Raw genomic sequence first — 71,850 nt, forward strand, 5'->3', positions numbered from 1 at the left:
TTTTTTTTTTTAATTTGAAATGAGTTGATTACTATTTTTCAAAATAAAATGAGAATTTCCAATTGTGGACTAAAGTGGAGCTGAGGAGAACTGACGAGAAAGATGGACAGATTGGACATACAGCTGGGCCATTCACTTAGGTTAGGCCTACACTGCTTAGACACTAAGTCACCCTTTTCTAGGGTGGGAGCTTACAGTGAGAGAAAAATGTTGAGGGTTGAGTTTTCTCTCAGAGTTGAGAGACAAATGTATGCATTTGGTTGTCTATAATGTATAGAAGAACTCTCTTCTGCACCTTTAATAATTTTTTTCATAATTTATGAAATGGATCTTCAGGAATATTACTCAATGACTGGAAAATTTACCCCCAAACTGAGAAGACTGTTTTATTGATGTCTGTCCTAAAATCTATTTATATGCTTATGAGAATGCCCCTTAAAATATGTATTTGATGAGGTCAGGACCAATTTTATTCCTTTCAGAATAATATGAAGGCTATGATCATGGCTCCTCAAGATTACATGTGATGTGGTCCTAGAAAACACCTCCATGCTCATATGTAACAATGCAAATATATATATATATATTCAATCACAGCAGTCCTTAGCATCTGCAGGATCACCAAGCAGGACCTACTTGGTTCTAGCAGTTCCTCTGATGAGTGCAGGAATAGTGTCTGGTTCTCATCTCTTCACACTAATTTGGAAATTATAATTTCAGAGGCTTATATATATCATCCCCTTTGAGCAAACAATGTAAGTTATTTTACCTTTCATATTTTAAATAGTGTCAGAAAAATTTTAGTGTAGTCCACAAACTTCCAATACTTGTAAGTTAGCTTCAAAATAACTGTAATTGCTGACATGTGCTACTACATCTCTCTCCTTTTCAAGATTGTTACTATTCTTTCCTCAATTCAAACAGCAGAATCACACTTTAAATAATTCATTTTTTATAATATGACTAAAACATTTGTGATGACAAAGTGAAAATGTGTACAGAAGAGAGTCCACTAAGCTTCAACCCTACTTCAAAAGTCTGCACCACTGTGAAATTTTGAGAGTAAGAGAAATACCCCTCCCATAGGAAGAGCGGACCAATTGGCTATCTAATATCAAATGGACAGTCCTGAAAACACATATACAATTAACATTATACTGAATGAGCTGATTATATTTATATAGTTAGGAATATCCACACACATATATGTACCTTAATATACATATACTTCTGTAACAATAATTAATTAAAAAAGAAGCTATGATTTTAAAAGAGACCAAGTAAGGGAACATGAGAAGATGTGTAATAAGAAATAAAATGGGGAAATAATGAAGTAATTATAAAGCAATACATAAATCAAAACTATTTTATTTTTGTACAGTAAAGCCTAATCAAAGTGGCAGGCATGAGGGACATACTCAAAGGTTATTAGACACAACCAAAATATCATCAAACAAGGAGAGATGTTTTTTTCTTGTTCTGTCTCAGGAGCCTTGGCATAGCGAGGTTCAGTACATTCCATTGGTGGTGAACTCCTCACAGGCTTCCATGTAGTTTATGGATTCTCCTAGGACAGGTCTCGACCTAACAGAACAGGTATTCAGTGGATAATTACAAGACTGATATCCATACTAAATTTCAAAGGGTGCACAGTTTTAAAACACAGGCTCAATTCCCAAAGCACGATTCTGTTGAGCTATAAGCATATTTAAAATGAAATAGGAAGAGGACACTTAGGAAGAGAAGTATTGGGAAGAGATTGGAGAAATAGGCTTTTTTTTTCCAGAAGTGATCAACTTGAGAGTCATGAGAAGACTCAAGTTTGAAGAAGTGTAGCTGGTAGGATATAGATCAGTGTTTAACACTTTAATACAGTTACTCATGTCATAGGATACAACCATAAAATTATTTTATGGTTATTATGCTTTATTATTATAAAATTATTTCATTGCTACTTTATAACTGTAATTTTGTTACTGTTATGAATTCTAATATAAGTCTCTGATAGGAAGATATCAAATATAGCATCTCCAAAGGTGAGAACCACTTGCCCAGAGTGAGGAAGGGGGTGAAGTAATTGTATTTCAACTAAAATCATTTTTTAATTTGAGTAATAAAGACTATCCATTATTAATAAAGTTTGCCAATATTATTCATGATTTAAAAATTAAAGCAGGAAGCACATTGCAAAGCATCATATTGGAGAGAAAAAGAAATACTAGAGTAATTCACAAAAAGGACATATTGATGCCAAACGTTAAATGAAGGCCAAAGTAGGTGACTCCTAAAAATTGGCCATTGTAGTAGCAACATGGATATCATTGTTCACCCTAATGCAATATGTGTGCAATAAGAGGCAAAATACTTGGTGCAAAACATGGTGAAATGTATATTTATCCCCATTTATTAATTCCTAATACTTTTAACCTATCAAAGTTCCACCTGAAAAAGGCAATATGGAGATGTCATTAATCCTGTGAACCTTAGGGCCTAACAGATGTAAAAATCATAGGTTTTCAAAGGGAATATGCTTTACTGAGATAGAAAGCTTCATGCACAAGAAAGTCAGACAGCATTGATGTCTACAGAGGAGGATACTTGCTTATTAGTATATAGTAAAGGCTAAAGACACGTAGAATTGTGACTGAAACAACCTGGAAGATACTCGGTAAATCTCATGATCAAATATGTAGTATACAAGACACAAGATAATCATGAACAGATCATTTAAAATTAGAATGCCTATTTCTTTAAATGATTGAATTTTGTTGATAGTAAACTGTACCTTCTGTAAACTGTGTAGTTTAATATGTATAATTTTACAGTATTAAATGAGATAGCAAAACTCTACCAAACTGTAAAGTACTTTATAAAGATTTTCTACTCAATACTTCTTCTTTCAAATGGCTGAAACATTGGAATGCAGGAAAAAATACTGATACTAAACAATATTCATAAAGAATTTGTGATACAGTTCTTAAATAGCAAAAGAAGTCATTTTCCTTGCCTCTGGCAAAAGGGACATATGGCACTCCATTGACCTGTGATATCAGGATATCAGCACCAATGCTGGCCTGCAGGTCAAGTGAAGGGGAAACAAAAGTACTTCTTACACATCTCAGAACCCACACCTGTATTCCTGTCATTCCCAAACAAGCCTAACTCCTCCTGCACTCTTCTAACTCCCAAAATATTCTAGTGTAATTATCCCTTTATGAAGGCAGTTTCTTTACTTGTCTGAGCTATCTCCACCTTTCTGTCTTAATATTGTTTCTTTTCTCCTAGCCAGTTTGGTCACATGAAATATGTTTTTCTCCCCTCTCGTATGAACTTTTCTAGAATCCTCTGAAAATTTTTAATCTTTTATCCATAATAAAAGTCTTTCCTGTAATCATCTAAGATTTGGTGTTTTTTCCTGTTATCCAGATCATATAATTGAACATTTAAAATATATCTGTACTTAAGTGACTATTACGCTGCTAAAAACAAGGAATGTATACAGAGATCCCATAGCTTTGAGTTAGAAAACACTTAATGAAATGAATGAAAGTGTCAAAGAAAGACAGCAGTCAATGGTTTTCAATATGCACATAAATGAAAGGTATGTAATGTAAAGGTACGTTAAAAGTAGTACTAATTCAGTTTTATGATAACAGAATTGAAAGTAAATGAGCACGTTTGGAAAACAGTTGTCTAATCTGAATCTATATCAAAATATTGAGATTTAGGTTTGAAAGAACACAAAATATGTTAGAAACAATAAAAGTCTGTTGAAAACCAGAGAGTTTTCAGATTTTAAGGTTGAAATCTGACGCAAATTTAAAACAAATCCTTGTAGTCAGGATGAGTACCAAAATTAGATGCTACAGAGAATAGTCCTCACTCATAACTTGGTCAAATATACAAACACCTTTTTTCTTTATAGCTCAGAGCATACTTCAGGTATTTTTTTCTTTCTTTTGGGGAATGGTACTAAATTGTAGTATGAGTATTTTTTCATGAATCTGGGTTTACATAATCTGAATGAATCAAGACATGCTTCTTGAAACCATTAGTGTACCATGAAAACCATAATAGTCATTTAAAAATACCTTTACAGTGGAGCCTAGAATGGAGAATCTTTCACTGGGCACAAATTAAGCTTTTCTCTCATGGCACCAAACAAAAACTGCTACAGCAGTTTGTAGACAAACTACTGAAGAGCACACATTCTGTAGTAGTCAGAGGGAGAAACCACTGTGATGTCAACATTCCAAGGCTCAGGCCATAACTGACAAAGTGACACATGCATTTCACTTTTTTCAAACTGTTGACTTTATAAAACAGTGATTTTGAACAATTCTTGAACAATATGTGTTTGGAATAACATTTTCACAACCATATATGTGTGTATGTTTGTGTAAAAGATATATGTATAGATGACCGATAGGTGATTGATGTTAGACAGGATAGATACCTGTAAGATGTGTTCCAAAATAGGAGGAATACCTTTATAAAACATCATGATAGACTAGGATCAAATAGAAGGGGAAGAGGACCTTCCCTATCAGTGCATTAGGGGAGGGGCATAGCAGGAGAGGAGGGTGAGATTGGGAGATGAGGGAGGGGGCCATAACCGCAATGTAATTTGAATAAATTGTAATAAACGTTAATAATAACAGCAATATTAAAAAGAGAGTATGTATAAAAAATCATGACATTTATATTCATCTCCAAAGATTATTAATTCCTAATTCTTTTGACCTGCTAAAGGCCCATGTGAAAAAAGGCTTCATGCAAAATCATTAAGACTGTGAACCTTGGAGTCTAAGAAATGCAAAAATCATAGCATACTTCAAAGATGAATATGCTTTACTAAGATACAGTCAGAAAGCTTCATGCACAGAGAAGTTAGAACGTTTTAAAGATTGGAGAGAAGTGCACATGCTTATTAGTGTATAGTAAATTTTATATATTAATCCTAGACACACAAAGAATTGTGACTGAAACAAGGGAGATACTCTGTAAGTTTCCTAATAAAGAAATGTAGTATACCTTGGACATAAAATAATCACAGACAAATCGTTCAAAATTAGAATGCCTGTGTTTAAAATGATTGTATTTGGTGATAGGAATAATTTTTGAAGTGTGTAATTTCATTAATATGTGTAATTATACATTTCTAATTAAGACAGAAAAACTCTACCAAACTATAAAGTTCTTCATAAAGATATTCTGCTGAATAAATGATTTTTAAAATGTGATACATGAGTATGGGAAATAAAAACACATTAGAAGGACATCTATATAGTGGCATGCTGTAACTAAACCCATTATTTTTAAAATAGTAGTGAAATAGTCCAGCAAATTAGCCATTCTCCTTGCTCTGACAAAAGGGTCATATGGCTTTCTATTGACCTATGACTCCTATCAAGATATCAACACCCATGGTGGTCTCCAGGTTCCTTGAAGGGGATGTAAATGGACTTTTTATACATCTCAAAACAACCATCTAGATTCCTATACTTTCCCAAACAGCCTCAACTCTTTCTGCACTATCCTAATTTCCTAAATAGTCTAGAAATATCCTGATTTTTTTACACTAATTAATTTATTTATAAATTTCACATCTTCATTCCAGGCCCCGGCCCTTCTCTCCTCACAATCCCACATCATTCTCCCCTCCCTCATTCCCTCTTTCTCTTCAGAGAGGGTCACTCTGTGTACCAACCCACCCTGACACATAACATGAGGTAGGACTAAGAGCTTCCTCTCTCACTAAGGACAGGCAAGACAGCCCTGCTAGGGGAAAAGGAACTAAAAGGCTAGCAACAGAGTCAGAGACAGCCCTCAGTCCAATTGTTCGGGGACCCACATGTTGACCAAGATACACATCTGCTACATATGTGTAGGTGGACCTAGGTCCAGCCTGTGCATTTATGAAAGCATAGTTTGTCTCTGTCTAAGCTATCTCTACTTTTCTCCTAATATTCTCCATTCTCTTCTAGACAGTCTTGGTCATATCACGTCTGCTTCTTTTTTTCTTTGCTCTGAACTCTTCCAGGTACCTCTGAACATCATCTTTCCTCTCTGACCCATAATAAAATTATTCCCTGTAATAACAGAGTGGCTACTATTTTACTGGTTTGTATACTGCTCCTGTTCATAAAGTTGGAATATTTAAGGTATATATTTTATTAAGTGAATATTACCATGCCTAAGTCATTTTATTTCATTCAAGAAATATGTACTGACACGCCATAGTTTTTACTTGGGAAGGATTAAAGATCCCTGTGAATTGAACAGTCAAAGAGAGACATCAGCCAAGGCTGTCATCAAATGCATCTGGCAATAATGTAAAGGTATTTTATAAAATATTGCCAATGCAGTTTCATAATAAAATTGAAATTAAATGAGTAAGTCTGGAAAGTCATTCCTATCTAGCAGAATCAGTGTTCACATATTGAGAAATATATGTTTGAAACCAGAAAGTTGTTGAATTTGGGGCTGAAATTTAAGCAGTTTCCAACAAAACTTTGTTGGCATAGTGGGTAATACAACTAGATGAAAGAGAAAATAATCTCTCATATCTTGGGCATATAGTTTTGAAGATACATAGCTATCATTCTCGTGTATAATAACTCAAAGCATACCTCTCTGTCATGATAACTTTGTTTCTTTGGGGGAATGGTACTGATTATTGCTAACAGAGTAGCTTTTCATGAGAAAACTGTTAAGAATTAGGTCACAGGTTCTAGAGAACTCAAGACAGAACACTTCCTGAAACCATTAGTCTAGCATGAAAATCATAATGAGCATTTTAAAATACCTTTACATTGGAGCCTGGAATAGAGAACCTTTCAGTGGGCAAAAAATTATCCTTTTCTTTCCTGGCACTAACCAAAATGGCTACAGCAGTTTGTAGACAAACCACTGAAGTATAAACATTCTGTAGTAGTCAGGGGGAGAAACCACTGTGATATCAACATTCTAAGGCTCAAGCCATAACTGACAAAGGGACACATGCATTTCAAATTTTGACTTTAAGACATTGATTTTAAAAAAAAAAATTTTGAACCACGTGTTTCGAAGAAATAACATATTCAAAACTGTGTGTGTATGTGTGTGTAATAGATATATGATATAGACGATAGAGGATAGATGTTAGATGGAAGGATAGATAACTGTAATGATATCAGTGTAACAATAGGAGGAATACTTATACAGGGTCAAATAAGAGGAATACTTGTATAGGTTCAAAAAAAGGGGGAGAACTAGGGTAGGGGTGTAAGGCGAGAAGAGGGAAGGAGGGTGGGATTGGGAAGAGATGAGAGAGGGGGCCACAGCCACAATATAATTTGAATAAATTGAAATAAATGAAAATAATAATAATATTTAAAAGACAGTAATATAAAAATATCATGAAATTTATATTCATCTCCAAAGATTATCAGTTCCTAATTTTTTAACCTGTTAAAGGCCCAGGTGAAAAAAGGCAGCATGCAGAATCATTAAAACTGTGAACTGTGGTGTCTAACACATGCAAAAATCATAGAATACTTTAAAGGTGAATGTGCTTTACTGAGACATGGTCAGAAAGCTTCATGCACGAAGAAGTCAGAAAGCTTGGAAGAGTGGAGAGGAGTACACATGCTTACTAGTATACAGTAAATTTTATATATTAATCCTAGATACACAAAGAATTGTAACTGAAACATGGGAGATGCTCTGTACATTAATTAATAAAATATGTATTATACTTCGGACATATAATCATGGACAAATCATTCAAAATTAGAATTACCTGTGTTTATGGTGATTGTATTTGATGATAGTAATAATTTTTGACTTCTGCAAAGTGTGTAATTTCATTAATACATGTAATTATACAGTTTTCATTAAGATAGAAAAATTCTACCAGACTGTTAGGTTCTTCCTAAAGATATTCTGCCGAATAATTATGATTTTAAAAATATGACACATTTGAGTATGGGAAATAAAAACACATCATAAGGAAATCTCTAAAGTGGCATGTGATAACTAAACCCATTACTTTTTAAAAGGACATAATAGGTGGGAATAGTTTAATCAGGCTCTCCTGATTACACTATTTAATTTAAATAATTTAAAAAACAAGTTTAAACTTCTTAGGTCCCATGAAGTGCAATTATCCAAAAATGTCAGTCCTGGACCTGCTCAACATGCAGTATCAAAGGAATTCTGGGGATTAGAAACAAACAAAAACAAAAACAGACAAACAAATAAACACACATACCAAAAACAGTATTCATCCAGAATTAGTGAAATAGTCCTTGTCCAGCAAAATAACCATTTTTCTTGCTGTGACAAAAGGAACATACTGCTCTCTACTGACCTGTGGCTCCTATCAGGATATTAACACCCATGGTGGCTTCCAGGTTGCCTGAAGGGGGAGTAAATGTACTCCTTATACACCTCAAAACACCCATCTAGATTCTGGTGCCTTCCCAAACAGCCTCATCTCTTTCTGCACTATCACAATTTTCTAAATATTCTAGAAATTACCCTTTCTTTCCACCAATTAATTAATTTCATATCTTCATCACAGGCCCCCATCCCTTCTCTCCTCACAGTCCCACCATTATTATTCCCTCTCCCATGACCTCATTCTTTTCAGAGAGGTTTACTATGTGTACCAACCCACCCTGACATATCACATGAGGCAGGACTAAGAGCATGCTCTCTCAATAAGGACAGGCAAGATAGCCCGGCTAGGGGAAAGGGAACTAAGGGCAAATAACAGAGTCACTGAAAGCTCTCAGTCCAATTGTTAGGGGACCCACATGTTGACCAAGCTGCACATCCGCTACATAAGTGAAGGGGGACCTAGGTCCATCCTGTGCATTGATGAAAGCCTACTTTGTCTCTGTCTAAGCTACCTGTACTTTTCTCCTAATATTCTTTATTTTCTTTGAGACAGTCTTGGTCATATCAAGTCTACTTCTTTTTCTCTCTCATCTAAACTCTTCCAGGTGCCTCTGAATATTTTTCCTCTCTCATCCATAATAAAATTACTCACTGCAATAATAGACCAGCTGCTATTTTGCTGGTTTCTCTGCTGTCCCTGCTCATACAGTTTGAATATTTAAAGTATGTATTTTATTAAGTGAATGTTACTATGTCCAAGACATGTTACTTCGTTTAGGGAGCCCCGGTCCTAGTGCAGGTGGCTCCTCCTTACATGCTGCGGAGGCCCTGGATGGATGACTCTAGGGTCTGGAGAAAGCAGAGCTCTGTCAGCCCTGGAGACCTTGGCTCTCTGCCACACTGCTGTACTCCCCGGCCTCAGGGCATGGAATCTCCTTCCCCAAGAGCTCAATCACCTCCATCTGCATAGCCTTCCTCCTTCCCTCCCTCCCACTTCTTCTTCCCCTCACTGCATGGCCCTGCCTGGCCTGGAACTCTGTATACCAGGCTGCCTCCAACTCCATGGAGACCAATCCTCATCTGGAATTAAAGACATGTGTCCCTAAGTCTGGACCTTTATTTCAGGATTTATTTATGTCATTTTGTTTTTTTGAGACAGGGTCTCTCTACGCAGCCCTGGCTGTTCTGGACTTGCTCTGTAGACCAGGCTGGCCTTGAACTCACGGAGATGCCCCTTCCTCCGCCTCCCTGAGTACTGGGGTCACAGGCATGCTACACCACCCAGCTAATTTATGTATGCATGTACGCATGTATGTACACATGTATGTATGCATATACGTATGTATGTATTTTTTGACACACCACATGTGTGCCTGGTGTCTATGGAAGGTGGAAGAGCATCAGATTCCATGGACCTGGTTGTGAGCTGACAAAGGGGGTGACTGGAACCAAATCCTGAGGCCCAGGCGAGTGCTCTTTAACTGCTGAGCCATCACTCCAGGCCCTATACTACTTTTTGTATTATCACACTTGTTGCATGTGCATGTGTGCATGTGTGTGCATGCATGTTCTATCGTCTCAGCTCACTGCATTATTTTTTGGTGTGTGTGGGGGTAAGGTTCTATCATCTAGCTCAGGCTGGCACCAAGCTCAGAGTAATCCCTCTGCTTCAGCCTCCCAAGCCTGGCCATTCCAGGACTGAGTCCAAGGCCAACTGTGTAAACTGTGAAATTGTGTCTGTGCACAGCTGTGCTGTGTGGGCTGCTGGCTTCAACACGGCACCAACCTTTCCTGAGGATGAGGGTGGCTCGGAGCCAACGTCCACCCACCTGCTGGGGGCTGTGCTCCCCTTAGGGACTCCAATGCCAGCTCTTCAGCAGACACTGCGGCAGGGTGGCTCAGTGGATAGTGCGTGCATGGCCCGGTCTGCACCCCAGCACTGCCGACCACCACTGGAGAGACATATCTTGAAATCCCAGATCTTCATGGCCCCGTCGATGCCAGTGGTGCAGAATTTTCGACAGTCTTGCTGGTCTACCTTGTAAATTGACACATGGCTAAAAGAAGAGTGAGACCATGATGTATGTGGAGGGAGTGAGGCCATTCCCCCAAGCCCCACACCGACGGATAGCTGGGGGTGCACTAGGCTCCAGATCCCTCAGGGCTACATGACGAGACCCTGTCCTAGAGTGGGAGGGCTCATCACTCACCCGGGATGTGGTCCAGCAGGTAAGCCCAAGACTACATCAGGCCTTGGCCAGGTCCCCAGAGCCATACACTGGGTACTGGTGTTTGCATAGAGCCCTACCCATCTGAAGGTGGAGGCAGGAAGGTTACAAGTTCAAGGTCAGGGGGCTACAGGGATGGCTCAGCGGTTGAGAGTGCTGGCTACTCTTCCAGAGGTCTTGAAAGAGTCCCAGGACTCACATGGTGGTTCACAGCCATCTGGTGTCAGAGGAGAAGGAGAGTGAAAAGGAGGGAGAGAGAGAGATAGGGAGGGAAAGAGACGGAGAGAGAGAGGAAGGGAGAGAGAACGGGAGAGAGGGAGAGAGGAATAAGAGAGAGGGAGAGAACGGGAGAAAAGAGAGGGACAGAGAGAAAGGGAGAAAGGAGAGAGGCAGAGAGAGGAAGGGAGAGTGAGAGAAAGGGAGAGAGAGAGGAGGGAAAAGGAGGGGGAAGGAGATGAAGGTAGAGGGAGAGAGAAAGGGAATGGAGAAGTAAGGAAAAGGGGAGGGAGAGGGATACAGGAGAGAGGAGAGTGAGGAAGGGGGAAGGAGAGGGAGGGGAAGGCAGCAGGGAGGAAGACAGGGAGGGAAGGAGGAAAGGCCACAGCCTCAGCATGGGGCTGGTAGGGACAGAACAGGGCTCAGCAGATGCGGACACAAAGAACTACTTTCTCCTTCCAAGCTCAAAAGTGACCGGAGCATGGCTGAAGCCAACCAGTCCTCAACAAGGCCTCTGAGAGCAGCCTGCTTGGGCGGCCAGAGCCTTCCTGGGTTTTGAAATCGGCCTTCAGGAGTTCCAGGTTCCATCCCAATCCACAACCCCAAAGGAAACAAACAAATAGGGAGACTTCTTATAGAGCCTTCACCCCAAGATGCCTGCAGAGCTGGGCAGACAAGGGACACCAGGGTGAGCCAACTTCACCCTGCAGAGCTTTCAGAGACAGCCTCCTCCTCCTCCTCAGATGCCAGCTTGGCTGGACTCGAGCGTTGAGGCAACAGCACAGCCCGTGAGAAGGGCCTTTACACACTCACTATCATTTCAGGTTGTTATTAGTTCATTATGCTGTGTGTTTGGTACACAGGTCAGCGGACGACTGTGAGAATCTGTTCTCTCCCTTCTCTGTGTGGGCTCTGGGCAGCACATGCACCTTGTTTGACTGCCACAGCCAAGTGGCACCATGCAAGTAGGTACACTGTGTGCGGGGAACTGTGTACAGGGGAGGGTGTGAGGGGCACATCCCGGGACTGGCACAGGCAGGTGGCACCCAGCTAGGGTGCCCACTGTGGGAAAGTGTGTGCGGGGGAGGGTGTGTGAGGCAAGTCCTGGGCCCAGCACAGGAGGCATCCCAGGAGGGGCACACACTCACCTCGGCCACGATGCTCTTCTCTGAGGACAAACTGAGCAGTGGTAGAAATTCTGTCTTCAGAGTCGACACACTGCACAGGGGAAACACGCATCACACATGGTTCTCCTCCTTTGTGAAGTGCACACTGAGGACCAAACTCGGGCAGTGCCACCTTCACATGAGGGTCCTACCCTGCAGACCAGAATGGCCTCGAACGCATGATCCCTTTGCCTCGGCTCCCTGGATGATGGGACTGTGGGCCTGCGCCACCGTGTCTGGCTTGTAAGAGTGTATTCATGTGAAAGGGTGAAAGCTTGACACCAAGATCTCTGACATGACCTACGAGGTCGGCTCTTTGACTTCCCCCACCACCACCCGAGAGAGGAGCAGTCTTGCCAGGCCACAGAGGAGGACATTATAGCCAGTCCTGATGAGACCTGATAGACTAGGGTTATATGGAAGGGGGGGACTTCCCCTAGCAGTAGACTGGGGGAGGAGCAGGGAGGAGAGGAGGGAGGAAGGGATGATGGGGAGGGAGGGATGACAGAAAGGGAGGGTGGCAGGGATGATGAGGAGGGAGGAAGGGATGATATGGAGGGAGGGATGACAGGAAGGGAGGATGGCAGGGATGATGAGGAGGGAGGAAGGGATGATGTGGAGGGAGGGAGAGATGTGGGGAGGGAAGGAGGGATGATGCAGGAAAGAAGGAGGGTTGGTGGGGAGAAAGGGAGGAATGACAGGGAGGAAGAGATGATGGGAGGAATGACAGGGGGAGGGAGGGAGCTACAGCTGGGCTACAAATAAACTATAATTAATACAAAAAACAGAAATTTAATTTAACAAACAAAACAAAATGCAAACAACCAAAAAACAAAATAAAAGCTTGACACCAGCAAAGCTGTCGCAGAGCACAGTTCTGCCATGGTGACCCTTTCACAAGAGAACTAGTAGAGTCAGCACGGGGAGGACGACGTCCGAACTGTCCACGCCACTGCATCCTCACAGGGTGGCCAGGAGGAGGCCATAACCCAGGCACATTCCTAGGCTGGCCGGGGGGGGGGGGGGGGGGGCGAAGGGGGTGGGGGAGGGGGGGCAAGTGCCAAGCCGCCTGAAAGCGGACTCTGGGCTTCTTCCCTTGCCACCGAGCCACCTTCACCACAGTCTGGTGACAAAGCACCATTCAGACTCTTCCCGAAGACCTGGGGTGGCACGAAGGCAGGAGAAAGATGGCCCCTGTCCTGTTTGGGGTGGTGTCAGGGGAAGGAGCTGAGGGCGTGCATGTGCCGGGTGGTGGCAGCAACTTCAGCTCTGGTTTCCTGGGACAAAGACCGGGCTGGTCTTGAACTTCTGAGCCTCCTGCGCCACCACACTTCCCATCTCCCTGGGGGCTGGTGGGGACCACAGATGTGAGAGACATTCAGGCATCTGTGGAGCCATCTTCCCAGCTCCCAGCCATCATCTTCATGAGGGTGGCTGGGACCAGGCCTGCTGTCTACAGGTGCTTCTTGAAGGGCAGGTGTGGGTTACTGACCCCCAGTGAGACCCAGCTGCTCTATCCTGGGAGCTGTATACACTCCCCCTAGCTACAGTGCTCTAGGTTACTGTGTCGAGAGTGACTGTGGCCAACTGTATACACTTCCTCCAGCTGCCAAGGAGAGCGTGTCCAGATCGGTAGCTGTCCACCCTTCCCCTCGCTGCCGTGTAGGGCCAGCATGTACAGATCGCTAACTGTACCCCCCAACCCTCCCCCCAGCCAGGAGAGGACTCACTGAACACTCTTGGAGGTGTTGGCCACAGACACTGTGCTGTCGTGGCTGACCCAGGCCAGGCGGCTCCCGATGGCCGAGCAGCTAACGCTGTGCACCCAGCCACCAGCACAGCTGCTGCAGTGCTGGGTTTACAGGCGTGCAGCACCTACCGGGCTTCTGCAGTGCTGGGGGAAGGTAACCAGCTCAGCAAGTTCTCTAGCTGCTGAGCCACATCCCAGCCCCAGCTCCTTTTCTAGACAAAGAAGCTCTCTTTATCACCAAGCTGCTCACAAGGTACTGTACTTTGCAAATAAAGGAGCCCAATGGGTACCTTGTCAGTGCTGAGCAACAGGCAGTGCCCATTTATCCTCACCTGGATTTGAAGTCACATGATGCTACAGCCAGCAAAATGTTGTTGGGGTGCCAGCCCAAGCTGAGGACTGTGGAATGGGCTTCTTAATGTGCTTGCTCACCCACCTGAGGAAGGAAAAAAACCTAGTTTACACTGTCTTCACAGATAAAAACAGCGGCATTTTCCAAGCCGCCCCATAAACCCCCTCCAAATAAAACTGATCTATATGTTTATAAAAACCATTTCAATTCTGAAATCCACAGACAATGTTAGCTACATTTATGGAGTAGTTTCATGGGCTCCCTACAGTGCACAGCTGCTCCTGCTGAAGGCTGGCTTGCTCTCTGTCAGGGAAGAGCTTCCTACACAGAGTTCAGGCTGCCTCCGACTTCCTGTGAACCCCACACTGGTCTCAAAATAAAGCTAGAATCACAGGCCTGTGCACCACACTGGCCCGAGGGGCTGACATACAGCTCACGTCCAGGGACTACATGTCCGACCACAGTAAGGTCCAGTCCACCTATGATCTCTCAGCGAACACATACAGTCAACTGCTCCAAGGCAGTCAGGAGAAAATGCTTCCTACATGAATTAAGAAGAGTTGGGGGCTGGGAAGAAAAGGATGGAGAGGAAGAGATGAAGTAGGAAGGAAGGGAAGTGAGATTAGCATGGCTCACCAGTCCTTTTCAGACTCAAAGTAGCAGACGGAGGAGATGAGCTGGGCTCCACTCCCCACAGCAAACTCGTTCTCCAGTGGGGACTACTTCACAAAAGTGGTAAAGTTGATCCTGAGCAAGGGCAAGGGCGGTGACAACCTCCTCAAAGTTGTCACTTCTCCAAAGCCCCTCCTCCTTGGCCCCACAGGGGACCTGTGAGATGGCTGTGCACCCCGGCTCTCCACTTCTCCAAAGCTCTTCCTCGTTGACCCCACAGGGGACGTGCATGGTAGCTGTGGTACCTTGGCTCTCCTGGAGAACCCTGGGGGTGTGGCGGTGGCAGGACAGCATCTTTAGGTAGTTTCTCTTCCCTGTTGAGGTCCGTCCTTGGGGGCGCGCCTTGTACCAGGCCTGCGCAGGCTTGACCTCCTTCTTGCAGTCCTTCTCCTGCTTTGGGATCAGGATGGGGTTCCAGGCAGCTTGGTTCTCCAGGCCTGAAATGCGAGAATGTGAGCAGAGAGAGAACGGGCCCAGCCCGGGACTCCAATGTCAGTGTCAGGACCCGTGGTCTCGGTTGGGTTGGGGGGGGGGAGGTGTCAATCTATAAGAACTATTCCCCTGGGCGCTTGTGGAGAGGGAGGTGTGTGTGGGGGGGTGGGAACTGGGGGATTCTGGGAAGAAGAGGAGTTCCAGAGGCAGGAGGACAGGAACTGGGGCATTCTGGGAAGGGTGTTTCATCACAGCATCCGGGAGGAGACCCTGGCTCACTAGAGTCATGCGGACCACAGGGCATCAGAGAGGAGCCTCACTCACCGGGCAAGGCCGTGCTCCCATAGTCCTCAGTGCTCTCTTTGCACAAGCCATTCTGGGGGGCCGCGGCCAGCTGCTGCCACTCTCCCCGGGTCGGTGATCCAGCCTTGGCCTTGAAAGTCGGGGTGCCCTGGAGGTGTGCAAGACCTCAGTTAGTGCTCGCTTTCTCTGCTGAGAGCGAGGAGCTGGTGAGCCGAGTAGCAGGGTAACAAAGCGACCCACGTCACCTCGACTGGACTCAGGGACCCCTGAAACGCGACTTCGGGGCTAGCTTGAGCTAGCCAGCATCTCCAGACAGCTTTGACTGGGCTGAATGTGCGGAAGGGAGACAAGGGGAGCGCCAGTGTCCACCTCCTCCTCACTGCTAATCAGGGAACAAGGGGACCAGCTACAACCCTGCTGCACCTTCTTGGGCCTAGACTGTGGATCTTGTTCAACCCCAAAGTGCGCCCTTCCCTCTCGGAGCTCTTGACACAGCGGTGGGAAGACTCATTCGCCTGCGGTCTCGGGGTTTGGGGGGTCCTCACCTGCGGGGAGGCCGGGTGCAGGGCGCGCGCCCAGGCCCCTGCCTCCTCCCCGCTCTCGGGGGGCAGGTGGCGCACGGGGTCCTGCAGCCGGCGCGCGAGGAGGCTGAGGAACTGCTCGAGGACCAGCAGCTCCAGCATCCGCTCCTCGGAGCGCCGCTCGGGCCGCAGCCAGCGGCGGCACAGCTCCCGCCGGCGGCTCAGCGCCTCCTCCGGGCCGGACACGTCCCCGGAGCGCAGCCGCCAGAAGCGTCTCCGGGAGGTTTCGGGGTCTCGCCCGTCCCCGGGATCCTTCTCTTCCTCCTCCGCTTCTGCTTTCAACGCCAACACGACCGCGCAGGCCACCGCCATCGCAGCCTCCGGGGCCACGAGACCCCGATGAGATTCCCGGAAAGCGGGGCGTGCGGCCACCGTTTCCCCCAAAACACCGCCACGACAGCTCACGACCCCGGCGAGCGCGCCAGCGGGAGAGAAAAAAAAAAAACCAGGCCGGAAGTGCGTCATCAACCCACGCCTACTCCGGACAGAGAGATACAAAAGCCGGGCCCGTCGTGGGTCTCTCCATGCGCATCTCCGCCTCGCAGCGTTTATAATGCTGGAAACAGCGCGCATGAGATTTTGGGATTTGTAGGCGACTCAGGGTCCACGGTCCAGGCAACGGACAGGGAAGGAATCAAACTCGGGACTACGAGCAATCCCAGAATGCATTGCGCCACGTGGACGCCATTTTTATAGTTCTCCGATACAATCCCGGAAGTCCTTGCTCCGAAGCCATGTTTGTAGTTCTCAGGCTGGTGGGTCTCTGAGGCGATGTATCTTGGACCATTGGGACTTCCGTGACCAGCAAGAGCTCCGAAGTGAGAAACGAAGGGATAAAGGTCTGTTTGTAAGTAGAGGGTTTGTGTTTACAGCCCAGGCCAGGGAGATGGTAGGGCGGCCTCGGTGCCTCCGAGCCCGGAAGTCTCTGTTCTCTGCGGGGCGGATCTGGAAGCGAAGCCATAAGGGGCGGGACTTCCGCCAGCGACGCGCTGCTACCCGGAACGGTTTTCCCAGGTCCGCAATCTTCTTATCTCAAGCAGTTATGAATTCATAGTCCTGCTCACACGTGGGGTGGAGGCGGGGAAGAAGGGGAGTAGGAGGGATTTGGGGGTTCCCTGCCTCCTTCCCTTGTCCACCCCTGGCCTTCCATCCATCCATCCGCCTGGAGTCCCTGAGCGGCTCGTGTGTGGAGCAGAACCGCAGGCAGGGTGTTGGCGGGACGAGAACACAGTCCTCTGCTCCCTCCAGGCCTGCATGCTTCCTGGGGGAGATGGGTGCACCCCGCCCGGGGTGAGGCTGTGCACGACCTTGTATTGGTTGTTCTGGCGCCCTCTGCTGGCCTGCGGGTGCACGAGCAGGGAGGATCCTATAAATAATTTTTAGGGGGCTGGGGGTTGAGTAGGTAAGGTGCACTGGGCTTAGTTGTTAGGGTGCTGGGGACTCAGTACAAAAGGATCTGTCCACCTCTGCTGGGCTGAGGGCATATACTTATGGGCAAAGAGAAAAAAGAGGTGGAGGAGGAAGAAGAGGGAAGGAAGGAGAGAGAGAAGAAAGAAAAGGAAGGAAAGAACGAAAGAAATCTGTGTGGCTTTGCAGAAAAACAACAGCTAATTAAAACTTGGGTACTATTTGGTGTTGATTTCCTGAATTTGAACCAACATACACAGGTAAAAGTGCAGGTATTCTGTACTCACATAAGTAACTGAAGTTTTTCCACATGGTAAATAAATTATTTTCTACCAGAAGGAAGGTGTAGAACATGGCAAACCAATACATTTTATTTTGAGTCCCTATCAAATAGGAATGACTTGATGAACTTTTTCAGAGGAAGCTTCTCATATTCGAAAACAAGAGCTATCCCTGGCTTAATGAACTATCTCTAGTCTTCTACAGCCTCCCACTACCCAGGAGATTTTTACTTCCATAAATTCTGGATTGACAGGTTTGATTGCTCATCTCCTGCTATGCTATATATCATGACACATACCCAATTTCTATAGAGATTAAACCAGAAGAAAATGATGTGGTGACCGTTTCTGAGCCCAGCTATTCGATACGGAATGCAGTGTATGCAGTGTCCCATGCCCTCCATAAAATGCTGCTGAGCAAAATTGAAATGGGACCTAAAGAAGACAGAAACATGGACTGGCTTCTTCCATGCCAGGTAAGCCTCACTCATAAGCAAGGGAAGCATCAGGATTTTATATTATTGGTAAGTAATTACTATCCTCAAACCAATAAAACATTTTCATCTTATAGTTGCAAGTACAAATTAAAATAGAAAAAGGTTCTGTCAAAGTGTATGTGTATATATCTTACATGATTTGGATACTGAAAGCACTCATTTGAAGACAAATTTGAATGTCTTTCAACAAATGTTTTCCTAATGTGAGATGAAATTCTGTAAGATACAATTGAAAATAGTGTAAAAATATATCAAGTTCCAAAATTTTTATCATTTCATGGAATATGTCCAATGTCATAAGATACAGATTAGGGCATCATATCCAAGCAACCATTTCACCTAAAATACAATCTGTATTTATGACAAAAGACCATAAGAAGATTCTTTTGTGGACAATAAATAGCCTGTCTTTGAGTCAGCAGTAACAGAAAAGTAATTGCTTTCGCAGATGATTTAGTATTAATAAGGTAAGATCAATGTGAAACAAAAATCATGGTCCCATTAATAAATTTTAGAACATAGACAGTGCTCATGGGCCTGGACCATATCTCAGTGTGTTAGTGATGAATGTAATGTATGGGTTTTAAACCAACAAGGTTTAATATAGGACTCACTTACACTTATAAGCCTTGGAGATTAACTTCAAATAGGATGTCAAGATGATTGTTGAACAAGTCAATTGAACTTTTCATTCAGTTGATAGGTAAATAAAAGATAAAATGTGAATGTTTGTATACTATATAATTAGTATTATGGGAATCAGTAATATTTGACATTAATATTAACATAGTCTGTAATCATGGCTTCCAGTCATAATGTATTAGGTAAGTGAGTAAGTCTCTTGTACGAATAACTGAGTACCTGTATAGAAGTTCTTTATAACATGAGCTATTAATTAGTTAACACAATATTAGGTTGTGTTATTAATTTTCAGAAATTGATTTTTTTGTAATCAAGATAATACTGCTGGTGTCTTAACAAAATATGGAAGTTTTTTTCCTTTTCCCTTATGTGAACTACTTTGAGGAGTATTGTAGTGAGTTATTTGCGACTCTTGTAGAATTCATGCTGAATCTCTAGACCTAGGCTGTTCTTTTCTCTTTTCTCTTTTTTTTTTTTTGAGAGATTTTTAAATTACCATTTCTATCTTGGTTATTATGTATCTGTTTTAATAATTTATTTCATCTTGATTTAATGTTAGATTTTATACATCTAGAAGTCTACCCATTAAATGTTTTTGCATTTAATGCTTAGTTGAATGAAGACTTTTAAAATATGAACCAATGATTCGCTGCTTTCCTCAGTGCATGTTGTAGTGTCTGTTAGATCAGGATTGATGCAGTTGACATGGACTTAAAAGAGAGCAGACAGGCATTTCCAAAAGCAGGATTTTTCTCTCAGACAGAACACTGATATGGTAGTCTATTGAGAGGGGAAGTGGAGATTCTGTGCTGTAGTACCAGAGGATGGAGGTCTTAAGTAGCTTGATGGGGAGAAGAACACACCGTGGGGGTTCAGTGTATAAATTTCTGGCCTTAGTCCTGCCTGTCTGTAGGTGCGTGGGTTTATTTCTGGGTATCTGTTTCAATTCCATTGATCCACAAGTCTTTTTCTCTGCCAGTACTATGGCGTTATTATTACTCTTGCTCTATAGTATAGCTTTAGATCAGGGATGGAGATAACTTCAGAAGTTCTTTATCATACTGGTTGTTTTAACTATTCAATTTTTTTTAATATGATGTTGAGAATTGTTCTTTCAAGGTCTGTAAGGAATAGTGTTGATGTTTTGATGGGAATTGCATTAATCTCTAGATTTCTTTTGGTAGGATGACCATTTTTGCTATCATGCTTACTGATCCATAAGCATGGAAAATCTTTCCATCTTCTCATATCTTCTTCAATTTCTTTCTTCAGAGACTTGAAGTTTTTTTTTTTTTCATACAGATCTTTCCCTTTCTTGGTAAGAGTTAAACCGATGTACTTTATATTATTTGTGAATATTGGAACGTTGTTGTTGCCCCAATTTCTTTCTCAGCTCACTTGTCTTTTGTATACGGGAAGACTTCAGAATTTTTTGAGTTAATTTTATATCCAGCAATTTTGCTGAAGGTGTTTATCAGGTATAGGAGAGCTCTGGTAGAATTTGTGGGTCTACTCATGTATACTATCATATCATCTGTGAATAGTGATACTTTGACTTCTTCCTTTCTGATTTGTATCCCCTTGATCTCATTTACTGCTCTAGCATGGACATGATGGATGATATCTTTAATGTGTTCTTGTATTTGGTTTGCAAGTATTTTGTTGAGTATTTTTGCATGTTCATAAAAGAGATGGGTCTGAAGTTCTCTTTTTTTGGGTCTTTGTGGGTTTTAGGTATCAAGGTGACTGTGGCTTGCTTTCTTATTTGGGAAGGGAGATTTGTGATGACTAATTCTGTTTCCTTGGGAGATATAGTACTATTCAATCCATTTATCTGATCTTGATTTAATTTTGGAAGATGGAATCTATCAAGAAAATTGTCCATTTCATTTAGATTTTCATATTTTATGCCATATAGGCTTTTATAGCAAGACCTAATGATTGTTTGCATTTCCTCAGTGTCTGTTGTTAGGTCTCCCCTTTCAATTCTGATTTTTCATTTCTGATTTCCACTATGAACAAATTGCTTATACCTAATATGGCACAACATTAGTCAATAAATATAAAAACAACATAAATGATAAATGATGTATAAACAAAAATCACATGAACATCTTAATAGCGTCTACAAAAAAAAAACAACAAAATCTTTGAAAAAATCCAAATACCTTTATCATAAAAGTTTCAAAAGTTGTAAGGCTAGAGGCAACACCTCTCAACACAATAAAGCTATAGGTGAGAAACCTGCATCCAAAATCATCACTAATGGAGCAAAGGTTTAGGCTAGTTTATTTAGGTCAGAAGCTTGTCATCTATGTTCACCACCCCCACTCCTTTTCAGTATTGTGCTCCAAGTGTTAGTTTAGGCAATAAAGAAAAATAAGTAAAAGAATATCAATAGGGAAAGTAGAATTCAAACTATCACGTTGTAGGTGTTGTTTAATATTTACTATTGATATACCTTCTGGTAAAGCTTGCTGTTAATCCTAAACAGCTGTATACACAAATCACCACACAAAGACTGGGCTCATTTAGTTAACCTAGAACACAATGTAGGGCAATAGTTACTGCATCCTAAACCTCCAAACCCTCATAGTTTCCTAACATTTAGATTCCCCACATTATACTTGCTTTTTGTGAAATATTATATCCAGTCCATCTTCACGTAGTTCCAGGATCTCTCTCTCCTGCTTCTTTCTCCTAGCTTTCCTCTCACACCTCTCTTCTTGCTCATTTGCTGCCCTCTGGCTCCTTGTCCCGACCCAAGGGACTTCAACGGGGTTCCTAAAGAAAGGAGGGTGGAAGGAATGGGGGAGGGGAGGAACAAGAGACACAGGAAAAAAATGTCAATTTCCTTCAGATTTTCCAATTTTATTAAATATAGTCTTTTGAAATAAGACCTAACAATTATTTGGATTTCCACAGGGTCTATTGTTACGTCCCCCTTTTCATTTCTGATTTTGGTTATTTGGATACTGTCTATCTTTTTCTTATGGCTAGAAGTTTGTCTATCTTGTTGATTTTCTCAAAAAAACAAAGTAAAAAACAAACAGCTCTTAGTTACAATGATTCTTTGTATTGTTGCCTTTGTTTCTACATCATTGGTTTTAGCATTGAAAAATAGCTGCAGTTTACTTAGCCCCAGCATGAAAACACAGAACAAATATCTCTCTGTATTTTTTAAAATCTCTCAATTCTTAATATTCTTGGCACCCTTTCACCTGTGGGAAAGTTTGTTTACTCCCTGCAGGTTGAATAATGGACTGTACAGCTATCTGTCTTGATTCCAAGAGGAAGAGGGAAAGTGCCTACTGTGTACTGGAAGACAGAAGGTAGGCAAGGAGAGGATAGGCACAGATCATGATGAAATACAAATCTCTGCAGATATGGAAAAAGACTGAAATGGAAGCCTGGACCAAGAATCACTGTACTTTTTCATTTCAGTACACTGTAACCCTAAGGGAGGTGCTCATGTCACTCAAGACTCACTGTCCAATCAGAACCCTCCTTCCCTTCAGTCACAGGAAGAGGCAGGTTCTTCCCACCACCTTGCTGCAGTTCTGTAGCTGAGAAGAGGTTAAAGGTTGGTATGATCTGGTCTGAGCACAGCTGCTGTGTGCTGTGATGGGATTTCAGGCTAGGTCCAAAGTTGCAATATGGTGAGTGTGCAGCTGCTTCCCCCAACCTGGTGGAGGAAGTGACTAAACAGCCGGACCTGCTGTGGTGTGTCCTTCCTGGGGCTGGGTGGGAACCTACAGCCAGAAGCAGCTACAGAGAGATCCCTTGTCATAGCCATGACTACAGCAGGGGCATCCGGGAGAGCCATTTCCTGTCACCTCTCTCAATCCTAGTCTCCTCAGGAGGACGGAGTGGACAGGGTCGAGCTGGTCACCATCTGGGGTGGACGTGTGTGTAAACAAACCAGGTCACAGGGTCACGCCTGGGGAGGGTCAGACACAAGTCTTTGGGGAAAAATAATGAAATGAAATAAAAATAAAAATTAAAAAGTAGAGGACAAAAAATGGGGAAAGCAATGTAATATACTTTAATTAAAATGTATAAAAATACATTTTAAATTAAAATGTAGCTAGGGAGATAGTTTAGCAGTTAAGAACAATGGATATTGGTACAGAAGATACAGTTTCCATCTCCAGAAACCACATGGTAGCTAACCATTTGCTCTAATTCCAGTCCATGCCATCTCCTGCAATCTTCTAGCTTCTGTTGTTACTGAACATAGACACATGGAGGCAAACACCCATGTATATGAAATAAAAATAACGCTTAAAATTGTAGTAATCTCTACAGAGATATCACAGCAGTGAGACAGATAGCAGCCAGGGCTACTTAAAATGAACTCTTTCTGCTCCTGTATGAAAGTAGCTGCAGCATTCCTCAGAACCAACCATCTCATAGGCAAAAACAGGCTCATTGTGAAGTTAGACTAGTTCAACAAAGCTGTTCCTCTAAGAATAGTGTCCATGGTGCTGATAGGTGATTTCCTTGATGTTTTCTGAATTTGTATTCTCTATCTTTGTATGTATGAGAAAATGGCCTTGATACTTATATCTGTGAAATCATACAACATGATTGAAAGTACAGGCTGCATGCAAACGATTTTTAGTGTTCCTTATTTTCATCTAAGACCTTGTGGTACAAGATGAACATTACAGAAGCATTTCTGTCCATTACTTTTATATTTTATAAATGTTTCTGCATGACTTTGAGCTAAGATGCATTTAAATATCTCTCCTTATACACTATTACCATGTTAAGAAAAGGATTTAACTTAGCATGCTTTAAAGTAGGCAAACCTATATTTGAACTTATCCAGATTCCCTAAGTAAAACCCCAAAGCTTCCTTTGTTGAAGAAAATCATGCTTTAGAAAAGACTTCCATGTTCTCCTTGCCTGCGACAGGAAAAAAAAAATCTTTCTCAGCTCTTCTGTTTTTTCTTCTGTTATGATGGCTCTTCTAGGCAGCCAAATTGACTATATGTCTGGAATTAACTAAAACCCAAACTGTTGGGAAAGTGGAAAAACTCTTTCTTCAATCTAGATTTTTGATGTGATAAAATCCACCTTTAATCTTGGCCACAGTCTCTGATGGTAACATATGATATTGGAGATGGTAGCTCTTTCTCTTTGTCTGCTGGCCCTACCTCTGGCTGGCAAGCTAATTTTTTTAAAACTGGCATTAAAGCCTACTTCTTAAGGAGTCTGGTATATACTGAAGACCAGCTGAGACATCCAGCCACACTGGCTGAACCATTACTGGCTTTTTTGTTTTGTTTTGTTTTTAAGCAAAAGATTTGATGTCACCAATAAAGATGCTGGAGTCAGATGCCTGGGTGAAAACTTACTAGCTCAGAAAGGCATAGAAAGCACCCAGCCTACCTTCCTACTCACCCTTGTTGACCTCTTGACCTATGGTTGAGTTTATTTAAGCCTGTTTTAATAAAGCGTTCATGGATTAAAGGTGTGGGCTTGCACTGAGGCATACCACAACTAGAGACAGATTTTTCCAGGACACCATCTCAGGGTTCACAGTATGATTAAATAATCTTTCAGCATGTGAGCCATTCTAATAAACCCACGTTCTACACATGTGCATTCATTCGATCAGTTCTGTTCATCTAGAGAATCTTTACTAATACAGATGTTTTGTTTTATTTTGGTTTTGTTTTGTTTCCCTTCCCATTTGGGAAGATGTGGCTGCTAAAGACAGTGTTCCACAGAGATTGTCATCTGTTAACTGCTTTTCTCCCAAGGTTTTCACAGGTACCAGGTGAAATATAGGTGCAATTATCTGAACCAAGCATGAAGCCACAAAAGAAAATTGTTGTTTCTTGAAATTTCTCTAATAGGGAGGTCCTCCTCTCCTTTCATCTGACCCAAGCCTATCAGGTCTCATCAGGACTGGCTGCATTGTTTTCCTCTGTAGCCTGGTCAGGCTGCTCTCCCCTTAGGGGTAGGTGATCAAAGAGCCAGCCACTGAGTACATGTCAGAGAGATACCCTGTTCCCCTTACTAGGAAACCCACTTGTATACTTAGTTGCCATGTGCAGGGGTTCTAAGTTATCTCCATGCATGGTCCTTGGTTGGAGTATCAGTCTCAAAAAAGACATAGAGGGGCATGGATGGAAATGAGGGAGCATGGGTGAGATTGGGAGGGAATGAGGAAGGGGCCTACAGCTGGGATACAAATTGAATAAACTTAATTAATATAAAAATAAAATTAAAAAAATCGTAACATTCAGAAATGAAATGTATGAGGAACACACAGTCCCAATCAAAATTCTGTTAGTAGATTTTATACTTTTTGCCAAGAGTGCATTTTGCATTTATTATAAAATACAATGCCTGTTGTTCTTTCAGAAGAGTATATAACTCCTGTGAGAGTCATTTATAAAATCTAACAAACTCCTCTGAAATACTTGTAAATAACTATAAATAACTTGACATTCCTTCAAAGATGAATATGATTTAGCCTAAGTTAAGAATCCTGCAATCATTTCATCAGTATTGTTTGATTGTACTAAATATGTTCTCTAGACATGTTAATCATCTCACAGGAATGGGCTTTTTGGAGTATGTGATTCCTACCTTTTATATTTTATATTATATACATATATGCATATTACTGCTAAAGCACTTAAACAGCATGCTAATTTAATAGAGAAGTCAGCTTAATTTGTATTTTGTTCCTTAATTATAAAATGTATGAATAATTAAAAACTTCTCCTTAATTGTTAATATTCTAGGACCCCTTCCATTTGTGGAACAGATGGGTAACTCCACTGCAGTTGAGTAATGGGCTGTGGAAGGTTGATCCACCAGGAAGAAGAAGCAGAACGCTGTGGGAGAGCTCAGGCATGTCCTGAGTTCTAGAGTTGGGGAGCCTAGGGCCCCTTCCCACATAGGGGAGCAGCAAGTGGCTGAGCAGCCAGAGTGGGAGGGCTGGGCGGTCCCGAGGCTGGGTGTGCAGGCAGACAGAGGCTATGGGAGAACAGGCCCTAGCACTGCTGAAATGCGAACCTCTGCAGATCTGGAGAAGGCGAGGGCACGGACTGGAAGCCAGGGTCAGGGACTAACTGGCTGTGTCCCTTCTGCACACTCTAACCCTAAGGGAGACACCCTAACCCTAAGGAAGGGGCTCCTGTCACTCAAGACTCTCTGTCCAATCAGGGCCTCTGTCCGGACCTGCCAGTCAAGAAAGGGGGCGTGTTCTTCCAGATACCTTTCTGCTGGTTCAGCTCCAGCTGCTGAACAGGCTCTTGTGGTTCCAGGTGAACCACGTGAGCAACCTCTTCTGTTGCTTGGGTGCTTGAGGGGAACTGAGGCAAGCTACAAAGTCGCAACATGGTGAGTTCAGGGAGGAGAAGGCAGCTGAGCAGCGGGAGCTGGTATGCGGGGTCTCTTCCGGGACTGGCTGGTGAGCAGCAGCCACTGGGGAGAGACCTTGTGGTCCTGGGTGCTCGCTGGACCCAGAGGTGGCATCTGAGTCACTTCACTGAGGGGGCCGCATCTATGCAGAGCGTTTGCAGCAGGGGTTTGTGTGCAGAATCATCCTTGTGGTGGCATGCCAAATTCGGAGTATTTCAGTTTCTCTTCAGTGTTCCAGTTTCTCTAATGTCTTCTACAGGTTCCGCTCTTAGCATTTAACCTTTAGGTGTAAGATCCATTCCGAAGTAGTTTTTTGGGGGTTGCAAACGGCATCTCGTGTGTTGGGTAGCACTCCAGTATTAAGCTGTGATGAGGAAGAGTAGAATTGATGTAAAGGATTTCCAATGCTTGGGAAATAGTAGGTGACACTAAATAGAATTTAGCCGCGGGGAGGACTGTCTCTAAATCACCCCACAGGTAAACAGTATGCTAACCAGGCCTGTTAGAGATTAGCATGCTAGCATACACATGTTGACCGGGCTTGTCCCGAAATTTGCCTCCCAACACTAGCAAAGGAGAGAGACAACTCTGATTTACAACCAGCTATCAGGCCAATCCTCATATCAAAGAATAGACTTCTACCGAGCTGCTGAAGTCGATCTTACAGGGTCACAACCAACATTACAGCCTGTGGTGACATAAAGGTGTTAAAGTAACATTTATTCCCCTGATGTAATTGTCCTCCAGGAGCTTAGTGCCTTCATCTGCTAACCTAAGCCTAGTCCTGCAAGCTTCTAGCCTCCATACAATCAAATCTAGGCCTAGAATGTTTTCATCCTCTGAGACAATCATTTTGTCAGCATTGCTTGATTGTACTGAATATGTTTTCTAGACATGCTAATCATCTAGGAATGGGCTTCTTGGAGTATGTGATTCAAATGTTTTATATTTACATTATATATGTGTATATTACTGCTAAAGCATTTAAACACCATGGTAATTTAATAGAGAAGTCACCTAAATTTGTATTTTGTTCTTTAATTATAAAATGTATAAATAATTAAATTATCTTGTTAATATTCTAGGATCCCTTCCATTTGTGGGACGGATGGGTAACTTCACTGCAGTTGAGTTGGGCTATGGAAGCCTGATCCACCAGGAGGAAGAAGCAGAACTGCCTCCTGAGTGCTGTGGGGAAGCTTAGGCATGCCCTGAGATCTTGAGTTGGGGAGCCTAGGGTCCCCTCCCACAGAGGGGAGCAGCAAGTGGCTGAGCGGCCAGGTTGGGAGGGCTGGGCGGTCCCGAGGTTGGGTGTGTAGGCACTAGCGCTGATGAATTGCGAATCTCCGCAGATCTGGAGAAGGTGCTGCCCTGGACAGGAATCCAGGATCATGGACTAACAGGCTGTGTCCCTTCAGCACACTCTAACCCTAAGGTAGACAGCCTAAACCTAAGGAAGGGGTACATGTCACTCAAGTCTCTCTAGCCAATCAGGGCCTCCTGCCGGACCTGCCAGTCAATAGAGGGGTCGTGTCCTTCCGGATTCCTTTCTGTGGAGGAAAAGAATCCTGTCGCTGGGCCGGCTTTTTGGGTCCAGGTGAAGAGCTCTGAGCTCCACCGGCGCTGCTTGGGTGCTGCGAGGGGAACTGATGCAAGGTCCGAAGTCGCAACATGGTGAGTGCAGGGAGGAGAAGCCAGCTGAGCGGCGGGAGCTGGAAATTTGCCTCCCAACACTAGCAAAGGAGAGAGACAACTCTGATTTACAACCAGCTACCAGGCCGATCCTCATATCAAAGAACAGGCCTCTACCAAGCTGCTCAAGTCGATCTTACAGGGTCACAACCAACATTACAGCCTGTGGTGACATAAAGGTGTTAACGTAACTTTTATTCCCCTGATGTAATTGTCCTCCAGGAGTTTAGTGCCTTCATCTGCTAAACTAGGCCTAGTACAGCAAAAAGATGTGTCTATATTCCATCCAGATCATATATATCTAGAAAGTCTTTGGATGTGATCTCTTGTCAGAGCAGCCATGTTTGTGTTCACAGCTGTCCTGATTAATGAAGGCATTCCATGAGGCCTTCACATAAGGGGAATGGCATAGTTCTTTCTCATTACCATTAACATTTTTGGCATAGCCAGTAACAGATTGGGACCTAGGCCTTGGGAGCTTTCACTAAGTTCTCCATGTATTGAGAATAAAATGGAGTTCCTTCTCAAAAGCCAGGAATATGTTTGAGAGAGCCCATAATGGTCTGAGTTCCAGGCCTTTGGGGAGGCATTGCTTCAGATCATGAGATCCCACCTCTTCCCACCACATGGGGCTGTGGTTGTCAATTCCAAGGCCACTGTAGGCTTGGTTAGTAATGTTCTTGAGAGACCCTGTGTTCCTCTTACTGCAGCTCTGTTTCATTAGACTCCTCGTGAATTTGTTTCTACTTATGATATTTTCTCCTGACATCACAGAAGTTAACCATTTCCTTCCATTTTCCCTGAAAGTAGTATACCAGATGCTATTCTTGAGAAGCTAACTTGGCCATGGACCTCTCAGAGGCTGAACCACCAACTAAATAGTATTCATGGGCTGGACATAGAACCCCTCCACATATGTAGCAGATGTGCAGCTTGGTCATCATGTAGCTCCCCTAACAGTTGGAGTCCTGGCTGTTTCTGACTCTGTGCCTGGGTTTGGATCACTTTCTTTCCACCTGGACTGACTTGCCTAGCTTCAGTGGGAAAGGGAACAGTTGGTTCCATTTAGACTTGATGCATCAGGGTATGTTGGTACTTAAGTGGGGAAGGGGATATATGCTTCTATGAGGATAGAGGTAGGGAGGGGTGGGGTGTGGGGATGAGACAGGGAGGAAAGGAGGATGGCATTTTCCATCTGGCTGTTAAGTGATTAAATAAATGAACTGAAGGACAAAAATGCTTACTTGGCTTAACACATAGCTTGTACAAGACCTCCCCATCCCAGGTTTTATTTTTTTTCAATGTTGCCTTTTCCTGTCTTCTCTTCTGGCATACTCAATTCAGGACCCTATCCCTGAAGAATGGCCTTCTGTTTGAGGGCACTGGTGTACTTCTGGAAATATTTTTACTGTGTAAATCTCCCATCTTTTTAAGTGGCTAGACTTATATGTCTCCAGTCCCCATTTAAATTGTTGAAAACATAACCTGAGGCCTTTACCTAAAAGTGAATTAAGGTTTACAAGATACATGTAATGCAAAATTCTGTCCTCAGCTGGCTCCTTTTGAGCATTGGCCAGAGCTGAATGTATGCTGTCATTAAATGTATGCTGTCATAATTAATCTTTTAATTGTGTTTGCAGTGATTTCTCCTGGGGAGGGGATATTAGTTCTAGAACAGTTACATCTTTAGCCTTGTAGATAAATGTTCCAAGGCAAGCTCTTCTGACTGAGGTCACCTTCATCCCACTCTGTTTTCCCCTAGGACAATGACCTTGCTTTCCTCTTGATTAAAATTTCTAAATTATTTAGTTAAACAGCTGTATCACAAAAGAGCTTTATACTTTGAGTTAGTAATAAACTGTCCATTGTAGTTACAGTGAAAGGATTTGCATGTGGAGCATGGTTTGTGTCTTCTGTTCAGAACAGGAAGAAAAATTTATTATGTTCAATTGCTGTGTGAATCAGGGTAGGCAATAGCTAGATCAAAGACTAAGGCAGGCAGCTGCAGGGGTCACCCTATGAAAAGGGACGTGATCCCTACAGGGTTAGTGATTTTTCAATTTCGAGCACCTATTAACTTTTGCATGTGAGTGAAAATGGACCAGATTGGTGGGTGTTCAATTTCGGTAGGTCAGATGGAGCCAGTGAATATTGAATTTCCAAGTAAGGTCTATCCTATGCATTTATTTACAGTCTTCATAGGGCTATGTCTGCTCAAAAATTTGAGACTCATCTATTGGTGGTAGCTTTGTATGTCAGGTTACCAATCTCAGCAGCTAACACTGAAGGTAGAATCAAGGTCAAAAAGTATATGATTAATGCTATTAGCTCTACCAGAGAAGGGCCCGCTTATGTTCAAAGTCAGTATACCTACGTAGTTTTTCAATTATATTTATCTTTCTAAAAAAGTCAATTGTTGGTATTACTTAGTAAGTTTTACTTTCATTATGCATCACTGCTCTAATCTCTTATTTCTTTCTCTTCTCCAACATTTACCAGTCATTAAGAATTTGATTCCTGGGACTGGAGAGATGACTCAGTGGTTAAGAGCATTGTCTCCTCTTCTAAAGGACCCAGCTTCAATTCCCATCACTCATGTGACAGCTCACAGCTGGAATGCCAATTCCAAGCAATCTAACACCTTCACACTAATGCACAGAAAAAATTAAATATTTTTTAAAAAGAATTTTATTCCTAATTAAAAATGGATTTTTTTATTATTTTCTGTTTAGAGCAATGTCTCCCAAAATTCGGCCTTTCTTTATGCTATGTAGTTAAGACTTGTTTGAACCACCCAATCCTGCCTTTGTAGCCCAGTGTCTTGCAACTCATTTCAGGCTGGACCTTAACCCGGTAAGTGAAATGAAAAAGGGACCAGTGAATGAGGTTCCTCAAACATCCCATGGGTTTCATGGGGTGAGTAATTACAAATAAAGAGGCACCTATGTATAAATTGAATTCAGTGACCAACTTTGAAGCTGGTGTCATCACTGTAAAGAAAGGGATGGAAAAAAAAGGATGGTGAGAGCTTTTCTGCTTGAACAGAAATGTCAGTTACTCAATTTTAGATGATTAGGAAATGTCCAAACTGGCAATACTTGGAGTTCACAGACCAAGGCAATCAAGATTCTGGAAAAGCAGCTAAACTTATTTCTAGAAACCAAATTTCTGTAGTTATACTGATTCAACAAACACAGAAGACCTGGATAATCTGGTGTGGCCAAGCATAACTGGAATGTTATTATTCTAACAATGGCGCACCCCAAGGAAAAGGAGTGTATAATTCTTGGTGTGCTCTGCTATGCATGTCTAGTCCCAGAAAACTATCGGAGCATGAAGCCTGTTTTAACTTTTTACAACAAATTTTGGAGATTATAGTTAAATCATTTCAATCTCCTCATTCTTCCCTACTGTTAAGTCTCAAATGCTGGGACAAATGGCTGAGGTATCTATTTAACAAAGCAAAGCAGGCCCAGCTGCTGGTTCTCCCAGCATCCCTCTGTTTCTACCTGTGATTGGGTAATGGTTGGCATCCCCAGCCTTCTAGCCCAGGGGCTGAGCTCCACTTTCCCTGGATGGTCTTCCTTATATAATCCAACCATTTTGGTTACCTGGCCTTTTTTATCTATCATTTACTATCCTGGCCCCTTGGTCTGGCTTTCCCCTCTCCCTCCTTCCTTTCCTCATAAGGCTCACAGTCATGTCTCCTCTGGACTCTCCCAGATGTCCCTGCATCTGGCTGTGCTGTCCCTTTTATCTATAATAAACTTTCTACACTACCATATCTAGAATTATCTATGTCCTTTCCTTTTTATTTCTTGTTTTTTTTTTTCATTCATTAACCATTTACCACTCCTTACTTTCAAATATATGGTCACTTTTTGCTTTAATTGTTGTTGACTTTGACCTGTTTGGATTTGGGATTTCTCAGCTATGGGGTAGAGATATCTGCACTGAATGTTGTTTGTGTATTGGAATGTGCACACAAAGGACCCTGTGACTTTGAAGAGGAACTGTCTCCTTGTGTCTTGGAGACTGGAAAATTGTACTAAAATACAGATTTCTTAGAGTAGGGCTCTGTCTGCTCCTAAGGTCGAAGGGTCCATCTGGGAAAGACTCACATGTCTGAGTTGCTTGATCTGATACCCCAGTTAAGTAGCTGTTACTGTCCTGAAGCTCAGCTAGATGGCCAAATGAAATGAGGAACTCTGGGAAGATCTACAAATCAGCAGCACCAGTGTGAGGTAGCTCATAGTCTTTCTCCAAGATTCTTCTCTGATGCATCTGAAGAGAACTGTGAGGGGTGCCCCCATCAGCGGAGACTCAGTTATTATTATTCTTTGCACTATTCTTTGCTGGGGACAGATTTTTTTTTCCCCTAATACCATTGAAGAAAAAGCTTGTTATTTTATTTATTTTTTTATTTTATTTTTCAATGCAGTTTATTCAGGAACCTTGAACAATCATCTGACCCTGGGGAAAGCCAACCCACAGCTTAAATAACCTCTGGGTAGCCAACCCCAGCATGCCACGTGGGCAATGCAGATAGGTCCACATACATGGAAGCAAGCCAGATCCTCAGCCTTAGCCAAATGTAGAGTTGTTCGTAACAGAGAGCACTCACCATCGGGAAGGTGGAAGGTGGAAACCAGCTCCCTCTTTAAGGCGCGGCATCACGCAGCTCTCTACAGTTCCCCATTTTTTTTTAAGACACATCAGGCAAGAGTAGAGGTCTGATCTCTGATATTAGAAATAAATTGGGACTTTGTACCGATGTTCATTTAGGTGTCATCCACCCAAAGAGCATCAGACCCATCCGATACCTTTTTCTCAGAGGCGGGACCTGGGGCATCAACCCGCATGCAATCAGACATGCTCTTCTCTGGGTCCAAAGCGGGTGATCCTGAGTGGAGTGCTTAGCCTCGCATCCTGAGCATAACATTTTAGCTTTTTATGGTAGCCAACCATACTTGGGGAGACTGTCCTGCTTCAATGGCTCTAAAGGCCTGAATGGTCATGGCTGCATTACGCTGTTGTGAGACTCTAATCTTGCATATATACCACAGGCAAACCAAGGAGACCAACACCAGAAGGCCTGCTAATGCTCCCATGCCCGCCCATTCCTTCAGATGATTCATGGCTGCAGCAATCCATGATGATATTCCTGTGGCTAGTCCTGTGTCCACTCTGGTAGAATTTACCGTGACAATGGCCACTCTCAGGTGCTCCATCGTAGTATCGAGTTTTCCAGTCCAATTACCTAAAATATAGCTTGACAATTGTTTAGACAGATTTGCAGCACAGGAAAAATTCTTATGTTGTATGCTAGTGACTTAAAGTCCAGCATACTTCCATTGACAGCCAAGTTGAGCAATTTGCCATAGGGTATCAATTTGCTCCTGCACGAGGTCAATCCTCTGATCGAACACCATCAAGCCTCCTTTTAGTTGAGCATTAATTCCTTTTTGTACATCTAAGGCATGAGCTACATTGGCTAAAAGATTATTCAGGGTCTGAGCAGTCTGTACAGTATGACTCATGGCTAATGCCACGGTGGTAGCTCCAACAGCCGCCAATGAGATGGCAGTAACAATGGTGGCTGTTAATTCCAAGATCCCTTTTCTGTCTGAAGAGAGTCATAGCGTGAGGGGCATCAACAGGCACAGGCGCCCAGCGAGGCATGTGAGTAACCAGGTAGTAAATTTACTAGCATTCCAGCATTGGGCAAAAAAGCAAGTATCATTACCACAATTACTTGGCTCTATTTGGCTAATAATGAATAAAAATGGGGGATATAAATAAACAGGTGTGGGCTTATAGGAAATATTATGAGAAGCCTTAACCCCCTCGTTGGAACATCCTGCATCAGTTCTAGAACTAGCAGTGGTGGTGTCCGAGGTATGAGTAGGTTCAGGAGACCATTGCCCCAAGGGGCGAGACGTGCTCCCTGTAAATTGTCTAACTCCATGTTTTTCTCCACTTTTGAAAGTCATTTAAGGTTCTTAAATTATTTTTTCCTTTTTTTTAAATTTTTCATCAATTACACTTTATTCATTCTGCATCCCCCCATAAGCCCCTCCCTCCTCCCCTCCCAATCGCACCCTCCCTCCTCCCTCTGCATGCATGGCACTCCCCAAGTCCACTGATAGGGGAGGTTCTCCTCTCCTTTCTGATCTTAGTCTATCAGTTCACATCAAAAGTGGCTGCATTGTCCTCTACTATGGCCTGGTAAGGCTGCTCCCCTCAGGAGGAGGTGACTAAAGAGCAGGCCAGTCAGTTCATGTCAGAGGCAGTCCCTCTTCACATTACTATGTAACCCAATTGGACTCTGAACTGCCCTGGGCTACATCTGTGCAGGGGTTCTGGGTTATCTCTATGAATAGTCCTTGATTGGAGTATGAGTCTCTGGGAAGTTCCCTGTATTCAAATTTTTCTTGTTCTGTTGCTCTCCTTGTGGAGACCCTGTCCTCTCCAGCTCTTACTATTTCCCAATTCTTACATAAAATTCCATTCATTCTGCCCAACAGTTGCCCATCAGGCTCAGCATCTGCTTAGATAGTCTGTAGGGCAGAGGCTTTCAGAGGCACTCTGTGGTAGGTTCCTAGGTTGTTTCCTGTTTTCTTCTTCTTCTGATGTCCATCCTCTTTGCCTTTCTGGATGGGGGATTGGACATTTTAGTTAGGGTCCTCTCTCTTACTTAGTTTCTTTAGGTGCACAGGTTTTAGTGGGTTTGTTCTACGTTGTATGTCTATATGAGTGAGTATATACCATGTGTGTCTTTTTGCTTCTGGGACAACTCACTCAGGATGATCCTTTCCAGATCCCACCATTTACCTGCGAATTTCATGATTTCCTTATTTTTCAGGACCATAAGGTCCTGGGCCTTTTTTGGATGGGAGACTTTCGATGACTGCTTCTATTTCCTTGGGGGATATAGGACTATTTAATTGATTTACCTGGTCCTGATTTAGCTTTGGTAAGTGGAATCGATCAAGAAAATTGTCCATTTCATTTAAATTTTCAAATTTTGTTGCATATAGACTTTTGAAGTAAGTCCTAATGATTGCTTGGATTTCCTCAGTGTCTGTAGTTACGTCCCCCTTTTCATTTCTGATTTTGTTGATTTGGATGGTGTCTCGCTGCCTTTTAGTTAGCTTTGCTAAGGGTTTGTCTATCTTGTTGATTTTCTCAAAGAACCAGCTCTTGGTTTCATTGATTCTTTGAATTGTTTTATTTGTTTCTAATTGATTGATTTCAGCCCTGAGTTTGATTATTTCCAGCCATCTGCTCCTTCTTGGTGTGTCTGCTTCTTGTTTTTCTAGGGTTTTTAAGTGAGCCATTAAGTTGCTTGAATGCTCTGTCTCAAATTTCTTCTTGAAGGCACTTATTGCTGTGAACTTTCCTCTTAGCACTGCTTTCATTGTGTCCCACAAGTTTGGGTATGTTGTGTCTTCATTTTCATTGAGTTCTAGGAAGATTTTAATTTCTTTCTTTATTTCTTCCCTGACCCAGCTGTCTTTTAGTAGCAAGTCGTTCAGTTTCCATGTATGTGTAGGCTTTTTGCTATTTCTGTTGTTACTGAGGTCCAGCTTTATTCCATGGTGATCAGACAGGATACAAGGGATTATTTCAATCTTCCTGTATTTGTTGAGGCTTGCTTTGTGACCAACTGTGTGGTCTATTTTGGAGAAGGTTCCATGAAGTGCTGAGAAGAAGGTAAATTCTTTTGTGTTTGGGTGTAAATGTCTGTTAGGTCCATTTGATTCATGACCTCTGTCAGAGATATTGTTTCTTCGTTTAATTTCTGTTTTGTTGACCTGTCTTTTGTTGAGAGTGGGGTGTTGAAGTCTCCCACTATTAGTATGTGGGGATCTATATGTGGTTTAAGTTTTATCAATGTTTCTTTCATAAATGTGGGTGCCCTTGTATTTGGGGCATAAATGTTCAGGATTGTGATGTCTTCTTGGTGGAATTTTCCCTTGATGAGTACGAAGTGTCCTTCCCCATCTCTTTTGATTAATTTTGGTTGAAAGAGTATTTTATCAGATATTAGAATGGCTACTCCTGCTTGCTTCTTGCGTCCATTTGCTTGAAAAGCCGTCTTCCATCCTTTTACCCTCAGGTAATGTCTATCTTTGTGACGTAGGTGTGTTTCTTGTATACAACAGATTGCTGGGTTTTGTTTATGCATCCATTCTGTTAGTCTTTGTCTTTTTATTGGAGAATTAAGTCCATTGATATTGAGAGAGAATAATGACCAGTGGCTGTTAGATTCTTTGAATTTGATGTTGGCTGTGGTCATACGGTTGTGTGCTTGGTTGCTTTTTGTTTTACTGTAGTGGGGTTATTTATTTCCTGTGTTTTTTTGAATGTAGCTAGCTTTCTTGGGTTGTATTTTCCCTTCCAGTGTCTTCTGTAATGCTGGATTTGTTTGTAGGTATTGTTGAAATTTGTTTTTGTCGTTGAATATCTTGTTTTCTCCGTCTATGAGGACTGAGAGTTTTGCAGGGTATAGTAGCCTGGGCTGACATCTGTGTTCTCTTAGGGTCTGCATGATATCTCTCCAGGCCCTTCTGGCTTTCATAGTCTCTGTTGAAAAGTCAGGTGTGATTCTAATGGGTTTGCCATTATATGTTACTTGGCCTTTTTCTCTTGCAGCTTTTAGTATTTTTTCTTTGTTCTGTATACTTACAGTTTTGATTATTATGTGGCGGGAGGATTTTCTTTTCTGGTCTAATTTATTGGGTGTTCTATAGGCCTCTTGTATTCTTATTGGCCTCTCCTTTAAGTTGGGGAAATTTTCTTCGATGATTTTGTTGAAAGTATTTTCTGGGCCTTGGTGCAGGGAATCTTCTTTTTCCTCTATTCCTATTATTCTTAGGTTTTGTCTTTTTATGTTGCCTTGAATTTCTTGGACGGTCTGTGTCAGAAATTTTTTAGATTTAACATTTTCTTTGACAGATACATCTATTTCTTCCATTGTATCGTCCACACCAGAGATTCTTTCTTCCATTTCTTGTATCCTATTGGTTATGCTAACCTCTGTAGTTCCTGCTTTCTTCCCTAAGTTCTTTCTCTCTACAATTTCTTCCATTTGTGTTTTTTTTTAATTTTTCCAATTCTATCTTCAGTTCTTGAGCTAGTTTGTTGGTTTCCTTCCCCTGTCTGACTGTATTTTCATGTTTTTCCATCAATTCCTTCAGCTGCTTGTTTGAAGAATCCACTGTTTCTTTTATTTCATTCAGTGATTTAAGCATTTCCTCTCTAAAGGCCACAGACTGTTTGGCTGCAGCTTCCCATATTTCTTCATGGATGGCCATAATCTCCTTGTCTTTAATTTCCTCCATTTTTTTACGGATAGCCATGATATGTTTGTTTTTATCTTCCTCTAATTCTTTTCGTATTTTATTTGTTTCCTCTGTTATCTTCGTGAGCATAGATGTTAGGTCATCTCCTTGAATTTCATTTATGCTGGGGTTTCTAGGGCTATTTGCCCCTGGATAACTGGGTTCTGGAGATGCCATATTGCTCTGGCCTTTGTTGGTTGGACTTTTACGCTGTCCTCTACCCATTGGGCTATCTTAGTTGTTTGAATTTAGTTTCTGGTTGTTCCTGGACTGTTGTAGTGGAGAGAATCCCTTTGGCAGGAAGATGGTTTTTCCTGAAGGAAGCCTTCTCAGCTTTTTGGTTATAGTCACTGGATGGCCTGTGTTTTTCAGGAGTTGTTACAGCTCACCTTAGGCATAGAGACCTGGGTGGTAACTGTGGCCCTGATTAGTCAAGAGGGCTCTCCTTTCACCGGGAGAAGTCCTGGAGACAGCTGCCCTTCTTCTGGGTTTCTTGCTGTAAATTTAGTGACCAGCTTCTGTAACCTTTGTGTCCCATGGTTTGGTCGGTTTTGTTAGGAATAACTGGTTGCCCCTTGGAGCAGTATCTGGGGGTTGATCTCAGGGTTCCCGGACTTTTGTAGGTCTGAGGTTGGGGCTCTGTGCCCCAGAACCCAAGAGCTAATCTGTGGCGGGTGAGTACTGCTCTGGTGTCTTAGGGCACTCAGTTCTGTCTGTAAGGAATAGTTGGTACGAAGCAGACCTCTGAGCTGGTGGAGTGTGCGCCCACCTGCTAGTCTGCGGGAGCTGAGTTTCCAATCACTCTGTGCTCCCTGTTTGGGCCCAGATCTGTGATGACTGGCCGTACTCACCTGTTTGCAATCTGCAGTCTGCTAGACTTTCCCTAGGTGACCCCAGCAGCACGGTTTCTTCCTTCTCTGTGGGGTCCTCTCTGAACAGGGGTTCCCAGTACCTGTTGTACTTGGGCGCGCAGCTTGTCTGTACCGCTGAGCTGAGTGCTAAATTCTCTGCGCATGGCAGGATCTCGGCTGTGATGGCGGCAGAGACCTTCCAGGTAAAGACTGGGTGACCAGCGATCAGACCCGCAACCCTGCTTCCCCGTGGGGTCCCCCCGCGACTGGGACATCCAGTCTCAGGTACCCTTGTGCCCACAGATCAGCCTGGGAAAGTGACTGGGACACGCCTGCTTGTGCCTCCAGCCTGGAGACACAAAGCCTGCGTTACCCGGGATTTCTTCCGGGTTCTGGCTGGGTAGCTGTGAGTGGACCTGACCGATTCCCACCCCGTGGGAGCCTCCCCTCACCTGGGAAACACGATTGATGTAGTTTCAGGGTCCCGAGTTCAGTCTCCTGGTCTCTGCACAGAGAGTGTTGTCCTGCTTCTCAGATGAGCTGTTCTCCCGGCGCCGCCATCTTGGCTCCTCCTAGGGGACAGATTGTAATCTAAATGTTTGTGCAAGGGATGTTTGCAATCAACCAAGGAATTTTAACTACCTAAGGTAGTTATCTTAGCTTGAGGTCAGTCCCGGACACTGGAGACCACAAAGTATGCAATGGTGAGTATGTGGGCCACTGTCCCAAAATCAGGAGGAACAGTTCTGCTAAGTTCTCAGAATCTGATATGGCGGTGCTGAGACTGCCAGTCAGTCAACTGTCATTCTGTTGATCTATGTGGTGATTTTCAGTAGTGGTCCTTGGTCTCTGACTCTCCCTTGAGTGTGGATTCCTTGGCGGTGGTTGGGGGCAGTGGATGGGGGGCTGGTAGAATTCCTCTGCAGTCCTGGCAGTTTAAAGCAGTGATTCTTAAAATATCACTGTCCAGTGTGCACACATACACATTGCTTTTGGTGTGTGCTGGGAAGACAGATTGGAAAATTGATGGTCTGCTCTCTAGATGTTCTGAACCTTGTATTTCACGTTCAGTTTTGTGTGGCAAATTTTATAAATAGTTTTGAAGCTGGTAGAAAGGGGGCGATGTACATTCTACAGCAATTTTTGTAATCTTTTTATCTTTTCGCTACTTTCAACCACAATGGTGTGATTCAGGAAATTTAACTTCATGACACAAAAGGAATTTCTGAGATGCAGAGGTTTTTAAGGTGTGCATGGTGTTGGGTAGGTGAATAAGGCAGATTCCATATCTTGTGGCACAATCTATGTGGGAGTAAGCAAACATGAAAACACTCACCACATTGGTTTGTGTGTGGCTTTCGGTGGGGCTGGATTTGCCTGAAACCACAAGGAAGCAAGAGGGTCTGTAGAATCATAGCCCACTTTTTTGATCACTTTTTTCTACACCGAGCTCCAGAACACAGAGCATGTGATCTCTCCTTTTCGAGAGCGATCTACAGTAGCCAGTGGGTCAGAAATGTATGTTAGTGGTCAGTTTGAATTGCTTTTGTAAGAGTTTTGAAGTCTGTGTTTATTTAATTTCTATATACATATAACCAAAAGTACACATGGTCAAGTACACATTTTTCCTGGCAGAGTTTCCTTGGGTCTTTTGAGGAAAATTTGAATATATTTTTAAGCTTACAGTTTTGGCTTTTTCTCTTCATCTCCTAATTTTGTCAAAACTGTTGTACACATTCTTGGTAGTTGTAGCTCTGAGATACATTCTGAGGTCACAGCTGCCCATGTGTTCCTTCATAATCCTATTTGGAATTCTGTGTCGTTTTTCATGGGATATAGCTTTGGAATCAGCTTTCCTCTTAGAAATTCATAGAAATTTTCTTTAGAGTCTGTTGAATTCATGTTGAAAGAGAAAATAGCCAACATCTTTTTATTTTTAAATACATCATTCCATTTGTGTCATTTACTCTAGTATAAAAGGGTAAATAATATTATCCTATATAAATAATTTGTTTAGCAAACTACAGTTAGTACATAAAATTGAAAGTGATATGAAATAATTTACAATCTATAGAAAGAAGACAAGTATAGAATTTACTGACACAAAAAACATTGTTATGGTCAGAAAAGCTATCCCACCAAGTATAATTTGAGAAGACAAAAAGTGAAAATAACACACGGTATAGAATTGAACAATAAATTTGAATATGATATGGGATCGTGTATTAGCATACAAATCAACTTTTGATAGCAGAATTTGGGATTTCCTGTGGATATGAACTAAAATTAAGTAACATCAAGTAGTTTTATAGTCAATGTAAAACTGCAAGTATTTAATGTATGTAATCTGATGCTTTTGCAGATATTACCTACACCCACACACCCTCATTACCAAAAACAACACAATAAACCATGTTTTCACACATTCTCATTGTTTCCATGTTTATGTGTGCCTACATTGCACAGAGCTCATAAAATGACAGAATTGCTATGGATCCCAACAGTCTTCTTAGTAAATTTTCATGTACTCTAGATTGGTTTTAAAGTAGTATCTGAAATCTCATGCTTATTGCATTTATATTCGTGGTGGTATAACTTTCAAAATAACCTAATTCTTCATTTGTTGAGGTCACCCTGGGTACCTCAGGAGGACAGTATGGCAAATAAATGAAGACAACAGCAATAGTTAAAGGATTGCATACTTATAAAAGACTCTCACAGTCAGTGCTGTATTAGTCATGAAACAGGATATAATTACAGCATAAGCAGTGTTAAACCAACAAACTTCTCTCTCTCTCTCTCTCTCTCTCTCTGATTTCAATCTTGCTGCATTCCCATTTGTCCATTGGGAAGGAGACCTTCAGTCATCTTGTCTACCTTAATGTTCGCAATAGAAAATGAAAGGCAGAAACAACACAACCTAGGTGAAGCACTTTCAAAGAATTTTTGTAACATTTTTTTTAGTTGGTATGTGGAGAAGGAAAATCAAATATCAGACTTTTTAGAGCAAAAGTTGTTATAGAAATAAAAAGCAAATGTGCTTGTATAATATTCTAGAAAATTGCAGAAAGTTGGTTTATTTTGATGGTATAAGAGCTTTCTGCCAATGAGTCATGCTGCATGAAGTGAAAATGAGTTAAGAAACTGACTTGTTTTGTTTGAATTGAAAGAATGACAATAAATTACAGTTGAATAAAAATGTAATAGTCTTAGACAAGTAACACTTTTCTTAGTTTTGTTTTGATCAGCTAACCCACCTTAGATGATGACACTTTTATTTTTATTGGGAAAACATGTTTAAATGCTTAACATTTTAAAATATCAGTTTGTATATACTTAATGTAGTATATATTTAATGTATAGTGTATAACATTATGCATTTATTTCTGTTATTGCGAATATTATTCAAACATTGTTTTTGGTTGTTTCTTTTTAAAGATTTTATTTATTTAATTAGTGTTCTGTCTGCATGTGCGCCTGCATGCCAGAAGAGCGCAACAGACCACAGTATAGATGGTCGTGAGCCACCATGTGGTTGCTGGGAATTGAACTCAGGAGTTCTGAAGGAACAGAGAGTGTTCTTACCTGCTGAGCCACCTCTCCAGCTTCAAAGTTTAGTTTTTATTATAGAGAAGAAAGAGTACTCTTTTGGAATTAAGTGAGCAGGGACCCCTGTAATTCCACATAACAGCAGAAAGTTACCATTTTTTTACCTGCATGATATATATTTCACATTGGTGAGAGCAAAACTTCTGATTTCATAGATCTAGATGGGACTAAAGAATAAGCTTGTTAAACTTCTGAGTGATGCTTTCCCTCTATGCACACAGAACAATAACTGTACGTCATGATAGTGTTTTCCTTGTCTTCACTATTTCACTTCTCTTTGATTGCTTCCCTTCTTTCCATTTTTTAGGTAGGAAAATTGAATTAATGCTTTTTAATTGAAAAGGATTCTTCCCTCAGACAATATATTCTGACCAATTTTCCCTCCCTCCACTTCTCCCACATCCAGCATACCTCCCTTCTTCCCCGGTTCCACTCCCTCCACTCTGTATCCTTTTCAGAAAAGAACAGGCCTCCAAGATAGGACTGCCAAACAACACCAAACAAGATACAAAAAGATAAACAAACACCCCACACAGAGGATTGGCAAGGAACCCATTAGGGGAAAAAGATTCTCAAGAGCAGGTGAGAGAGTCAAAGCTATGCCCATTGCTAATGTTATGATTCCCATAAAAATACAAAGCTAACAGCATGACACCTCAGTAGAGGACCTGGTGCTGATACATGCTCATGCAATGCTTGTCATTTATGTCTCTGTGACATTCCTGGCCATGAAGGGAGTGGATTCCATCCCATGGCTTAGGGTGCAAGTTAAACCAAACATTAACTCACCACTCAAGCATGTTTGGTGCCACCACGCCAACTTTACATCTTGCAAGCAGTACAGATTTTAGGTGGAGTGGTTTTTATTCTGGGTTTCTGTCCACGTTTCTCTTTCAGTAGCCTGTACAGTAGTCTCACCCTAAAGAGACTAGAATATAGGGGTGAAGTCTTTCAGCCTGCACCTGGTCCACCTCTCCACCTTCAGTGCACTGTGTGTAAGCTTTCCTCCACAGTGTGGTCCTGGTGTTATTTTTGAGAAATCAATGCTCTGTCCTAATATTAGCCTTGGCTTTTGGGCATTTCCAAATGACCTCCTGGGACAACAACTCAGTTGTCTGAGAAAATACAATGTTGGCTGTATTTGTTTGACCTCCATCCAACAATGAAGGAGTGTTTCCCTTCCCCAACACCTTTGTCAGTATGAGTGAGCTGTCGCTTGTCCTGTTAAACGTCACCATTCTGACATGTGTAAAATTAAAGCTCAAAGTAGTTTCCATTTGCATTTCCTTAAAGGATAAGGATGCTGAACCTGAACAGTGTTTCTCAGCCATTTGAGATTCTCCTGTTGAGAATTCTCTGTTGAGATCTGTTCTCTGTTTCTTATTTTATATATATATTTTTAAATATAAGTTACAGTTTATTAACTTTGTATCCCAGCTGTAGCCTGCTCCCTTATTACCTCCCAATCCCACCCTCCCTCCCTACCTTTTTCCAAGTCCACTGATAGGGGAGGTCTTCCTCCCCTTCTATCTGACCTTAGCTTATCAGGTATCTTCAGGACTGCCTGCAGTGTCCGCTTTTGTGGCCTAGCAAGGCTGCTCCTCCCTCAGAGGGGGGAGGACAAAGAGCCAGCCATTGAGTTCATGTCAGAAATAGTCCCTGTTCCCCTTACTAGAGTGCCCACTTGGATACCAAGCTACCATGGGCTCCATCTGAGCAGGGATTCTAGGTCATATCTATACATGGTCCTTGGTTGGAGATACAGTCTCATAAAAGACCCCTGTTCCCAGATATAATTGGTCCTTGTGGAACTCCTGTCCTCTCCAGGTGATACTAACTCTCTCTTATTTTATATGATTCCTTGCCCTCGGAGGATCAGACCCACAGTGCAAGTGGTGCTCAGCACAGAACTCACTGCCTGGGGAGATGTTTTTCAAAAAAAAAAATAAATAAAATTTCTTAAGCATAAGAATAAAAGCTCCGATCTAAGAACTGTGAGGATGGCAGCAGTGTCTGATTTAATGTCTGTGCATGCACAGACACACATCTATGCATGCACAGATAATAATAATCAGAGGTCCCCTCATCCACCCACTCAAAAATCTTATAAAAATTTAGTTACATAAGAAACCCTCCCTTAAACAAATCCTTAAAAGTCTAAGGTCTTGCTAGTCATGCTTGCATAAGCCTTTAATCCAGGCACACGAAATGCAGACACAGGCTGTTCTCTGTGAGTTCGGCCTGGTTGACAAGGAGAGCCCAGCACAGACAGGCCTACACAATGAAACCTGGTCTTGAGAAATACAAAACAAAAAATAAAATTAAAACAGAAAATCTGGCATGGATTTGATGGCACAGGCCTTGAATCCCAGTCCCCTGGCAGGAAGAAGCAGGTCAGTCTCTGTGAGTTCAAGGTCAGCCTGGTCTACACATCTAGTCCAAGCAGGAGAAGCCCAGCTGAAAATATATATATATATGAATGTCTGTGTTAGCTATATACATCCAGAGAAATTTATTCTGTCATTTCTTTTCGTGCAGAGAGCCTTTACTAGCACAGCTTTCTGTTTTCTTCATCTTCCCATTGAGGAAGCTGATTTACCTGCTGATAGTACTCCAAAGTGTCATGTTTTTCCTGCTTTCCCCCCCTGGGTTGTCTCTTATCTTCCAGGAGAAAAGCGGCTGCAGTTTACCTGACCCCAGTGTGAAGTCACCGAGCAAAAATCTTGCATTTTCTAAAATCTCTTTTTAATTTTTAATACTCTTGGCACCATTCTACCTGTAGCACAGATTGTTTACTCTGGTACAGGTTGAATAATGGTTGTGCAATATCCACCGTGATTCTCGTAGGAAGAGGGAAATTATGTCCTGAGTTCTGGAAGTCAGAGGGTAGGCTAGGGGAGACAGGCACAATTGATGATGAAATGCAAATCGCTGCAGATCTGTAGAAGGTTTGGTTCTGAAACTGAAGCCTGGGCCAAGAATCACTAACCTTTGTCCTTTCAGTAAAGTGTAACCCTAAGGGAGGTGTTCATGTCACTCAAGACTCACTGGCCAATTAGGATCTTCCATCCCTCCAGTTAGAGGAAGAGGCTGGTTCTTCCTGGCCCCATGCTGCATGTTCCCTCTGTAGCTTAGATGAATGGGGTTGAACGATTGGTGTGCCGCTGCTGTGTACTATGAAGGCATTTCAGACAAGTTCCAAAGTCGCAACATGGTGAGATTGTGTCTGCTGCCCCCAACCTGGTGGAGCAGGAGGCTGAACAGTAGGAGCTGTCCTGTAGGGTCCTTCCTGAGGCAGAGTGGGAACCAGCAGGCAGAATCACCTACCTGAGAGGTCCCTTTTCCTAGCCCTGAACACAGTGGGGCATCTAAATGTCTTGACTACATTGGCTTCGGGTTGGGAGCAGAGAAAAGTCATTTCTGGAGCAGAAGGTTAAAATGAAAGCTTTATTTTCTGAGCTCAGGGTCAGTTCAGGATCTGAATGGTGCTTTATTGTGTATTTAAAGGATTAAATCCACAAAAGCAGGGCCCCTTGGTGAGTGCTGGGGTTATCCAATCAAATTTTAACATTGTGGGTTTAGCAAGGGAATTTCTGTTGGAGGCTGTGCTGATACAGGCCACTGGGCTCAAGACCTTTAACTGTTTTCCAAGACATTTGGTCTGGAATCCAAGGTCCTTAATTTATGTCCCTTGACATTTGGTCCTGAACTCAAGATGATAAAGAAACAAAGTTGTGTGAGTTCTATCCATAATAAGGCAGAGCTTTGTAAATGACATAATTTTACAGTTTAGCCACCTTGGTTAAGGTAACAGCAATTTTTCTGAGTTAACTGAAAATTAGGAAAATGTTTCAAGGGGTAGGGTGGGAAGTAGAGCTGCAAGCTCAGGTGAAGTTAGTATTTTACTTGGAGAGGGTTGGGGCTCTGGAGGCTGCCTCCTTACACACTATGGGGCTGCATGTTCACAAAGTGTTTGCAGGACAGGTTTGAAAATAGACATGTCCTTGGTAGGATGCAAACTCAGAGAAGCCTAGTTTCTAGTACCTTTTCCAAGTTCTGACCTTGGCATTTAACATTTAGATATAAGATTCATTTGGAGTTAATTTTGTTGAGGTTGTAAATAACATGTGTTGAGTAGCACTTCCTTACACAGCTGTGATGTAAACAAGTAGAATTGTTGATGTAAGGGATTTACCAATACTTAGATGACAGGAAGTCACACCAAGTAGAATTTAGCTAAGGGCTAAGTAGATAAGTAGCATGCCATGCAGGCCTGTTAGAGATTAGGATGCTAGGAAACACATGTTTGCTCAAGATGATAGTCAACAAATTTGTCTCCAACCATAACCAAGGAGACAGCCCTTATGCATACCAACTATTGGCCCATCTCCATGCCAAAGAAGAGGCATATAACAAGCTGCTTAATTGCCATTATAGACTCACAGCCAACATTAAAGACTGGTGTGTTATAAAGTTGCAGTTTTCTTCTTGAGAAAAGCATAGCTCTGTCACATGGGGAAGACATCTGGTGAAAACCAATTGAACAGGAAAAACACTATTGTGTTGAGGGTTTCTCTGATCAAACAAAGCTTTCCCCAAGAGCCTCATGTATGTAGAATCACCTAACTTCTTCTCACACTTCTCAAATATGCTTGGCAGAGCTAATAGAACCTGTGGCCTGCACTTTGGGAGATTTCCCCAAAATTCTGAGGTAATTAAAATAAAGCAGTGTTCCTTTTCTAAAACCAGCAATAGGGTGAGCTGCAGGGTTGGGACATGTGAGGAGGGTTTCCTTCAGATTCTCAGAACCCCACTCTTTCTAACACATCAGTTCCAAAGTCACTGTGGTTTTGGTAAATAATGTTCTTGAGATCCTGTGTTCCCCCTTCCTTGTGCAGTTTTGTTTAATTATAATTCCTCATGATTTTATCCCACTTTATGAGACTGTCTGATCAATTCATAGATGTCTCCTGTTTCCTTCCATTTCTCCCCAGGAAGTAGTGTACAAGGTGCTATTCTTCTTAAGAAGCTTACTTGGTATAAGATATAGCTCATGGAAAACCTTGCCACCCTAGCTTTTGCATTTTCTACCTTTTACTTTTCCTAGTATTATAAACCCCTGAGACCTCTTACTTATACCATGTCACTGAATAATGACCTAGGGGAGTGGATTACAGAAATCATTCTAAGAATATTTTTGCTGTGTAAATCATCCAGTTGACTCAGTGGCTAGACTTGAACTCTCTAGCCCATATTGAAACTGTTTAATATATAACCTGGATCCTAAAAGAGACTTAAGGAAGACTGCATGTATGGAGTACAAAATTAGCTTTAGGCTGACTTCTCATATACCATTAACTAGCACTGGACACATGCTACTATTAAAGAGAACTTTTTTAATTAACCATTTAGTTGTGTGTGGCATTCTTTCTTCCTGGTGTGGATATTAATTCTATAATGGCTGCATTTTCAGCATTTTGGAAAAAATATTTCTGAGACAAGCTTTGTTGGCTCAGGTCACATTGATCCCAGTCTATTGCTCCCCAGATCCATGACTTTGCCTTTCTCTTGGTTAAAATTCCTAAATTCTTAAGTTAAAGTCTGTACACAGCAGAGTTTTAAACATTACTCATTTGAGACATATAATGAGCTGTCTATTGTGTGTGCAGTAGGAAGACAGTTTGGAAAAACTGAAGGTCAGATTTCTGGAAGTTTTAAACATTGTTTCCTAATGAATTTTTTTTTGTGAAAAATATTTCAATTTTACAAATAGGTTACAAAAATGATGTTGAGGAAGGAATGTGGATGAAACTTCAGAAGTATTTGATTAGCATCCTTTTACCATTCCAATAACAGCAGCCACAGTGTTGTGGCTTAAGGAACTCACTTCTAGGGTTAAAAGGCGTTTCTGAGCTGCAGAGGTGTCTCAACTATATATGGTGTTATGCAGTTACATAAGACAGATTTCACATCTTGTGCTGGAATACATATGGCAAGAACGAGACATAAAATTACTATTTAACATTATTTCCTTTATGGGAATCAGAAGGACTGGGTTTGCCTGAAATTGCTAGGGGGAATGATCTACAGCTCCATAGCGCACTTTTCTGGTGATCTCCATTTACAAAGAGAGTACTAGAGCATGGGGACTTAAAAAAAAGATCAGTTGTATCTAGAAAGTAATATGAATAGTGTAGGGGTCAATTTGCATTATTTTGTGGGAGGTATTACATTTCTGTTTATCTAATTTCTATATGTATACAATCAGAGGTAACATTGGTCTACTTCAAGTTTTTCTTGGTTGAGTGTCCTTGATGAAATCTTGACTTTATTTTTGGGCTTCTGTTATTGGCATTTTTGCTGTATTCTTTCACAAAAAAATGTGCACAATTTTCATTGTTGTGTTGTAAAGTAAGTACCGAAGTCATATTTGTCTCTATGTGTAATACTTCTTTATAAAACTGCTGAGAATTCTGAGTTATTTTTTCACATGGTAAATTCAGTTGGTACCATGCCATCATAGAATGGCTGGTTGCCAGCATCCAAAGAGCGAGCAGGTGCTGACCTAGGCACACTACACATATCTAGCTGATGGGCAGCTTTGTCTTCATGTAGGTCACCTAACATTTGAAATGGGGGCTGTCTGTCACATGGACACAGTTGCCTGTTTATGAATAACTTTTCTCTATCTGGGCTGCCTTGTCTGTCCTCACTGGAAGAAGATGCACTTAGTTTGTATGTAACTTGATGTGTTGAGGAGAGTTGATATGGGGAGGCTCCCCTTCTCTGAGAAGAAAGGGAGGAGAAGAAGGGGTAGAGGTGGGGAGGATGATACCAGAAAAGAGGAGATACAGAGCTGCAAGCAGGATATAAAGGGAAAAAAAATAAATGAAGTAATGAGAAAATGGCTGGTTTCTATGTAAGTGAGAGATTGTGTTGACTGATGATTTCTATAGATGGTTCTTCCATTGAGAGTGGAATTATCCTTAAGCATGTTGGCCCTGGGCTGGATAAAAATGTTAGGTGAGCCTGAGATGATGTAGAAACAAGAGAGCAAGGCAGGAAACAATATTTGCCATGGTTTTTGCCTAAGTTTTCTTGAAACTTGAGATTCTATCCTAGGATTCCAAAATGATGGATTCTGATCTGAAAAGACCAAACAAGTAAACTCATTCATAACCTGAGATATTTGGGGTTAGGGGTTTCAATCACAGCAGCACAGTTAGCAGGTTAGGAGAAAAAAGTTATGCCAAAAGTGACCTTGCTCCTGGACAGACCTGAAGATGTTCTCTTTTTTGAGGAATGTGGAAAATATCAGGACTTGAGATGGCAAAAGTCCAGACCTTAATTGGCTCTTCCTGTAGTACTTGGAAGTGCACAATGTTGAGTGTAGTGCATACAGAGGAAGTGGAGGTTATAGGATTTCAGTGGAAAATATGCTCCGTGAAAAATTAAGCTGGAGGTCATTTGTGTGGTAATTTGTCCTCAGATCTTTCTTATTCTGCTCATGATCTAAAAAATTTAGTAAGGTAGAGTTAAAAATTGGGGACTGATTTCTTAGGTGGTGATGTTTGTTTCATACCTGACTTGGATATTACTAATTAGTCAAGGCTACGTTTAAATTCTTGATTCTCATGTGTCAGCTTTCTGAATACAAGTCAAAGGATGGAAGATGTACCCCCAATGTGTTCTGTTTTGTCAACATATTTTACCAATGTTAATATTAAAATGCTTAATAGAATGTATGTATGTATTGTTTGAAGTCATATGCTTCTTTATGTTCTCATTTGTTACTACAGGGCACATCATGCTGAAGTTTTGCCTTGTAAGAGAATTTTCTAGAGGGGCTATATAATTCCACAACAATGAGATTTATTTCAAAAAAGCATGTTGTATATGTGTAATATGACTGAGTTCTTAGGCTATGACAGATATATGAAGATTTGATAACAGTTTGGGGTGTTTATTTTGACCATTTTAATTTGATGGTCAAGGTCATGTTGCCAGTTTTGCCTCTTGATATTTCAGAGAATGTATTAATATTATTCTTTTTTTATTTTTATTTATTACATTTATTTCCTATCCCATATACAGCCCCCTCCCTATCTCCTCTCAAGCCCACTGTCTCTCTCTTTCTCTGAGTGTATTAAATTTTTAAAGAGATTAGTTTGTTTTTTGACTTTACATCTAAAGGGCGATCCCTCCTTCCTCTGTTCTCAGTCCACCCCTACCCTTCTTTGTCCCCTCCCAGAAAAATGGAGCCCTACTCTCCCTGCATCACCCCATTACAGCACATCAAGTCACATCAGGACTGAACATATCCTCATCCACTAAAGACAGACAAGGCACGCCTGACAGGGGATGAGGATTTAAAAGCAGGCAGTAGAGTTCATAAAAGAAACAGTCCTTTTCACTTACCATTTAACGCATATGGACCAAACTGTCCTTAGTACACAGATAAGTTCAATAGGCCTAGGTTCAGAACATATGTTCCTTATTTGATATCTCATTTTCCGTAAGCCCTCCTGGGTCTGGGTTACTTGTCTCTGTTGGTCTTCTTGTTGCTTCCTATACCCTCCAGATTCTTCCATCTTTCCCCCAGTACTATCATAAGACCCCCAGAGATCCACCCAATGCTTATTTGCAAGTTCTAGATTCTGTCTCCATTGGCTACTAGGTGGAGCCTCTGAGAAAATGGGCATATTTAGGCTTTTCTATATGCACAGCAAAACAACATTTACAATTTCATTGGCTGGCTGACTAGTTTAAGGTGGGTCTCAAGCTGGCCCAATTATTGGTTGGACATTCCCTCAGTCTTTGTTCCCTCATTATCCCTAAACTTCTTGTAGGCAGGGTAATTTTTGGATCATGAGTTTTATGGTTCAGTTGTTGTTCCCTCTCTCCAATAGTCCTGTCTGGCTAGGGGGTAGTCATTTCATTTTCCATGTCTCTTTTCCCCTGTTCATTCGTTAGGAGTCTCAGCTAGGATCACACCCACATGCTATCAGGAACCTTCCCTGTCAAATGACTCCAAAGAGAAATGCCTTCAGTTTCCCTTCTTGTTCTGAGCCCTCTCACCTCCTACTACAATTCTCCCCACATTTGATACCCACATTTGTTTCCCACCCCATTCCAACTTCTGCCCAGTTCCCTCTCTTTATCCATTTGTGCTGTTTGTTCTGTTTTCTATTCTGAGTGACATTCTGGCAACCTCACATGGACCTTCTTGTTACTTAGCTTCTCTGGGTGTGTGGATTGTAGTATGATTATAAGCAATGTGTTTCTTTCTGTGTCTGGTTACCTCTCTCAGGATGATCTTTTATAGTTCAGTCCATTTGCCTACAAGTTCCATGATTTCTCATTTTTAATAACTGAGGAGTATTCCATTGTGTAAGTGTACTAGAAGTTCTTTATCCATTTCTCAGTTCTGGCTGTTATGAATAAAACAGCTATGAACATAGTAGCACAATTGTCCTTATTCTATAATGGAACATCTTTTGGATGTATTCCCTGGAGTGGCATAGCTGGGTAATAAGGTAGAATTATTCCCAATTTTCTGAAAATGCACCAGTTTAATTACCAGAGAAGTTGTACAAGTTTGCACTCCCATCAGCCCTGGAGGAAAGTTCCCTTTTCTCCACATCCTCACCAGCATGTGTTGTCACTTGAGTTTTTCATCTTAGTCATTTGAGTGGTGTAAGATGTAATCTTAGAGTCGTTTTGATTTCCATTTGTCTGATGGCTAAGGACTTTGATCATTTCCTTAAGTGTTTCTTGGCCATATGAGATTCCTCAGTTGTGACTTCTCAGTTTAGCTCTGAACCCCATTTTTAAATTGGTTTATTTGATTAGTTGGTGTTTAATTTCTTAATTTCTTTGTATATTTTGGATATTACATTTTTGTCTGATGTATGGTTGATGCAGATATTTCTCCAATCTGTTGACTGATGTTTTGTTCTATTGATAGTATCCTTTGACTTATAGAAGCTTTTCAGTTTCTTGAGATGCCATTTATTAATTGTTGATCTCAGAGCCTGTGCTGCTGCTGTTCTCCTGTGTTAATACATTCCAGACTTTTCTCCACCTTGTCTTCTAAATGATTTAGAGTCTCTGGTGAAGGTCTTAGATCCCCTTAGACTGGATTTTCTTCAGGATGAAACAAAGGCTTTATTTTCATTTTTCTACATATAGACATCTAGTTACACTACCACCATTTGTTGAAGATGCTGTCTTTTTTCCATTGTATGATTTTGGCTTCTTTGTTGAAAGTAAAGTTCCAGTAGGAGTGTGGATTTATTTCTGTGTCCTTACTCCAATTGTGCAGGATTGGTCTGCTATCAAGGGTATTTTATTTCTCCATTTGAAGTTAATGTTTGCTTTTTCATGGTCTGTAAAGAATTATGTTGCAATGTTGTTGGGAAATGGATTGAACTCATAGAATCCATTTTTTAAGAATGCTGTTTTAGAGAAGGGGATTAAGGGAGTGTTTCATGGGGAGGAAGAAGTGGGGGGAATTCAAAGTGAATAAAGTGTAATTAATAAAAAATTTTAAAAAAGAATGCTGTTTTACTATGTTAACCCTATATATCCATGAGTTTGGGAGATCTTTCCATCTTCTGAGATTTTCTTCAGTTTCTTTCTTTAAAGACTTCAAATTTTAGTCATAGAGGTATTTCACTTGCTTGTTTAGAGTTACAACAAAATATTTTATGTTGTTTGTGGCTACTGTTCAGGGTGTTTCCTAAATTTCATTCTCAGCCCATTTTTCATTTGTATACAAAAGGACTGATGAAATTTTTAGTTAATTGTGATCCCAGCCACTTTGTGGAAATTGTCAATTGTAGGAATTCTCTGGTAGAATTTCTTGTGTCACCTAGGTATACAAGTAATTCATCTGCAAATAGTGATACTTTGAATTTCCAATTTGTATACTTCCTTTCCAATTTGTATCTCCTTGATAACCTTCAGTTGTCTTATTGATTTAGTTAGGACTTAAGGAGTATATTGAAGAAATATGGAGAGTGGAGGCATCCTTGTCCTGTACTTCATATGAGTGGAATTTCTTTAGTTTCTCTCCAAATGGTTTGATGTTGGCTATCAGCTTGCTTTTTACTGCCTTTATTATGTTAAGTATGTGCCTGATGTCTTGTATGCCTGATTTCTCCAAGTCTTTTAACATGAAGGAGTGTTGGATTTTGTCAAAGGCTTTATTTCATTTAATGAGATGATCATGTAATCTTGGTCTTTCAGTTTGTTTATATGGTGGATTACATTGATGGGTTTTTATATGTTGAACAATCCCTGTATCCCTGAGATTAAGCCTATTTGTTCATTGTGTGTATCTTTGATGTGTTGTTCTTGGATTTGGTTTGCGAACGAGTATGTTATTGAATATATTTGTTACAGACAGCTATTAGCTGTCATGTGGGTGCTGGGCATTTAACCCAGGTCCTCTGGAAGAACAGACAGTTTCTTAACCACTGAGCCATACCTCCATCCGCCATGTTGCCTATTTATGATCAACATTTACAGTACTAGTATTTTCATTTTTCCTTTTGTAATTGTTCAAACATACGTTTCATTTTAGCAAGATCGTATTAATATTACTGTTTAAAATGAGGCACTTAATGTTTCTAGACATGTCTGCACAACTAGAGAGAATGTATAACTCTTTGTAGAAAGTTAAAGAAAGATCTTTAAGGTTTTTTTTTATCTTGTTTGTTTGATTAATTTTTTAATATTATTCAGGATTTTATTATGTACCCCTGAGTGTCCTGGAACTTATTGCATAGAGCAGGCTAGCATTCAGCTCTATGAGATACACCAGCCTCTGTTTTCTTTGTTTTGGAATTAAACTCATCAGAAAATACACCCAGCCTGTCCATTGTTATTAGATTAAGGAATCGTTTATATTATTTCTCAGATGTGGACTCAGAATTGTTGATCTGTTTATTCTCTCTATCTATCTATCTGTTACTTGACATTTGTCTTGCAAATCTAAATCCTGGTTAAAGGATGAAAAAATTAGAGAGGTAAACTTCTCTATTCAGTTTCGTCCTAAAAAGAGTTAAGTTATTATATTAAAACTTGTGTGTCACAAAATATGTAGAAGAAACACCAGAATACTTTGAAAATATTTTAAACGAAGTATACATTTCCAGTGTTCTAAGTATCATTCTTTCTGTTGTATACGTGTGTGGATATTTTAGACTGCATTGACCTACAATGATGTCCATGTGAACTTCACTCGAGAAGAGTGGGCTTTGCTGGATCCTTCCCAGAGGAATCTCTACAAAGATGTAATGCTAGAGATCTACAGGAACCTCACTGCTATAGGTAGAACAATGAATTTTCTTTACTTTTTTTTTTTAGAGATAATTGTGACTGTATTTGATCATTAATATTTTCAAGTGGGATATGTTGGTTCAGAAACCCCAAGATTAACAAAAATGCTCATATCATAAAAGTGGAGAGCGCCTTCTTTTGAGAACAATCCCTTGTTACAGTAGTGCCTCTCATAATGAGTCCAGGTCTTTCTAAATGCCTTTACCCTCATTTAAACCATTAGCACAATCTCAAAGTTCAGCCCTTGAACTTGAACAATTGAACAACATCAACAAAAATTATATACCACATTACACAGCTTTATTGCTATATAATACAAAAAGAAAAAAAAAATTGGTGCTTATTTTCATTTAATTAACAATGAAGGATAAATGACAAATATGGGAAAAAATATTTATTCATTATTGATCTGCTTCTGGAATTTCTCTTGAAGATGAGGAAGAAAGAGGTGAATGGTTCATTGATTGACCAGAGATCACAACTTAAATTTTGTATTACTTCCAATAATACATCATACATTTTCTCTTACTGTATTTTAGGCTACAATTGGGAAGGTCATAATATGGAAGATCATTGTCAAAGTTCTAGAAGACATGCAAGGTAATTTTCATGTGTAAGCTGAAATGAATATGTTTCTGAGAAAATTTTAATATGTTCTGGAAGTTTGAAAGAGAAGAGACAGTGTAAATGAACTCCTTTAAGTGTATTTATTGATGGTGACTAAGTTGTTACTAAACCATGTGCCTCCATGTTAGGTATTTGATGTGTGTTTGCAAGGTTCTCCTCTAATAAAGAATGCAAGGAAATCATACCTTACACAAGGTCAATGTTTAAATCATTTGCTCATTATCTCTATGAGGTAGAAATGCAGTTTGTTTAGTCTCCTACAACTTAGATATCGCCAAATGTATTCAGAGTAAATAGGTGATGAAAGTATATTCATAACATTATACTAATCAACTAGTGCATAGTAAAATGGTGTTACTCATATACTTGCAGTAATGTTGCTAAATTTTGTGAGGAGAGCAGTTTTTTAGACTCAAGAATGTTGTTTCGGCAAAATCATAATCCCTATAGCACATGTCTCTGATGAACAAAACTCAAATGTGTGAATGCATCATGAAACCATGTCATTCTTTTAATAGGTATATCATATATCACAATGGATACAGTAATATATATATATATATATATATATATATATATATATATATATATATATATATTCAATGAAACAGTTAACCACCCAGAACAATTCAAAAATACAGTAGTCTCCATTTTGAGTAGATGTTTAAAAAGTGATACCTTTTATGCTTTATATGGGTTATTAAGAGCTGCCAGCAGTGCAAATAATGACACAAAAGCTTTTTAATATTTTAAAGCTTAGACAGTTTTACTAGGCAGATACTGAACCGTTTTTTTCCCCTAGTACATATAAACCAAGTATAGTGTCCCGATGCATGTCCAGCTCTACCTTCTTCATGTTCAAGTCTGTCTGTTAACCTCACTGTCCTTCTGGTGAATTGCCTGTCATTCGCTTTCTTCTTCCCTCTCACTCAGAAGTTCTGCCCTCCATCTATGCCATGCTATCAGTTGTCAGCTCTTTATGATTTCCAATAAATGAGGAAGGACAAATGTGTAGAAAATATAGGACTGGTGATGGGCCACAGAACTAAAAATACTATGATCTCATCAGCACTTAGCTCTCTCCTGACTCAGCAATCAGCATTCACGTATACTGACACACTTTCATACAATATACACCAACATCAATTAACTGGTTATTCAACTTCATAAGGAATTCTCACAAAATCACACTGCAGAAAATGTAAGTTTTAGGAAATATATAAATTATTACGTTTGTTACAGTTATCTTTGCATATTTAATATGGCGCACAGTGTAGGGAAATTTATTAATCCAATCAGTGTGTTAAAGCTCCGAGGTCTTGCAGTTTTCTACAAATCTATGGTAAAACATCTTATAGAAGAAAGTATTGTATAAATGTAAGCCAGGTTACAAATATTTTTACCATTACGGCTATTTTCAAATATGCAAAACAACTCGTAGAGATGGCGAACACCATGAATATAAAAATAATGATGAAAACTCCAGATGTTATTCCTCTTTACCTTTACACCAAATTGTAAAATTAAGTGACATGGACAAAAATATTCATTATTGTAATGAATGTGGTAAAGTTTTCATATGTGCCTATTATCTTTGCAGGTATGAAAACAGTGATAGCAGAGACAAACCCTCTGAAGATACTCAATATAATGAAATATTTGCACCTCACAGTGGTTCCCACACATATGAAAGTATCCATACTGTTGAGGATTGCTATGAATGTAACCAATATGGGAACGCCTTTGCACATAACAGTCATCTCCTAAAACATAAAAGGACACATATAGGAGAGAAACCTAATGAATGTACACAATATGGTAAAGCCTTTGCATGTAACAGTGATCTCCTAAGACACGAAAGAACTCACACTGGAGAGAAACCTTATGAATGTAACCAGTGTGGTAAAGCCTTTCCATGTAATATTGAACTCCTAAGACATGAAAGAACTCACACTGGAGAGAAACCTTATGGATGTAACCAATGTGGTAAAGCCTTTGCACATAACAGTAGTGTCCTGAGACATCAAAGAACTCACACTGGAGAGAAACCTTATGAATGTAAGCAGTGTGGTAAATCCTTTGCACAGAACTTTAATCTCCTAATGCATGGAAGATCTCACACTGGAGAGAAACCTTATGAATGTAACCAATGTGGTAAAGCCTTTGGTCGTAAAAGTCATCTCTTAACACATGAAAGAACTCACACTGCCGAGAAACCTTATGAATGTAACCAATGTGCTGAAACCTTTGCACGTAACAATAGTCTCCTGGTACACTATAGAACTCACACTGGAGAGAAACCTTACCAATGTAACCAATGTGGTAAAGCCTTTACATGTAACAGTAGTCTCATGCTACATAAAAGAGCTCACACTGGTGAGAAACCTTATGGATGTAACAAATGTGGCAAAGCCTTTGCACATAACAGTAGTGTCCTGAGACATCAAAGAACTCACACTGGAGAGAAACCTTATGAATGTAAGCAGTGTGGTAAATCCTTTGCACAGAGCTGTCTTCTCCTAATACATGGGAGAACCCACACTGGAGAGAAACCTTATGAATGTAACCAATGTGGTAAAGCCTTTGTTCGTAAAAGTCATCTCTTAACACATGAAAGAACTCACACTGGAGAGAAACATTATGAATGTAACCAATGTGCTAGAACTTTTGCATGTAACAGTAGTCTCATGCTACATAAAAGAACTCACACTGGAGAGAAACCTTACCAATGTAACCAATGTGGTAAAGCCTTTACATGTAACAGTAGTCTCATTCTACATAAAAGAGCTCACACTGGTGAGAAACCTTATGAATGTAACCAATGTGGTAAAGCCTTTCTACGTAAAAGTAATCTCTTAACACATGAAAGAACTCACACTGGAGAGAAACCTTATGAATGTAACCAATGTGCTAAAACCTTTGCACGTAACAATAGTCTCCTGGTACATTACAGAACTCACACTGGAGAGAAACCTTACCAATGTAACCAATGTGGTAAAGCCTTTACATGTAACAGTAGTCTCATGCTACATAAAAGAGCTCACACTGGAGAGAAACCTTATGAATGTAACCAATGTGGTAAAGCCTTTCTACGTAAAAGTAATCTCTTAACACATGAAAGAACTCACACTGGAGAGAAACCTTATGAATGTAACCAATGTGCTAAAACCTTTGCATATAACAGTAGTCTCCTGGTACATAAAAGAACTCACACTGGAGAGCAATTTCATGCATGTAACTAGTGTGTTAAAGTCTTTGCATGTAACTGTGTCCTCCTAAGACATAAAAAAAACTCATACTGGAGAGAAACCTTATGAATGTGATGAATGTCACAAAGCCTTTACACAGACCAGTATTCTAAAAGATAAGAGAACTCTCACTGGAGATTAACCTTATGAATGTAACCAATGTGGTAAATAAAGCCTTTGCATGTAACAGTAAACTCTGAAAAGATAAGAGAACTCATACTGGAGAGACACCTTATGAATGCAACCAAGGTGGTAAACCCTTTGCATGGAACAGTCATCTGCTAGTACATAAAAGAACTCACACTGAAGAGAAACCTTATGACTGCAACCACTGTGCTAAAACCTTTGCATGTAACAGTAGTCCCCTGGTGCATAAAAAACTCACACTCCAGAGAAACCTTACAAATATAACCAATGTGATAAAGCCTTTACATGTAGCAGTAGTCTTATGCTACATAAAAGAGCTCACACTGGAGAGAAATCTTATGAATGTAACCAATGTGGTAAAACCTTTTGCATGTAACAGTGTTCTCCTAAGACATAAAAGAACTCACACTGGAGAGAATCTTTATGAACGTAACCAATGTGGTAAATAAAGCCTTTGCATGTAACAGTAATCTCTGAAAACGTAAGAGAACTCATACTGGAGAGACACCTTATGAATGCAACCAAGGTGGTAAAGTCATTACATATAACAGTGTCTCCTAATACATAAACTCACACTGGAGAGAAACATTATGGGATGTGTCCTATGTGTAAAGCCTTTGCACAAAACAGTCATTTCCTAATATAAACTTGCTCTTCTTCCTGAAGATACCTGATAAAAGGATCAGATGAATGAGGAGGAGGTCCCCCCATCAGTGGACTTGGAAAGGGGCATGGTGTAGATGAGGGACTGGGAGGGAATGAGGGATAGGGACACGGCTGGTTTACAGAGTTAATAAAATGTAACTGATAAGAAAAAAATAAAATTTGAGAGAAAAACCCTTTCTCTTCACAATCATGTCCAAAGTCATGAAAGAATTCATACTGGAAAGAAAGACTATGAGACTATTTAACATTGTGAAACTATTAAACATTTGTATAATCATCATGAACGAATTTGTACAGGGAGAAACTTTTTGAACATGTTAAGATGTGAGGCCTTTGCACATATCTATATTCTACATCATCATAAAACTTTCAAAATGGAGAGAAAATCTAAGAATATGAACAAATGTCATCCAGGTACTACTGGTTGATTAAGGCCACATAATGTTCTTGGGATCTAAACTGTGATGCCTACCCACCAAATGAACCAGAAAGTTACAGAGTTTCTGACCTTGAAAATCATAAACATCTTTGCCATTTTACAACTAAATTTTTAACATCAGTCAGGGTTTAGGGATATGGGATTTGTTTATGTCATTGAGGAAGTCAGCTGATGCAAAATGTAGGTTTTGCAATCAAAACAATCATCCATTTGTCCTTTTGTGATTAGGAAAAGGTAATATGGATAAAGAAAGAGAATATGTGGTTTGGGTCTGTCATTATGTTAGGGGACCAGAAACCATGGTATGGAAATTTGATATTTATGGGAACAAAAGTTGAGTAATGAATGCTGGTCAGCTATTGGTAATTTTACAGCTTTCTGAGGGACTATGAACTTAACCTTGGTTTCACCCTATAATTCAATGGAGGCTAGTATCAAAAAGGCACTACTTAGGACAAATTTCTTTTGCTCATTCCCACATGCAAATTACTTTTTCAAGTTTTGCATCCCACAGTCATCCTCAAGTATATAAAATACAGATACTAGAAACCTCACCCATGTAATCAATATGATAAAGCCTTTTCTTAATAAAGTTATGTCCATGCAAGAATACATAGTGCAGTGAAACCCTATGAGTAAACAAAGTTGTAAAGCCTTTTCATGTAGTTGCCTTTGAAATCATGAGAAACAGTCATGCTGCAAAGAAACGCTATGAGTGTGGTCAGTATGGTAAAGTTTTGTGCTTCATGGTACCATTATAGAAGAGTAAAATGTTAGTGTGTGAGCAACCAGTTAAAGCCTTTGCAGATCACAGTAGATTTTGAGAAACTTAAAGAACTAATTCTGAAAGAAATCTATTAGAATAAAAGATTTGTTAAGATCTTTGAAGAACCAAATTGCATTCAGTTAAAGGAGATTATATGGAGGAAAAATTCTAACAAGTGTCAACAATGTATTCATGCTTTATGGCATCCATCCTTATGTTGTTTCCAATTGAAACTAATATGGACAAAAGACCTATGAATTTAAACAATAAGGCAACTCTTCTAGATTTCAAAGTTCTCTCCAATTGCATGAAATAAATCATCCAGTTGTAAAATTTTGGGGTGTGTATTAATGCCTTTTTCTGTGACAAAACGCAATGTCTAAAGCAAATATCAAATGTGTTTAATTTGCCTTATGGTTCCAGAGGTATATGGGATCACTATGAAATGGGTTTCACAAGTGTCACACATGGGAGCTAGGAAGTTTGGAACTCACATCCTCAACCTGAAGCATGAAGTAGAGAGTGGGAAATACAAATGGTATGCAGTTGAAAACTATTAAGCCCACTCCAGGTAACATACTTCCTCCAGGAGGGCTGCTTTTCCTAAGCATTCCCAAATGATACCACCAACTGAGAAAGATTAATTTCTCTGACTTCAAGCCTACGTGTTTGATTACTGTTACATGAAGGAATTCTTGATGAAGAAAAACTCTGTAGATAACCCTATAGATGCCTCAACACCTGAGGTACAGGAATGAATGCTTACACATGAACAACATTTATGAGCAAACATTTGTTTACCAATTTCTTTTAATTTAAATTATGTGATATCAGTGTGTCTTTGTTTATGTGCCTGTGCATTCTGATCTCCCGATCTTTTGATCTTCTTGTACAAGGAATTCCAGGGAGTTGTCAAAAACATGATCTTGGTTCTGGGAATAAACTTGTCTTAACTGCACAGCCATGTCTCTAGTACTGTAAATATCTTAACTACTTTATATATAATCTTAATGTCAAACTGTAGAAACTAATTCATAGAAGAAAGCAACTGTGTTTAAGATTTGATATAAAATCTTAATAGATTTTATGAAAGATTTGATGACTGTAGACATAGTTGATGTATTCATTTTCAAGAAAAGAACCCTTTTTAAACTTTTTCAACATAGACTTGTAAGAAGTAAATTATTCATGTTCACTTATAATGTCAATTTTGTTCTGTATTGTGAAACATTAGAGTAGGTATTGGAGTTTGCTGTATGTGTAGAAAATTCATTCACAGAAGTTTATTAGGCCATTCTGATATTTTTTTTTTTTGTAGCTGCTGTTCATCTTCTAATGCATTTCCACTTGGTGTTAGGTATTTTCCTGCTGCAGTGTATAAAATGGGATTCCCATCACCTGTCTGGTCCATTGCTTATTTATTAAGATGTTTTTTTCAAGCCTGGCTTGGATGTCAGTAATTTGTCAAGGCTACATTTGAAGTCTTGATTCTCATGTTCCAGCCTTTGGAGTACAATTCCAAGGGTGGAAGATATTCTCCCAATTTATTCTATTTTGCCATATTTTTACCAATGTTAATGTTAAACTGCTTAATAGTGTGTACGTAGAGATGTATATGTGTTTGTCTGTATTTGAAGTTCCATGCTTCTTCATGTTCCCATTAGCTACTTATGGCACATCATCTTGAAGTAGTGCCTTCTAAGAGAATTGGCTAGAGGTAATAGACAGTGTAACAACAATGAGATTTATTTCAAAAAAAAATGTGTGTGTGTGTGTGTGTGTGTGTGTGTGTAATGTGACTATGGCCATAACAGATATGTGAAGACTTGGAGAGAGCTTTGTAGAGTTTGTTATCATTGGTATATGATTTTCAAGGTCATGTTGCCAGTTTTGATTACCACAAACATTCCTCACTGAGCTCATTAATACTCAAATAGTCTCAGTTCAAACATTTCATCAGTAAAATATTGTGTCCTATTCAAATTGTAAACATTGTTATTTAAGGGTGGAAGAAATAACCTGAATTATAAATGCTGTTTGCAAATGAAAATGATATACTGCTATCTTCTTTTGGAGTGTATTAGTTCATTACTAGGAGTAAAGAGTTGTTCTTTCTCAGAACTACAAGTGAATGTCAGAGAATTGTCTCAGTGGTTCAAGTTGGTTGTTGCTAAGCCTGATGATTTGAGTTCAATACCTGGGTAGCCTGTATTACTCCCAAAGATTTTTGTTGTATCTCTGTTCTTGGGTTGCTGTAAACTAACACACGAGGACATAGGTAAATAATTTTTAGACCTAAAAAGGGCCCGTGTGGTCAATAGCAAAAAAGACCTTTGCATTTCATGTCAAGAACTCACATACCTGATGTAGATAATAAGTAGCAATAGTTGTCTTCTCATCAGCACATGCATACCATGTGTATACACACAAACACATTCAAATATTTTTAAATGGATGAAATTAACAAAGCAAAGAACCCACTTACTAAAAATGACAAATCATTTTCAAGTGTAAATAATTGTAGAATTTGAAGAATTACTAATGTTCATTAAAAGAAAAGTGTTTCTTTGTATATTATATTTTATCCTTTCATTCATTGATTCAAGGTTATTTTAAATACATATCTCAGCTTGACCCAGAGGGGCATCCCTGTCATCATAGATATGGTAGTCAGTGGCAGACTGACTCAATCTCTGAGATTGCGGCCTGGTTTGTCCACAGAGTTAGTGCTCCTACTTGTTTGTTTTTGAGAGAGCATTTGTTTGTACATTGACTGGCTCTCTGGGACCCACTGTAGATCTGGCTGGCCTCATATTTACATAAGTCTGCCTGCCCCTTCATCCTTGAGTTCTGGTATTACAGGTGTGACATAATGCCCAGCTCCACAGATTGAGTTCTAAAAGATATAGACTTTATCTCAAAGTATAATTTTCCCCCTTAGGGATAGTCTCCACAGTGCTGATAGATGTATTTTCATTGAAGTTTTCTGAAGTTGTGCTCTCTGTCCTTTGTGTAAGTGAGAAGTGTAGCATTGTATCATCCACCTGTCAGATCAGACATCATGATTACCAAATGGCATTGCCTCCTGAGCAGTCTGCTTTTGTAGTGTCATTTACTTCATTTTCAGCTAAGAATTTGTGGTCCAAATTAAACATTTCAGAGGCATTTCTGTCCATTTAAAAATATGCATATTTCTGCAAGACTTTGAGCTAAGAGTGTCCTTATATCTCTGATTACATTGTGACCACATTCAGAATAGGTATTTTTTTTTTAGTATGGCTTGGATTAGTGGAACCTATATTTGCGCATACTCGTATTCTCTCAGTGAAATCCCAGTACTTACTTTGTTGAAGAAAAACATTGCTTTGGAAACAAATCTCATGCTTCTCTTGCTTGCCTAAGGAAACAATTTTCTTATGTCTTCTGTCTTGATATTGTGATGGCTCTTCTAGTTAGTCAATTTGACTCTATTTAACTAAAACACAAAGAGTTGGGTACTGTTGGGAATCTTTCTTATTCGTATCTTTTGAAGAGGAAAACCCTTCTTTAAATTGAATATTTTGAAGTGATAAGAGATTATAAGATTCACCTTTAATCTAGGCCACAGCTTCTGGTTGCATCCTACATATATTAAGGACATTGACAGTATTAGCTTTTTTTCTGCATGAAGCCCTCGATTCATTTCTAGAAAACAAATGTCTGTAGTTAATGCTAGTTCAATCAACACAGGAGATCTGGTCAAACTGGTGTGGCTGGGCATAGAAGTAATGTGATGTTTCCTTTCTGAAAATGCACAACCTGAGTGAAAAATGTGTGATTAATACTTGGTGTGTTCTTGTAAATATATCTAGTTCCTGGAAAATATTCTACAAAAAAAAGCCTGTTACAAATTTTTAAAATAATGTCTGAGATTATATGTAAATCAACCTTTTTATTTCACCCTAAAGTTAAGTCTAAAATATTAGGACAAATAGCTGAGGTGCCTATTCAGCATATTAAAGCTGACCTTCCAGGTTCTCCCAGCATCCTTCTGTCTCTATCTGTTCCAGGGTATAGATGGAATACTAAGCCCTGTAGTCCAAGATTTGGGTGGTACTTCCAAAGGCTGTCCATTTGTAATCCAACCATTTTAGTTATCTGGTCTCTTTCATCTATCATTTATCCTTGTGGCCTCTTGGTTTGGCTCTCACATTCTCTCTCCCTGAGATGACTCGGAGTTATATCCACTGTAGACTCTTCCAAGTGTCCCTATGTCTGGCTATGCTCTTCTTTTTATCTAATATAAGCTTTCTATTTTACTATAACTAGGAATAGTCATATCTTTTCATTTTTATTTCTTTTTTTCATTCACTTTCCAATTCCATCTCATTAATTTCAAAGTCATAGCTAATGTTTTCATTAATCATTGTTACTGTTTGATTTTGATTAAAGGTTGGCTGCAGGGCTTTTCAGCTATGAGGTAGAGATAACCACACTGGATATTGAGTGTGTGATGGATGTGGAAATAAATGTTCCTTTTAAGAAGAACATGAAGAGCTGTGGGAGACTGGACAATTATACAGAAAGAGATGTTTCTCAAACTGGGGCTCTGTCTTCCAGCTGGGCAGGCCTTAGCTGTCTGGGTCATTTTATCTTTGATCCCCAAGTAGAGGAGCTCCTGGTTGCTAGAGTCCTGGAGTCCAGCTGGGTTTTCAAAGTTACTAAAGACTCTGGTGAGGCCTACTAATCAGGAGCACCAGTGGGAGGCCATGTGCATATTCTTTCCCATATTCTCCTCTGATGCAGCTATTGGGAGCTCTGAGTGAGGCTATAAACCACAACATGGTATGTGTGTGATAAACACTTTCCCCAGGCCAGGACGAGCAATTCTACTGAACTATCTATTAGATTCTGCTGAAATGAGATGGACTCTGAGTCAGATTGTGTTTCTGTTGATCTATGTGGTGACTTGGGCAGAAGCCCTTGACTTCTGACCCTTCCTGAGTGTGGCTTCATTGGCTACAGGGAGGCTCTGCAGCCCTGGCAGTGAAAAAGTTTGGTCGTTATAATAGTACTGTCTGTTGGTGTGCACACACAGTCATTGCTCTGTTGTGCAATAGGAAGACAGATTAGAAAACAGAAGGTCTGGGTCCTTGAAGTTCTGAACCTTGCCTTCTACATTCAACTTTGTGTGACAAATTTTATGTGTAGTTTTGAAACCAGTAGACAGGAGGTGCTGGGGATTATGGTTCAGCAATACTTGATTAGATTCGTTTTTGCCTTTCCAGTACCACCAGGCACAAAGGTAAAATTTAGGGAGATTCAGTTTGAGGGAACTAAAGAAGTTTCTGAGATGCAGAGTTTTCTCTGTTGCATATGGCTTTAGGAAAGTGGAGAGGGCAGATTTCACATCTTACACAATCCATGTGGGAAGAAGTTAAATCATTCTTCACCCTTGCTTTGTTTATGGGCTTCACTGGGGCTGGGTTTGCCTGAAAGTGCAAGTAGCTATGAAGGGCTGCAGAGCCATAGTTCATCTTTGTGATGACTTTCATTTTCAAAGAGACCTCTTGACCATGGAGCCTCTGTTTGCAAGAGAGATCAGTAGTAGCTAAAGGGTTAGAAATACAGCAGTTTAGGTGTCACTTTGATTTGTTTTTGTAGGAGGTGTGAAGTATGCATTATTTTTTTACACATACATTCAAAGTAACTTTAGTCAAATTCACACTTTTCTTGGCAGTTTCCTTAGGTTCTTTGATAAAAACTTGAATATATATTTTAGGCTTACATTTTAGGTGTTTTCTTGTCATCCATTCATTCTTTCAGAAATACTGTACACATTCATGAATGTTGTAAGTTTGTGGGAAGTACAGAAGTCACCTAGTCCTAATGTGTATACAATTTCTTTATAATCCTATTGAGAATGCTGAGGATTTGTACATGACACATAGCTTTCTAATCATCTTTCCTCTGGTGTATTTCTAGAAATTTTCTTTGGATTGTATTGGATTTATGCTGCAAATTGCTCTTTTTAAGACATAATTTTAGTGGTGTTTAATTTTAGTGGGGTAAAAGGTATTGTTCTACATAACCATTCATTTAGAAAACTACATTGTGTAACTATGAAAACTGATATGAAATAATGTACATAGCCATAAAAGGAGAAGACAGCAGCAGTTTCTGAAGCCTCAGGTGGGACTGCTGCTGACTGATTTATCTATATGAAGGTAGTTTGTGAGCTCCAGCAGCATCTCTGTGGCAACAATGTATAAAATAGCCATTCCCCTGATTCAGGGAGCTTTAGTTGGTCTGGCATGGTGAACTTGATCAGGTCTCTGCCCCTTCAAGATAAGTTCACTGTTTATTTGAGGAAAATTGTTTTGTTTAGCTTAGAAATGAACTCTGTGTATACCCCGTGAGGCAGAAGTCAATAGGTCCCTCACCCGCACAGTGCTGTAACTGTTACAATGGCATTTCTGCTTCTGTAACTGTCACTAAGGCCATTTTGAGCCACTATGTAGGACCCACCCTATATTATGCTAAGTTTAGGTGAAAACCCTAAACAAGAGCTCACTAATATCTGAGCAGGAAAACCCACCAATTCCTGAGCTACCCCCCCCCCACATTATCCATGAGTTGGAGTTCAGATCAAACAGGAAAACCAGGAAATCCCGAACTTCCCTGAGTGCAGAAATTGAAATCCTCTCAATCCTCACTCTGAAAATCTCTACCCTAAAAATCTCTACCCCATAACAAATCACATTAAAAGGTTGTGTCTGCTCACTTCTCTGCTGACTTCTCAAGGGAGCAGAGGCAGCCACTCCTGGATTTCTTCCTCCACTGGCTGGATCCTCTAATATAAACCCCTTTTATTAGATTTACTGCCAGGTCTGACTATCATTGGAAAGAGAAAAGAAGCACAGCAGAGGAGAGGTAAAGTAGGAGTAGGGCCAAGGCTCCTGATGTTCTTCCTCAGTTCAACTGGGGATACCCTCACATAGGAGCTACAACACCTCTGCTGAAGAGGCCTCTTCTCAGAATTATGTTCTTCTTTGACTCTCCTGTCTCAAGATTCCATTCCATAGGGACATTGTTCCACCTCAGAGCTCTTTGGTTTCTGGGCTCCCATATCTCAGGATGCCTTTTCATTGAGATACCCTCTCTCCTTAGATCTGTCTTGTTCCAAGGCTACCAAGTCCCAGGACAGCTTCCCATGTGAGCAGGCAGGCCAAGAATATGGGTTTTATCTGGAGGACCGATCCATTGGTGAGAGTTGCCTGTCAGGCTGGGAGGCAGGTTCTTCAGGAGTCATGCTGGAGGTTTTGCTCTACAGCTGATCAGGCTTGAATGATTCGGTGTGAAGCGCTCTGAGCACTGCTGCTAGGTTTTGTGAGGAAAACTCAAGCAAGTTCCAAAGTCCCAAAATGCTGAGTGGAGGGTCACAGCCCATAAATAGGCAGAACAGGCTGCTGAGCAGTGCTAGCTGGAGTGGTGGGTCCTGCCTGGTGGGATAGGTGGGAAGACAGATGGAGGACAGGCACAAGTCATACTGAAATGCAAATCTCTGCAGGTGTGGAAAAGACACCACCGTAGTAGCATTATCAGTTTGCTGTGTCCCTCAGCAAACTGTACCCCTAATGGAGGTGCTCATGTCACTCAAGACTCACTGGCCAATCAGGGAGTCTAGTCAAAAGAGAAGGCACATCCTGCTTTAGGTTCTGCTCTGTTTCTGAGCAAGCTTGAACATCTGCTGTGATGAGATGTGAGAGGTGCTGCTAGATGTTTTGAGGGAAGGTCACGCAAGTTCTGAAGTCTCAAAATGGTAAGTGGAGGGTCATTGCAGCTAGATACAGTGGTAGGTCCTGAAGCTGAATGGAAATATAGATTTATACACTGTCATAAGGGCTACTGAAATACAAATGTGTGCAGATCTTGAAAAGGCATGACCCTGAAAAGCCTCGTACTAGTAGTGTTATGTTTTTTTCCCGTTCTGCACACTCTAACCCTAAGTGAGGGGCTCATGTTATTCAAGACACACTGGCCAATCAGGGCCTGCAGGCAAAAGAGGTGGTGTGTTCTTACAGGCATCAAGCTGCAGGTGTTACTAGCTGTTGGAACAGATTGTACATATTACTCAAACCTTGCTCTTTGGACACCTTGACAGTCAGTGACTCCTACCCGCCCAATGGAAATAGTTTATTTGTCTGTTTCTCCAGATTCTCCACTAGGATTTTTTCTGGAAAACTTCAGATTTCTATACCTAGAGCCTGCTTTAAGAGCCTCTAAGTGTACAAACTTCTGTAACCAAACTTGGCTTCAATTTTCTTAGATGACAGACCCAAAGCAAAGCCTTCTTAATTACCACCAGTGATTTGGTAACTGGAGGTTCCCTCAGTTAAATAGAAGCATCTGTATTTAAGTCTCTTTGACCCAAAGCTTCCAACTCTATTCTTTCGCTCTCAAAAGTTAAATGTACACCCGAATGAATTTTCTGCATAACCTACTTAACTTTGTCTTCTGCCTATATATGTGTATCCTGCCAAATGCAGATATTTCCTGTATCCACAACAGCGCCAAAGCAGCTACCACAAGCATTCCAGTCTGACCTCACAGACTTCCTCAAGCTGGACTTGCAGTTTTTCTCCCAGCCATAGATTGTCTCACAGACCCTGAACAGCATCAAAACAGCCTGTTCTTCCTGGACTTGACCAGTGTTTCAGTGTTTTGTCCTCCTTACAGAGCCCCCAGTGTCAGCAGGAAGTAGCCAGAAGAGAATCTACACCCATTACTCACTTATTATTAACAAAATCATGGAATTATGTGCTTCAGGCCCAGGACAAGTAGCTCCAGGTTCTCCCAGCATTCCTCAGTCCTTACCTGTTAACTTGCATGGCTGGCAACTCTACAGTCAACCCTCTACCCTGAACTTTCCAGGGCAGTGGATTCTTCTCCTCCTGACCTTGAAAATCTGGATATTTTGTTATCTCTCTCTCTTTCTCTCTCTCTCTCTCTCTCTCTCTCTCTCTCTCTCTCTCTCTCTCTCTCTCTTTCTCCCTCTTGCATGGCAACCAAGAGCTGCTTCCAATGAACCTAAATGTATATACTTTAACTTGCCTTACATGAGAAGCAGCCCAAGCTCCTCACTTTTTTTAATTATAGAAAAAGGGAAGAATGTTAGCATTTAGGCAGCCTGCTTCTCAGTTGCCTAGCTACCTATGATGTCATCATGTGTCACTGACTAAGTAGCTCACCTGGCAGGCATGGTTATGTGTTGTTCCTTAAGAGGTTCAACCCACCACTTTGTCTCTCTTGCCCTCTTGCCCTCTTACCCTCTCCCCTTTTCTGTCGAGGCATCCTCTCCCTTCCCCCATCCTGTCTCCCTGTCTCCTTCTCTTATTCTCTTCATATCCATCCAATAAACCTTTCATATAAAATCTTCTGTGCACATCATCATTTTTTGGGCCCTAACAATCCTGGACTCTGTTAACCAGGCCGACATTGAACTCACAGAGACAGCCTGTGTCTGCCTCTCATGTGCCTGGATTAAAGGCTTGTGCAACCATGCCTGGCAAGACCATAGATTTTTAAGGATTTGATTAAGGGAGGGTTTCTTATATCCCAAGCTTTTTATAAGATTTCTGAGTGGCTGAATGAGGGGACCTCTATTATTATCTCTCTCTCTCTGTGTGTGTGTGTGTGTGTGTGTGTGTGTGTGTGTTATGTTTGTAGTTATCAGGCAGGTGAACTGTTGCGATGAATCTTGGAATGGTTGGTACTTCCCTGACCAGGGAACACTCCGAAGTGAGACCTGAAAGGTTAGAAGTCTGTCTGTGACTAGAAACTTTGTGTTTACATCCCGGGAGCAGAGGCCAGGCCAGAGAGTTGGTGGGTTAGCCTCCGGAGCCTCTGAGCCCCATAGTGTCTGCCCCCATCAGGGTGGATCTGGAAGCAAAGCCTGAAGGGGCAGGACTTCCGCTAACCTGCGTCACTGTCCAGACTGGTTTTCCCTTGTCAGCATCCTTCTTATCCCAAGCTGTTTGCCTAAACTCTTTGAGTCCCACTCACATGGGGAGGCTGTCCATCATTCTGTCTCCCTGAAGTCCATGAGTAGCTTGTGCATGAGGCTCCCACCATGTCTGCATGCATCCTGGAGGAGGTGGGTGCATACTGCCAGGGGTTCAGGTTATGCACAACCTTGTATAGGTTATATAGGTGCCCTCTGCTGGCCTGCAGGTAAGCGAGCAGACAGGACACTATCAATAATTTTAGGGTGCTGGAGATTGATTAGATAAAGTGCTGTGTTCTTAGTGGTTAGGGTGCTTGGTCTCAGTACATAAGGATCTGGCCACATCTGTTGACCTGAAGGTATACACACATGCTGAACAGTGTACAAATAGTGTTTAGGGTGCAGGGGGCTGAGTAGCTAAGGTGCTCTGTGCTTACTGGTTAGGGTTCTCGGGACTCAGTACATAAGGATCCTGCCACCTCTGCTGGCCGCACACATACATGGGCAAAGAAACGAGGAGGAGGATAAAGAAGAGGAAAGGGAGGAAGAAAAGTAAGAAAGATATCTGTGTGGTTTTTACATGTTTCAATTGAAACATGGATACTATTTGGTGTTGATTTGCTTTATTTGAACCAACATACACAGTTAAGTGTGCAAGTATTCTATAGTAATCTGAATAATTGATGTTTTTCTGCATGGTAAATAAAATATTTTCAACCAGAAGGAAGGTGTGGAACACGGCAAAACAACACAGTATATTTAGAGTCTGTATCAAATAAGAATGGTTTGGTAAACTTTTTCAGAGGAAGCTTCTCATATTCAAAGACAAGAACTATCACTGGCTTAAAGCATTTTCTCAAGGCACCTATATTCTCCCAGTACCCAGAAGAGTCATAATTACATAAATTCTGGATTGGCAATTTTGATTGCTCACTTCCTGCTTTGTTATCTGAAAATCATAAACCATACCAAGCAAATATTTCTATAAAGATTAAACCAGAAAAAAATGGTGTGATGACCATTTTGTGAGTCCAACCACAACATATGGGATGCAGTGTATGTAGTGGCCTATGCCTTCTGTAAAATGCTATTGAGCAAAACAGAAATGGGTCTATAAAAGACTAAAACAAGCAGGGGCTTCTACCATGGCAGGGAAGCCTCACTCATAAGCACGGGAACTGTTAGGATCTAACATCATTGGTAAGTAATTTACCGTGGTCAAGCCAATACAACATTTTTTCTTATAATTAAATTTATAATTTTAAATGAGAAAAGGTTCTATCACAGACTATTTGTCTATGTCGGTAATTATCTTACATGATTTTGGAACTGAAAGCACTGATTTGAAGACATTAAATTTAAATATATTTCAGCAAATGTTTTCCTAGGGTGAGATGAACTTCTGTCTCTGACATGAACTCAGTGGCAGGTTCCTTGAACACCCACCCTAAGCAGCCTGGCCAGGCCACAGAGGAAGACAATACAGCCAGTCCTGATGAGACCTGATAGGCTAGGGGCAGATGGAAGGGGAAGAGGACCTCACCTATCAGTGCACTTGGAGAAGGGCTTGGGAGGAGATGAGGGAGGAGGCTACAGATGGGATTCAAAGGGAATAAACTGTAATAATATAAAAAATTAATAAAAATGACAAAGAAGTCATAAAAAGATGTATGGGTAATCAATGTAAAAATATAACAAGTTAAAAAAATTAAATTTTTATAATTTCATTCAATATGTCCAATGCCATAAGATACAGACAAAGGGATCATATCCAAAGCAGCCATTTCACCTAAAATACAATCTATATTTATGACACAAAACTTTAATAAG

At 40.9% G+C, this 71,850-nt stretch overlaps 2 protein-coding genes across 9 annotated transcripts; one reads left to right on the forward strand and one right to left on the reverse strand.

The window, feature by feature from the left end:
- Positions 1 to 1,352: 1,352 nt before the first annotated feature.
- Positions 1,353 to 16,502, reverse strand: LOC132651248 (zinc finger protein 394-like). Of its 3 annotated transcripts, none has more exons than XM_060376492.1 (7): positions 16,050 to 16,502; positions 15,526 to 15,652; positions 15,015 to 15,206; positions 14,078 to 14,181; positions 11,978 to 12,047; positions 10,215 to 10,442; positions 1,353 to 1,584 (listed from the first exon to the last, which is right to left on the reverse strand). In XM_060376492.1, the coding sequence occupies exons 1-4, from the start codon at positions 16,395 to 16,397 to the stop codon at positions 14,174 to 14,176; spliced, it is 675 nt and encodes a 224-aa protein (XP_060232475.1). In that variant the 5' UTR covers positions 16,398 to 16,502; the 3' UTR covers positions 1,353 to 1,584; positions 10,215 to 10,442; positions 11,978 to 12,047; positions 14,078 to 14,173. The 3 variants fall into 3 exon arrangements, with proteins under 3 accessions (XP_060232475.1, XP_060232473.1, XP_060232474.1); XM_060376490.1 differs by having other exon boundaries at positions 14,734 to 15,206; XM_060376491.1 differs by having other exon boundaries at positions 1,353 to 8,401; positions 14,734 to 15,206.
- A 299-nt stretch (positions 16,503 to 16,801) lies between these two features.
- Positions 16,802 to 60,371, forward strand: LOC132651219 (zinc finger protein 431-like). 6 transcript variants are annotated; one of them, XM_060376467.1, is made up of 5 exons: positions 16,802 to 16,932; positions 18,086 to 18,297; positions 54,007 to 54,133; positions 54,682 to 54,742; positions 56,370 to 60,371. In XM_060376467.1, exons 2-5 carry the CDS (start codon positions 18,181 to 18,183, stop codon positions 58,009 to 58,011), a joined length of 1,947 nt encoding a protein of 648 aa, XP_060232450.1. In that variant the 5' UTR covers positions 16,802 to 16,932; positions 18,086 to 18,180; the 3' UTR covers positions 58,012 to 60,371. The 6 variants fall into 6 exon arrangements, with proteins under 6 accessions (XP_060232450.1, XP_060232451.1, XP_060232449.1 ...); XM_060376468.1 differs by having other exon boundaries at positions 16,804 to 16,924; XM_060376466.1 differs by lacking the exon at positions 16,802 to 16,932 and adding an exon at positions 16,941 to 17,099.
- The last annotated feature ends 11,479 nt before the right edge of the window (positions 60,372 to 71,850 follow it).

Source organism: Meriones unguiculatus, assembly GCF_030254825.1.
Source record: "Meriones unguiculatus strain TT.TT164.6M chromosome 13 unlocalized genomic scaffold, Bangor_MerUng_6.1 Chr13_unordered_Scaffold_41, whole genome shotgun sequence".
Classification (NCBI taxonomy): Eukaryota; Metazoa; Chordata; class Mammalia; order Rodentia; family Muridae; genus Meriones; species Meriones unguiculatus.

Bases quoted from the DNA above. Each gene is read 5' to 3' on its own strand.
- LOC132651248 (XM_060376490.1), bottom strand. From the start codon at position 16,397: ATGGCGGTGGCCTGCGCGGTCGTGTTGGCGTTGAAAGCAGAAGCGGAG. The intron at 15,653-16,049 runs GTGAGGACCCCC...GCACACCTCCAG, and splicing joins TGCACCCGGCCTCCCCGCAG to GGCACCCCGACTTTCAAGGC. The intron at 15,207-15,525 runs GTGAGTGAGGCT...CTCGCATTTCAG, and splicing joins TGGGAGCACGGCCTTGCCCG to GCCTGGAGAACCAAGCTGCC.
- LOC132651219 (XM_060376467.1), top strand. From the start codon at position 18,181: ATGCTGCTGAGCAAAATTGAAATGGGACCTAAAGAAGACAGAAACATG. The intron at 18,298-54,006 runs GTAAGTAATTAC...TGGATATTTTAG, and splicing joins ATCAGGATTTTATATTATTG to ACTGCATTGACCTACAATGA. The intron at 54,134-54,681 runs GTAGAACAATGA...ACTGTATTTTAG, and splicing joins CAGGAACCTCACTGCTATAG to GCTACAATTGGGAAGGTCAT.